Here is a 69,756-nt window from a genome sequence, read left to right on the forward strand (position 1 = left end):
ATTATATAATGATAAGTTATATATTTGCACACAGGCAGAGAGTATAAAGAGTCGAGATTCCAAAGGTCATCCTTAGACGGTTGCTATATAATAAGTCTATCAATCATATAACAATAAGTCATGGACTCACACAGAAATAAGAATTCGAACTCACACTCTTATCACTTAATACAGTTCATCTAGGTTTAAAAAATTCGTCTTACCAACTATATATACTACTCCCTAAATAAATTGACTCCAAAAAAAAAAAAAAAAAAAAAAACCTAAAATCCCAAAACTTATATCTTAAAATCTACACGAAGTACCACACCTCTCAGGGTTAATTTAGGATACTAATTCATAACATTTTTCTTTTTATACAGGTATGGAAAGGTGAAAGGTATTTTATTCTTTTTTGCTCTCATTTTCTGTGTCCTTTTTTTTTTTCCTTTCTCTCCTCCTTTTTTCCAACTTTGTCTTGTCTCTCGTTTTTATTCCAACTTTCCTCCACGCTTTGTTCCCTTTCGATGTTCCAACCCGACACTTTCGTTTTATGAGCGTGTCCAACCCACACCACACATTTTTTTTTTGTCTTCTTTTGAGTTTGAGACAAGTATTGAGTTTGTTTGTCTCATTTCATCTTTTAAATTTTTATGTATTAAAAAATTAAATTAATTTAGTAATCATAATTATATTAGATATCTTTTTTAAAAATATAAAATATATTATTCATTTTCGTAAAGACAAATTTAATGGAAATAGTTGGCTGCAATAAATTGGTTCAAAAAATTTGGGGCCTAAAATCAAATTTTAAATATGATAGTTAAATATTTAATTTAAATAATATTTATTTATAATCTTTTTTCCCATATCTATTATTGTACCGACAATGAGAATTTTTATTTTGTTGGCTTCCAAATAATTTTTTTTTTCCCTTTCTAAATGAATGTCTTAGTCATCCTTGTTATTGAGGGTCCGTGGACAAAAAGGTTTTATTTTTCTGACTTTTTGATGAAGAAGTTTTTTATAGGACTTATTAGTGTGTGTTTTTTTTTTTTTTTTTTGGGAAATATGTGGTCACAGGAAAAGAAAAATACAAAATAATGAAAAAGTAGAGCATTTTAATTATTAAAGTGTATAAACTTTTTTACTGATTTATAAAATAAAAAAAAAATATTATCTCTTTTTTTCTCCTTTGATGTTTAGTCTTGGGATAATGAGGATTTATTATTTTATTGGGCTTTAGATAAAGAATTTATTTTTGTAATGTTGTTAAAGATCAAAAGAGAGTAAAAGTTAAGGACTTTAGGAAAAAATGCCAGTCTTTGTAGGGCCTTTTACAAAGCTGGTTTAACTTTCCTAGACCGTTTTCAAGGATGCAATGCAAAGGCATTGTGGTTTTTTTGCTTTTTGTATTAATTTTTTTTTTTTACTTGTTATACAAAAATATGCATTTAATATGGGTCATTTTCAAGTTATAACAAACCATGCACACAATTTAGGAAAAAAAATATTTGAGTAATAGAATAACAAAAGTGCCATTTGCCTTATTTTAACCCATTGCCAAACGCCTTATTTTAGTCCATTGGAATTTTTTTTTTTAATAATATCCAAGAATATATAGTAAACATTCTTTGATTTAAAAATTAAGAGCGTTGAGAAATTCTGCTCAAAATGTCCCGTTAGGTTATTTTCAGAGTAGTTAAGTTGGTGGCTTGAAAATGAATCTCTTTAAAGTTGGTTTTAAATTGTAGGGAATGACTTCTCTCCAGTCTAATTATAGATTAAAAGGTATTATTAGGTCCGTGGAGGCTCACTACGAGTCCCATTTCGATAATTTGAACCGTTAATGTGTAAAACTCGTCGAGTACTATATACTTGTAAAAACTCATATTGATCGGATATTGATAGCTATGTGATCAAATCAGTTTTGTATGGAAAAAAAAATGGACTCTAAAAAATAAACGGCTTACAAAACTATGATTTGATCACCTAACTATTGATATCCGATTAACGTGATTTTTTATAAGCATATAATATTCGACGAGTTATACACATCGAACGGTTTGAATTATCACAATGGAACCCCTGATTGACCTCCACAAACCCAACAGTACCCTCTAATCTGATCACGAACTGCAGGGAAGCCATTCCCTAAATAGTAATCAAGTTGAAATCTTGTTTTAAAAATCAGATTTAGTGAGAAATATTGGTCTGAATATGCCTATTATAAAGAAAAATGTTTGAAAAGTTGAAAAGTTGACCAAAGAGTGCGCTTAAAGTGGCGTTTGTTATGTATTTTTTTTTTTTTCCTTTTAAAAATGTTTGGCTTAGGCTTATTTTTCAAAATATACGTATAATAAAAATTAAAAATATAATTAATGAGTTATTTTTGAAAATGTTAGAAGCCCAGGCAGGGAGTGCAAATTATTATTATGGTGATATCACATGAACATTAAATTGTAATATCACTAATTAATAATAAACTTATATATAAGTGTGATTTTCTTAATTAAAATGTAACTACCTACTATAACATATGATAGCCATATAACCATCACATAGATATATGGTGGGGTTAATCATACTTATATGGTAATTTCTTGTTGTATGATGATACTAATAAGGTTTTGTTCAGAAAGTGGATTAGTTTTTTAGTTTTTAGTTATTTTGCTTGTTTTGATGATTCGGTTAAAGTTGTTTTTTTTATTCTTTGATTTTTTTAAATCACATCACTTCTTTATTTTTTTACATATTTTTTTTATAAAAAAAATCAACTTTTTACCTATTTTTCAAAACAAGCCGCCTGGAGTTAAAAAGTTTGTTTGTGTTGACTTTTTTTTTTAATTTTTATGAGATAAAAAGTGAAATGATTTTTTAAATTAATTTTTAAATTTATTTTATTTTTTTGTGACTAAAAAAAAGCCACCAACCTCATTTTAGCCAATTGCCAAACGAAAGCTATATAACGGTGATAACGTGACATCACTACTGTATTATTATTATTAATTTTTTAAGGAAAGGGGTGGGTAGACGTGGTGGTGGTGCTGGTGCCCAAAGGCTTGAGAGAAAGAGGAGGGAATAAAATTTTATTTTTTAAAATAAGTAAAAAAAACTTTTTTTTATATGAAAAATTGCTTTCTTTTTTTTTGGAAATGGAAATAGTTCCAAAATATATATTTATTTCTATTTCTCGGTTTAAAAAAAAATCATTATCAAATAAACATTAATTTAAAATTAAAAATAAAATAAAATAAAATTAAGGGACGTGAATCTATTTTTGACGAATGCAGTCTCCTTATCACAGATAGGCCAAGTTGATGACAGCCCAAAACATATTTTGGCTTGTGAGTTGCCCATGACCCAACTAACTCCCACGCCCAGCCCTAAGGAGATGCTACAAAGGCCTGCCTTGGGTCCCCAAATTGCTAAATCCATAATATTAGAAAATTGAAAATGGGACCGATTTGACATTCAGGCCCATTTAACTTCGTATAAATTAAAGGGCCCACAAAAATCGGGTTTCAGTTTCAAATATATTAAAACGTCGGGTCAAAATTGGGGAAAAATATATACATATACTAGTGTATACCCGTGTCTAAAGGCACGGTGTAAATGATATTGAGATCGAAATGTAATTGTAATTTATATACATGTCATGTTAAAATTTGTAAAATCTATAACATTTTTTTATTATTCTTAAAGACTTTTAACAATTTTGCTTGTACCACATACTCTACAGCATTCAATTAAAAATAACAACTTCACTTAGTCTTAATGCAAATTAAGGAATAAACGTATAAAATTTATAATGTTGATTAAAACTAAAATGGTAAAATAATGTTTTGCAATTATAATAAAATAAAATTAACCAAAAAATAAACACCAGCTAGTACTCTGCAATTCTAAAAAATTAAAATTGGATACCAAACAATGCACACACACCAATGCTCTAAAATTCTAAAATAATTTAATTAAAACAAAACAACAAATAATGCACACCAACCAATCCTCTGTAATTTTAAAAAATAAAATATAAGTTAAAGTCAATTCTTATAGAAAACTTTCCAAACGTGAATGTAAGACCGAATTTTGGATGTTACTCATCACAGATCAGAACAACAACATTTATCTATCGTAGACATTAGACCTATATATACAAAAGAAAATGTATAGTAAGAAGATGAGTAAATTAAATATAAAAAAAAAAATTGTAAATGGGTGGTAACTTCACAAAATATTTAAAAACTCACTGATTTGTAATTTTCCCAATGAAATAAGATGAGTAAAGAGAGTCCATAATACAATTTGGTGCAAATCTCCATCGTCCTATAAAAATAAAAGAAAAGAGAATTTATTAGAAGACAATTAGAGGGGGAAAGTGTACTAAAAAAAAGGAAGAAAAAAAGAAAAAGAAAAAAAGAAGACAATTTACATGTCCAAAGTAGTGACAATTTACATATCCAAAGTAATAAATCAATTCAAAATGACTATAATTTTTCAACATTTTTTTTGGTACCATGTGGAGAATTCAATTGTAATAAACCGATTCAAAATAAAAGATCAAATCAACACTCTTACCATTAGTTTGTGGCTAACACTTGATACATTGGTGAGTGTCGTAGTACCCCGAACCACAAATATCTTATTGAAATAACATAAAACAGACAACATGGATTAGGCCAAATGCAAAGTATAACCTGACAAATAGTAGTCTTTAGAAATTATTTACATATTATGATAAGAAAATCAAATCTCGAAGAATAATTTTACGATCAATCTGAAGAAAGCATTGACACCTCTCTACATCGTGGAGGGAGCCCTAATATTGAAGTTTCTGCAACAAAAAATAAACAATCTATATAACAAAACATACGAATCATCATCATCCTAAAACAATGAATTTTGCAGTCAATTGTAAATTGAAAAACTAAATTTATCATATCATCAAGAAGAAATCAACTCTATGCCATAACATCCCAACAATGTAGCAATACATTTTCCATAAAACCGCTTATGAAAAACTACTTAAACGGTGAAATTTAATTTTGTAAAAAATATAATTCCTGTAACTCATCAAGTTTGTCAAATTAATGTGAAAATCATCAATTACATCAACTATAGACAACATTAAAAAATAGTCAAATTAAAAGATTTTAAAGTCATCCAATTGCCATCAACTGTTGCTAGTATCAATACCTTAAAGAAAATTCTTTTAGAGGGTGTGAATGCACCATACACCACATCTATAAAGAAGGCAACTTGTGTGCTGATGCTTTGGCCAAATTTGGAGCAGAGCAACCTGAAGACATCTTGATGGTCAATGAACCACCAGTGGCAATTAGGAGCTATCTTGTTGCGGACTTGATAGGCCTCTTTAGGGAAAGGGCTTAGCCTTTTATTTTTTCTGTTGTACCTAAAAAAAAAAAAGAAAAAAAAATGATCTTTACATATTTTCCTCCTCTAGTTTTACTACCTTCTTCGAAGTGCTTGAAAAAAATGAGCACGCATGTTTTTCCTGGCCAACTGCACCATATTTTAAAAATAATCTGCTCCCAAGTAGAAAGAACAATAGGACAACAAAGGCTATATATTATGTTATGTTGTGTTTTCTTTTGCATGATAAAATAAAAGAAAAACATCCTAATAAAATAATCATTCTATTTAATCCATTTACATCAATCCATTTAACTAAGTCATCATGTTATATGAAATTCATTTAACCAAGTCAACAATATCCAACACACATGTCAAAACATAGAGTTGTAATTGAATATACCAATCAAGTAAAGGGTTGAACACATGATTTTCAGGTGTAATTAAAGCATGATCTATTTTATAAACACTGCGAGTAAACCCAAGCAAAATTCTCCCCTCAAAAAAAAAAAAAAAAAGAAACAAAAACAAAAAAGTAAATTAACCAAAAACAGACCTCCCCTATTAAACTAAAAAAAATTAAAAAATAAATAAAAAATGGAAGTAATAATTAGACCAAGCAACCATATGACATATTGTAGTGCACCCTAAACAAATGTTATGCAATAGGAAATAAATGGATTTGTTTCATTATATCATTTTTAGTAACTTAGAAATGACAGTATTAAATCTTAAAAAAATTATTTCCCTATTAAAGAAATGCTATTAAAGAATTTATTTCCCTATTGACAAATTTCATTCCCAATGGAAGCCAATTACCCTATTAAAAATAGGATACCTTTAATGGGTTAACATGGTGTAATGAAATGTTAAAAACAGATATTGCAACAAAAACAAAAACTAGTTTAAAGAAACATCAAATTGCTCCAACTATTAATAGGTACCAAAAATATATTGCTCAAATCCGCAAATTGTGCATTTATAAGTACAAAAGGAAAACAAAAGGTATGGAGTTTCAGAAGCAGAATAATATCAAACAATACTAAATTTTCAAAAGGAGCATGAGAAGCAACTGACCTTAAATATATTTCATTGGTACAAAGGAGTATGAAACTTGTTTTAGCAAAGAAACATGTTGTAGATGAGAAATCAACAATTATGCATGAAAACAAAGGAGACCTTAACCAAACAAAATACAAACACACCTAAAAACACAGAGATGTCCCAAATTAACGTGTGCATCTTAAGACAAAAATAAAGTTATTAAATTAACTGGAGGTAAAAAAATAAAATAAGATCTGCCACTACATAATCCATATGCCAAACTTAGTGATATAGTTCTCAAGAATAAAAGGCTCTACAAAAATATTGGGAATACAACAAAGTCGACATCGGTGGAAAGCTTTACAAAATGTGGGTCATAACTATTAATTGCTTTACAAAATGTGTATACTTTACAAAAACATGTGTTTGACAATGTCATCAAATTTGTTCTTTCCCACAATTCGTACAAACACGTCATCAATTTTCAAAAAGTCTTCATACCAAACTTGTAATTTACGAAAATGATAAAAGTAGTATAATAGTATGAAATATACATATCAGAATACTTTGAGACATAAATTACCTCAGCACATTGCCATCAAAGAAATCTAGCTATACTAATCCTTTTCAGCTCCAGAGATTTTAAGATCCCGTTCATCATGACATCGACATTTCTTTCTTGAAGAAACTGAACCTATACATACAAAAGCAAATGAGTAGTTGATATGTAAAAAAATGCAATTTATATATTCAAAATTTTATAAGAAGATAAGTAAAGGGAACCAATATTATAGTTCGCTGTAAGTCTCCATCTAGCTGTAAAAAATGAGGAAAAAAATATATAATAAGAAAATTATATATGAGATGTAAAATTAAAATAATAATAAGGGTGTAATACTTATTATGAAACAGTTTTTTTGAAAAAGACAACTTACATTATCCATAATTTTAGAGGTCATTGCAACTTAGTATTGCTAAAACCTGTAATTTTTATGAAAGTTAATTTCACTAAATACATATTAATCCAAGATATATAAAAGTTATTTTTGTTTATGGAAGGTTAGCAATACGTAGCTTATTTTAGTTCACCAAGTGAAACCAAATGAAGCAATCAATAGACAGTTAAATGGAATAAAACATATCGATGGCTTAAGCTTTCTTGAATTTAATTGACCTAAAAGAGGTTTAAATGGAATTGCAAAAGTTATAAAACTAATTCATATACCATGAATAAAATATCACATTCAATGAATTATTAAAAAATCACACAGATATGCAGATGCCAAACTAATAACCCACCAATCATTTTCTGCCACCAAATTTTACTAAAATTAAATAATTTATCAAAATGAGTTGTGTTTCCAACTGAAAGTATCAATAAAACATATCAATCACTAAATACTTTGCTTCAAAGAATTTGACTCCAAACATTAACTACAAGCAGTTGTTTAAACTACAAACAGCAACAAGAAAGAAGGGTAACGTATAGGCCTCTCTTTCTCTCTCTGAAAACCTCTCTTGCTCTCTCTGAAAACCTCCTCCCCGGGTCTCATTTTGGGACGGTCGGCCGCCGCCTTCGGCTATGGCGGTTGGCTAGCCCAGTTTCTTTCTTGTGTTTGTTCGTTAGTTTCCTTTTAATAAACATGATTCCCCCATTATCTTCCCACCTTGGAATGCTTTGTGGGCTGCTGTAGGGAGAGTTCATCAGGGAATGCTTGGAACAAGGGTCATTTTAGAGGAGGAGGTCGGTGTTGGATCGGCTAGAGGACGTCCAAATTTGGTTAGGATCTTCATTCGTGCGCTCTTTCGCGAGTAGGAGCTTGAGGGGTGAACTATGGTTCAGGTTTATGGAGTAGTATCGATGCTTTGTTTTGGGGAAAAAGGAAGTTTTCGGACATGGGTGTTGAACTTGATCCAGATCTGTCTGGTTTTCATTCGAGCGCTCCTTTTCGAGTGGGAGTTTGAGGGGTGATCTTCGTCCAAATGTGTGGAGGTGTCTCAGCGGTTGATCGGTGATTGGATCGTCATCTTGCGAGTTTTTGTAGCAGGTGTGTTAGTGGAGGCTTGATCAGAATTGTAATGGATTCCAGTTCTGCTTCACACAGTGTGGTAGATTACTAGTAGGAGTGTGCAGCAAGCGTGGGTCTTGGCATGGTATAGTGTTGTCAGGCGTGGGTCTTGAAGTAGAGGTTGATCAGAACTATTACCATGGAGGTTGTAGGAGTAATGTTAGGCTGTGTGGGTGAGCTTGCTGCTATAGTAGCAGAGGTGGGATTAGGAAAATCAATGGATGGAGGTGTGTTCCGGCCATAATTTTTACGGTCAAGGGAGTTTTAGGGAGAGTGATTTTTCCAGGAGATTTTTCCCAGGTGATTTTTTCGGTGGCTTGTGATCATGGAGCTATTGGCTATGGAGGTTTCCGGCCATAGAACATCCTCGGTCGGATCAGCGGAGCGTGCAATAGGCGTGGGTCTTGGCATGGTATAGTGTTGTCAGGCATGGGTCTTGTAGCAGCCTAGGTGAAGCAGGTAGGAGTGAAGCAGGCTGTTGAAAAGTTTTGGTTGGGTGGGCATTGGGAGTGAAGCCTAGGTGAAAAGATTTTAGTTTCAAAATTAGTAGGTGGGTGTTGGGAGTTGTAGCAGCCTAGGTGAATAGTTTTAGTTTCAAAAATAGTGAAGCAGCTTGGATTTGGTGTGGAGTTTTGGCTTTGCCTTTGGGTTTTGTAGGTTGTTTTTGTGGGGATTCATGTATTTTATTTTTTAGTTAAGTTCTTCTTAACTTTTTTTGTTAAAAAAAAAAAAAAAAAATCGTGAGGCCAAGGGGTTGGTTGTATGGATGCGAGTAGCAGTAGTAGGGGTATTTTGTACTTTTTGAATCTCTCTCGATGCATGTCATCTTCCTGTGCCTTTAATTTCATGCTGTTAATGAAATTTTTCTTTATTGATCAAAAAAAAAAAAAACAAGAAAGAAAGGTAGAGAAAATGATAAAAGCATATTTCATATTTTAAATCTAGATTATTGTGTCCCTCGTTGACAAAGCATATTTCATATTTTAATCAATAGAATAATCAAAGTACTAAAGAGCAAAGCTAGAATAATCAAAGTACTAAAACTTAATAGAAAAACAAGAGCTGATTCTGAATCAAAAAATAAAAAGGAAGATGATTTTTTAAATGGTGAACGGATTAAGAGCAAATTCATATTTTAATGAACAGAGAAAAGCCAAAGCCAACCATATCTTATAGTGTTATATGGTCTTGAATACATGAATTTCACAACACAACCTCTAGATTGTCAGGTCTTTGCTGGAATGATTCTAGGCAAATTCAATTCCTTCACTCCTCAAATCTTCTAAAACTACACAAAAAAAATAAAAATAAAGTAAATGACTATGCACCATGAAATGGCATGCTACATATGAAAAAATGTTATAATTGAGGGACCCTCCCATCCTTCTAACCAACAATAGAATATAGAAAAGAAAAAAAAAATCACAAAATTTTCTTAAAAAATCACCATTTTAGGGGAGGCATTTCATCATACATGGGTTAGTCACCATTAAAACCTAATTTCTTTTAGTAAATAAATTTCTTTGGGCTAGTCACCAAAGAAAATTTCTTGACCTGAACAAATATTAGCTAAAAATTAAAACCTAATTTCTTTTAGTAAATAAATTGTGTAAAACACACATACATGTTCAAAAGAGAGAGAGGACCAAAAATGGACAATTGTAGAAAATGCAACAGATTAACATCTTCACAATATAAATTCCTACCATGATTCAAATTAAGCTCAACCAAAGAATCTACATTCAATTTGAATGACATGATCAAAGTAATCAAATATTGAAAAAAAATTAGAGAGTTCTACCGATTGAAAGCTAAGAATGAATATGAACAATAACAAGAAAAAAAAATAATGTGCTCCATATGTCACGACCCGCTCCTCTTACATAAGGGATAAGCATTGTGATGGCCAGTGACTGAAGTTACCTCCAGCCAATTCTTAAACAAATTACTAAGTGCGAGCGGAAAAATATTTAAGTAAGGGTCACTACAACATTTTCTTAGTATAGTGATATTTAAAAGTGTCACAAAACTATTGATTTAATGACATTTTTTAGTCTTGTGGCATTTTGAACAAGTGCCATTTGTATCCGTGCCACGGCAGATACTAGTGCCACGGTAGATACTTGCAAGTGCCACTACACCATCATGGCTAAAAACTTTCAATGACATTTTGATGTCATGGTAGATATTATTTGTGGCACTATCAAGCGCCATTAAAAAAAGAGTTAGTGACACTTATAAGTATCATTACACCATCAAGACTAAAACCTTTCAGTGACACTTTAATGTTATGGTAGGCACTATTCGTGACGCTATCAAGTGCCATTCGTGACGATAATTCGCTGTAGAACAATTTGATTCGCTCTTGCAGAGACTCGAACCGCCAACCTCCAGCACCATAAACCTTATACACCACACTCTTCCCACTATACCTCTATAGCACCACATGATTATATATGCAACATATATTATTTATATAGTACATACATCCATATTAATATAAAAGTATATTTATAAACATAATTATTTTATTGAACATAATTTACGTAAAATAAACTATTTACTAGCAAAATAAAAAAACATAACTTTTGGCGACTAAAAATATTTTTTAGTCGCCAATTCTATACTTTTGGCTACTAATTGTTTTTTAGTTGCTAAAAAACTTAACTTTTGCCGACCAAAATCGGATTTGGTCTCCGAAGATGCACTTTCAGCTACCAAAATTTTGGTGGCCAAAAAATTTAATTCCCGCCTTAGGATTTTAGTTCTCCTGCGCTAAAAATGACCACTGTTTAGTTGCCAATTGTAGACTTTTGGCTACTAAAATTTTTTAAGTCACCAAAAAGCTTTACTTTTGGGTACTAAAATTTTTGTAGTCGGTAAAACCCATTTAATCAGCGACCAAACTTATTTTTAGTCTCCAATTGTAGACTTTTGGCTACTAAATTTTTTTAGTCGCCAAAAAGCTTTACTTTGGGCCACTAAAAATTTTTTAGTCACTAAAACCCATATAATTAGCGACTAAACTTAGTTTTAGTCGCCAATTGTAGACTTTTGACTACTAAAATTGTTTAGTCGCCAAAAAGCTTTACTTTTGGCTACTAATGCTATTTTGGTCGCTGAAAGGTATACTTTCAGCGACCAAATTTTTTTTGGCCAGGAAATTTAGTTGCCGAATGTGCTTTTTACTGTAGTGTATATTGAGTTTAATTTATTTATTTTTAATCATTTACTGCATTTTAAAAATTTAGAAAATATATTGGCATTTTTTGTTTTTTCAAAAATGCCATTATAAACTTGAAATTTTTTTGGCTTAGTGGCATTTCTCAAAATGTTATAAAATATTTGTTTATGACACTTTTCACCAAAGTGCCATAAAAAGTAATTTGCACCTACCTAGTGTCCTGACATTTTTTAAAAAATGTCATTGCTACTAAAGTTTAGTGGCTGTGGGGATATATTTTCTGAGTACCAACACGTGGCAAGGTGACGCCGACGTGTCAGCCGAGGTGCCACGTGTCTTGGTCGTTGTGCCGAGGTCATCTCGGCTAGGCCGAGGTTGCCTCCGAAGATATCGGAATCCGAGATAAGCGGATAAGGGACAAGAGTCCTAGAATGAAGAGGGAACTCAACTTGGATATGGACAAGAGTCCTAGATTGGGAGAAGACTTAAGTTTGGGTAAAGATAAGACTCTTAGAGAGTTTATCCTAATCTTACTAGGAGTCCCAGATTAGCAGTAATCCTAAGTCCATTAGGGCCAGGCTCCTATTGGGACTAGGATTGTATTGGCTATAAAAGAGAGGCACCCCCATGGGTCTAAGGTATGCTTTTGATACTCAAGCTTGTGAGTTTAATACTTGATTTATATTTGAGAGATATACTGACTTGATCGTCGGAGTGCCCCCGGGTGGTCGAAACCACCGCGGTATTCTTATATTCTTGTTGCAGGTCAGTCAGGTGCCATCTATTCTGCTAGTGCTCTCCAGCTGGTTACTAAGCGGGCAGTGTGGTTGGAAAATCACCCACATAATTTGGCACCGTCTGTGGGAACTTAGAAGAATAGATGGCCAGTGACGGGCAGAGGGAAAACATTGGGGGCAACACTCCTGCTGGGAGTGGTAGACCAATTGATCTTGACTTTGAAGGAGACGACCACAACACAGAAACTCATGGACAGGGCCACGGAGAGAAAGACGTCCGCCAGGAGGGCAACACTTCAAAGAAGACAGACCAAGGCAAGTACTATAACGAAGATAACCTTCAGGTATGGAGGGATAGGTGCGTACAGAGGGATGAGGAAGTAAAAGACTTGGCAAACAAGTTGGCGGACCTACAGTCGGTCGTCAACTTCATGATGCAAAATAATGTCATGCAGCCACCATACCCGCTGCAGGATACACCGATGCTAGCAACCAATACCTAGAAGGGAGGAAGAAGAATAATTCCCGAAGTCCCTCAGCACACTAGGAGCGAAAGGCACTCTCAAAGACCTTCCAGGGAAGACGGATGAGAGGAGCCAAGACGAGAAGAGTCCCGAAGGACGTATCACACGAAGGATCCAGAGCCCAAAGAACATCGCCATATTCAAGGGCAGGCACTTTGCTTTGACACAACACATGAAGAGAGATCAAAACGAGCCCACCACGAGGCCGAAAGTAGTGTGCCGAAAAGATTGAAATCAAAAGACAGCCGAGCTCCAGGGAGGAGTAAAGAAGATTTGAGAGATTACCTCAAGAGGAGGCAACAAAATATTGAAGTCGAGGTAACTTCCCCAGTTAAGCCGAGGACACCATTCTCGGTGGAACTAGACAAATTTGAAGCGCCAAAGAGATTCAGTATGCCAAGGTTCCAAATTTATGATGGTAAGTCAGATCCCAACTTTCATGTTGGACTATACCTGAACTCAATGGCACTATATAGCGGGAACGAGCCATTGCTCTGCAAAGTATTCCCCTCATCCTTTGGGGAAATTGCATCCGACTGGTTCCATAAACTACCGAAGGGAAGCGTAAAGACATGGGAAGGCCTGGCCGAGATGTTTGTGGCCAGGTTTGTGACGAACAAACTACAGCCCTTGAGGGTCGACGCCCTGATGGCTTTAAAAATCACCGAGGAAGAAGGCCTTAGGGCCTACGCGAAGAGGTACTACGAGGTGTTCAATCGAATACCCGAATGTAACCAAGAAGTGGCGGTCGTGTCTTTCAAGAACGGCCTGAAAAATGACTGCCCACTACGGAAGTCTTTGGCAAAAACACTGCCAAAAAGCATGGAAGAACTCATGGCCAGAATCGAGAAGTACGCCAGAGCCGAGGAAGATACATCGGGAAACAAAGAGATAAAGCAGGAGAAAGGAAACGGCTTGTCGAAGCGAAGCCGAGGTAACAACGGACCGACCAAACAAGAAACAGAATTGAAGAGAAAACAGGCAGTGGCGACGGTGTTCCGAATCCCTATCCATAAGGTCTTGGATCAAATACGAAACCAACCCTATTTCAGAACTCCAGCAAGAGCACCAGGGGAATTCATAGGAAGAAACGTTGGTAGGCGATGTGCTTACCACAATGAAGAAGGGCACCCAACTCAGGGTTGCAGAGCCCTAAAAGCACACTTAGAAGACTTGGTAAGGCAAGGCCATCTAAGGGACCTTATTGATGAGGCCAGGACAAGAGAAGAACAGGCAAGATTGCTTCAAGCACCTGCAGCTTCGCCTCCCCCAGCACAACAACGACAGGCAGGAGGACCACGGGTGGTTAATGTAATTCACTCAAAGGTGAACGAAAGCGACATTCGGGGAGAAACCCAAAGAGTAAAACACCTACAGCACGTGAACCAGGTCGGACACAAAAGACCTCGGCCTGAAGAATGCCAAGGACCAATGATAACCTTCACTGAAACCGACCTAGAGATGGTCCAGCATCCGCATAATGATGCCTTGGTAGTATCCCTCCAGGTTGGGGAATGCCAAGTAAAACGCATCCTAATAGATCAAGGCAGCTCTTGTGACATCATGTACGTCAGATGTTACAAGGAGCTGGGCCTTCATCCTGACGACCTGGAACAATCCAGCAACCCTATAGTCGGCTTCAATGGAACGTCGACATGGCCACTGGGCGCAGCAAGCGTGGAAGTACAAGCTAGTACTAAGAAGATCAAGACAGAATTTATGGTGATTGACACACCCTCGCCATATAACATCATCTTGGGAAGACCATGGTTGCATACAATGGGGGCAGTTCCCTCAACATTGCATCAACTACTACGGTTCCCCACAGAGCATGGGATTGAAGAAGTCAGAGGAGATCAACTGCAAGCAAAAAGTTACTCCATGGCAGCAACGAAGTCTACTTGCAGCATTCGAGAGCCAAAAAAGGCAGAGATTGAAGACGAGGACATGGAGGTCCTAGATGATGTTGGCAAGGAGCCAGCCGAAAAGAGTGAAGAGACACTAAAGAAAATCCTTGTCCAAGAGGGCGACGAAGAACGCTTCTTTCTTCTCGGTTCAAGTTTAGCCGAAGAAGAGGAAAGAGAACTGGAAGATTTTTTGAGAGCCAACATTGAGGTGTTCGCCTGGACACCTTATGAAATGCCTGGCATTGACCCCGAGGTCATTTGCCACAGACTGAATGTCGACAAGTCGGCAAAACTTGTGATTCAACGAGCCAGAAGACTGACGTTGATGCACGTCGAAGCAGTAGAAGAAGAAGTAGACAAACTTCTGGAGGCCAGGGCCATCCGAGAAGTTCACTAACCGACATGGCTGTCCAACACAGTAGTAGTGAAAAAGAAGAACGGCAAATGGAGAGTCTGTGTAGACTTTACCAGCCTCAACAAAGCCTGCCCCAAAGACAGCTTTCCTCTGCCCAAGATTGACCAGCCGGTAGATGCAACTTCAGGGCACGAAAGGATGAGTTTTTTGGATGCATACAGGGGGTACCACCAGATTGCCATGTACCCTCCAGACGAGGAGAAGACCGCGTTCATCACCCCTAAAGGTTTGTACTGTTACAAGGTAATGCCTTTTGGGTTGAAAAACGCAGGAGCAACTTATCAAAGGTTAGTAACAAAAATGTTCAAGCACCTGATTGGCAAAACGGTAGAAGTCTACATCGATGACATGGTCGTGAAGACCAAGGAATCTAAGGGTCATCTTGCCGACCTAAAAGAAGTCTTTGATATACTTAAAACATACCAGCTCCGACTCAACGCATCAAAGTGCGCATTTGGAGTTGGATTAGGTAAGTTTTTAGGGTATCTGGTAACAAGAAAGGGCATTGAAGCCAGCCCAGACCAAATCAAGGCCATCCTAGAGCTGAAGAGGCCAACGTCGGCAAAACAGGTTCAGATGCTTACTAGAAGGGCCGCAGCCCTAAATAGATTCATCAACAGAAGCTCAGATAAATGCAGACCCTTCTTCAACTTGGTGAAAAAAGCCACAGACTTTTTGTGGACAGAAGAATGCGAAGCCGCTTTAACCGACCTAAAGAAGTACTTGACCACAACTCCGGTTCTTTCCAATCCAGAACCAGGGGAAGAACTATTTTTGTACTTGGCCGTTTCAGAACACGCAGTCAGTGCAGTATTAATCTGAGAAGAAAAAGGGGAGCAAAAGGCTGTTTATTATGTAAGTAAAACCTTGACCGATGTAGAAACAAGGTATCTACCACTGGAGAAATTAATGCTAGCCTTGGTAATGGCTTCAAAGAAGTTGAACCATTACTTTCAGGCGCACAAGATTGTGGTCTTAACAAAGCATCCACTGAAGTCCTTGTTGCAGCAAGGAGATTTAACATGAAGGATAGCAAGATGGGCCGTAGCCCTAGGTCAGTATGACCTGGAGTTCAGGCCGAGAACAGCAGTTAAAGGCCAAGTTTTGGCCGACTTTGTGGCAGAATTCACCCCCGAAACCATCGAACATCGGGCTCTGTTGAGCCAGGATGAGCATTGTCCTAGCTGTAGACGTCCCCGAACGCCCCGGGAGGGACGAGCTCCCCCGTTCCGTTCGATATTGGGCTCACTATAGTTCAGGACTCTAAAATTGTCACGGTTCTAAGTCTGAACCAAAGAGTCCAAATCCGGCAAATCGTTTTGAGAAAACAGATTTTTGAAAGAAGTGTCAAACATGGACTGCTTTGCCAGATACAGAGTCGCCACCTAAATATTTTATTTTGGGGAAATATAAGAAACCCTGACTCGTTTGCCTAAGGCCACGTGTCCGTCATTACCAAAGTTGCCTCGGCTCGGGAACTTGGATACGATTGGGGAAGGTCACTTCGTGAGCACCTCCGCTCGCCCGATCAAAGATCGGCCACTACTAACCATGATATCTATTTTTGAAAACATTATGTGTTCTTATTCCGGTTATTAGCTTAGATTTACTATGTGATGCGCACAGCATACAAGTATAGACTGGATCGCCTGAATTGGAACAAAACATTTCATGTTTGTTTGTTTGAAAATGGTTTGATGGTACTACTCGCAAGTAGGCTAAGACGTGGATTTGCCACCCTCGGGTGGGCTTTAGAAAAACATGATTTTGCCACTATCTAGTGGGCTTTAAAACACACATTTGATGAATTGTTCCAATCCAAATAACCCAACCTTCACCCACAGGCATTCAGGTAGATATATCACATAAGCAATTAGCCTCATGGTAAGCATGCTATTCATGGCAGTCACTCACACGCATGCAAGGATGCTAAAGCATAAAACTTACCGAGTACTCCAAGCCAAAACAGAAGCTAATTAGAAATCCATGCATGATCCTAATTATACAGAAATGCCTAATGCAACACATGCAAAAGTGCAACTACAGCAGGCTCGGCTATTCTAAACATGGCATATGAAATGCTACAGCTAACATGTATTCAACTTGGAAATGAAAATACAATGCAGTTAGTATGATGCGCCGAGCCCGGTGCATGCAAGACAGATGAATGAATGCAAACATGCTATCATACTGTATGCTAATTGAAACATGCCCTAATCTCACCATCATAAGCTGGTGAATAAAAGGGAGAAAGACGTGGGGTTGGAAGACATACATCACACACACGCACACTTATTACATTATGCCCTCGCACAGAGGGTCCGAATAAATAATATACAGTCCCGAATAAATATTACAGTCCAAATAATTTCAAAATCCTAATTAATTAACTAATTAAACTAGGTAAGCTGTAAACTAGCATGCAAGCTAGGGACTGCCTCGACTCCGCCCCGGATGATGAATGATGCATGCTCGGGTTGCTTGGCACAGAAATCCACTGCGATGCCCCAATTAGCCTCTGTTTGCGATTGATGCCGGAATGTTGTGCAAGGCCTTTGAAAGGCTACTGATTCTTGATTTGCAGCAACAGAGAGCAGGAAAAGGGCATGGCAATGTATTTTCACAAATGTATGCATGCCTCGATCCTCGTGCCACCAATCACGCATATCGATGCATGATGGCCGAGGAGTCGAATTGCACGACTCAATATGAAATGAATGCACATATAAACACAACAAAACCTAAACTCCATCATGGATAATCCAGAGTGTCGGTGACTGGGAATTGAGACACGTTCTGTCACTCGAAGTACGAAACGTCCCTCGTTTCCCGTGCTCGGGCTAACTCCTATCCCAAGCACAATGCAATATGCATGAATGCAACTAATATACAACCTAGCATGTACAATGCTATGAGATGGCATACACAATGCGCTAACATGCAACCTCGCATACACAATGCTATGAAATGAAATGGCATACACAATGCAATATGGGTTTACACCAACATAAGTGGACCTCAGCCACACTCACATAGGAGGCCATAAGATGAAAATGAGACAACTCGGAATACGTGCACACATGCACGCAAATCGAGGACCGAACCTAAGGCACGGAATGCCACTCTAACAAGACATGGCAAGGCATGGAATATGGCATACGAGCATGCAAATTTCAGAGCTAAAATATAACCCAAAACAGCCCCGAATCATAGGAATATGGCACCCGATGCATGAAATGGTCCCGAAATGCAAGATTAAGCTCATGAAATGACTTGTAGCTACATCAAGCATGCATTATTTGATCATGACATGTGAAGACAGATTCAAGGCAGCCACAAAACAAGCATGTTTACAGTTCTAAGCGAGGCCAAACAGCAAACACAAATAGGGCAAAACTAGCATGCAAAAATAGCCCTAAATATGAGATAAAGAAGCAACTCACAACTTCTGACCCCAAACAGATTAGGACCCTTCAACAATGTTAAAGAGGGGCCCAAAATATGATGTTTTACAGTTTATGGAAAACCACAAAAACCAACACAGGTATGGCTAAGCTCTCATGCAAGAAAAGGGCCAAAAGATGGACAAAGAAGCAAGTAGTGGTTGTTGGCCTTAAACACAAAGGGGCCCTTAAACAATGTTGAAGAGGGGCCAAAAATAATGCACTTTACAGTTGATGGCCGGACCCAAAACAGTATTCAAGAATGCTCAAAATGCTATGCAAAATAAGGCCAAAAATAGGGATATAACACAAAGTATATAAAATATGCCTCAAACCATGAAATACCCTTAATGAAACATGAAGAGGGGGTCAAAATAAGATTGTTTTCAGTTCTAAAAAGAGACCAAAAACAGAAGCATCCGAGGCTAACAAATCATGCAAAAAAAATGGCCAAAAGAGAGATATAATGACAAGTAGTAAATGGAGGCCACAAAAAGCTTTGAAGGGCTCAAAATAAGCAACTCTTCAGTTTATGACATGCCTCAAAACAGATTATACATAAGCCTAAAATACTACGCAAGAAATAGGCATACAAGAGGGATAATGAAGCAAGTGCAAGATGGGGACCTCAAATGACAAAAGTCCCTTAATGAAACATGAAATAGAGCTCAAAAAATACTACTTTCAGTTATGGCCGGAGCTTAGATATACAAGAAAAAGAGGCTAAGAAATGTTGCAAAAAATGAGCTAGAAAGAGGGAAATGGTAACTCACCCTTGTAGACCAATCTTTAGCAACTTCTTGGACCAAATTTGCTGCCTCCTAGCCTCTGAGAAGACCTCCAAGCTGCTGGAAATGGTGTGGTGCTAGGTGATGGTGTGTAAAAATGGTTAAGAACTTAAGGGGTTTTGAGGTTTAGAGTAGAGAGAGAGAGAAATTTAATGAGAGAGCTCAAAACCAAAATTTTCTAACTCTCCAACACAGCTGGGAGCTGCTGGTTTTATAAGCAAAAGAGTTGGAAAAGAGGGGGAAAAAAGGGGGGGAAAACAATTCAAGTTTCTCCCTAAAAAAGGCCAAAAAGTGGGATATAAAGGCAAGTGGTAGCTTCTGGACCCAAATGGCCGAGAGCCCTTCAACAAAGTTGAAGAGGGGCTCAAAACAAGACACTTTGTAGTTTATGACCAAGTCCGAAACAGCTCACAAGTAAGTCTAAAATACCGTGCAAAAATAGGCCTAAAAGAGCGTTAAAGAAGCAAGTGATAGGAGGAGATCTCAAACAGCAAACGGTCCTTAATCAAACATGAAAAGGACCTCAAAATATGACTATCTCAAGTTCAGGTCGGAGCCCAAAAATGTAGAATGAAGGTTCGGGAGCCAAAACACACAGTTTGGGGCCCCGAAAGTGGGCTGTTAGGCACCAGAAGTTGTGTCCGACCACAAAGTTGGTCTCTCGGACCGCAGTGTCCCTCAAAAGGGAGTAAATAAGATGCATGCCAAAAACTGGAGCAAACGGAGGTGGTTAAACGGTCCCGAACCGAGGCACACGGCCAACGGTTCTGAAAAATCGGAAACCGAACTCCAAACGGGCAAAACGGCCTACGACCACGAAGCGTAGCCTACGGCCACTGAGAGATGATCTACGAGACCTCTCCCTCCCTTCGGGAAGAGAAAACAGAGAAAACGGAGCCTGATTCGCAAACCGAGGCAAAGCACAAAAGAGTCCGGAAGCCGGAGGCAAGGCTCGCAGCCGAGACTCTGAAACTTCTGAACGAGTACAATATGCAATATCACCGAGCGCTCAACTGGTGACGTCTGAGTCTCAAGGTCGGTCAAAAATGGGGTGTCTACACCAGCAAGCAAGGAGAATCCCAGCCAAAAGCAAAAGAGCAAAGGAAGGAAAAGCTCAGACCCTGCAGCATCTACATCGACGACTCATTCAGACTATTCGTCGATGGAAGTTCGAACTGACAAGGAGCGCGGGCAGGAGTACTGTTGATATCTCCAGATGGAGAAATAATAGAACAGTCCATCCGTTTGGGGTTCAAGGCCTCAAACAATGAAGCGGAATACGAAGCATTAATTGCAAGGCTAAAACTGGCAGCAGCAGCAGAAGCAGATGGGGTAATAGTTTTTTATGATTCACAACTTATTGTTAACCAGTCAATAGGTGAATTTACAGCCAGGAACGAAAGAATGTCGGTATATGCAAAAGAGGTCATCAGATTGGCAGCCCTATTTCAGAACTGCCGACTACTCCACGTTAGCCGAGATGACAACACCCACGCCGACGCGTTGGCTAACCTGGCAAGTTCAATGCAGACTGGAAAAACAAGGACGATTATGATCGACTATATGTCGGGCCCGAGCATAGAACCAGAGAACACAGAGCAGCAAGCAATGTGTGTGGACATGGGGCCAAGCTGGATGGATGCAATTGTTGCATTCCTGAAAGAAGGAAAGCTGCCAGAAGATCATAAGGAGGCACACAAAGTCAGATTGAAATCTGCAAGATTCAGTCTGACAGAAGATGGACATCTTTACAGAAGGTCCTTCACTGGACCCCTTTTAAGGTGCGTACACCCTTTGCAGGTTGAAGATTTCCTATATGAAATTCATGAAGGAATTTGTGGAAGCCATGCTGGGGGCAGATCGTTAGCCCACAGGGCTATTACCCAGGGGTATTAGTGGCCTTACATGCAAAAGGATGCTGAAGCCTACGTAAAGAAGTGTGAACAATGCCAAAGGTTTGCACCTTTGATACATCAGCCAGCTGCTGACCTGAACCCAGTATCCAGCCCTTGGCCGTTTGCCCAATGGGGCATGGATCTTGTTGGACAACTTCCCCAGGCAACTGGGCAGAGAAAATACTTGCTGATAGTAACGGATTACTTTACGAAGTGGATAGAGGCAGAACCTCTTGCCAAAATCCGAGATGTGGACGTCAAGAACTTTATATGGAGAAACATCATCACCAAATTCAGGATTCCCAGAGCAATAGTTGCCGACAACAGAACATAGTTTGACAGCAAACTCATCAAGAACTTCTGTGCGAAATTCAAGATCAAGAATTACTTTTCAACACCAAGTTTTTCCCAAAGCAATGGGCAAGCAGAAGCATCCAACAAAGTAATTTTGGATAGAATAAAGAAGAGGCTGCAGGCAGCAAAAGGAAAGTGGGTAGACGAGTTGCCCAACGTACTTTGGGCATATCGAACTACGCCGAGAAGATCAACAGGGGAATCCCCTTTTGCCATGGCTTATGGCACAGAAGCAGTCATCCCATTGGAGATTGGCATCCCAGGGATCAGAACCCAAGGAGTAGAGAATGGCACCAATGACATACTCTTAGCCCGAGATCTGGATCTTTTGGAAGAATGAAGAGAAAAAGCTGCAATTCAACTTGCAGTATACCAGTAACAGCTTGCTAGAGCTTATAACAAGAAGGTCAACCCAAGAGATTTTCAAGTCGGCGACCTCGTCCTGAGAAAAGTCGTCGGCAACAAGAAAGATCCCAGAGAGGGCAAGCTTGGCCCAAACTAGGAAGGACCCTACAGAATTACTTCAGTATTAGGCAATGGAGCTTATCGGCTTGAAGATAACGAGGGCAAAGCACTGCCCAGACCATGGAACACTTGTAATTTGAAATTCTTCTATCATTAGATGTGCAGTATTTTTTGGCCGATGTCATCAATAAAATATTTTCCTTTTTCTTAAAACACATATATTTGATAAAGTTACATATTGGTGTTTCTGAGACATGAATAATGAGAACCCAAGAAGAACTCAGGTTCACATTGGGGGCAGGGAGAAGACAGAGACACTTAATTCACTTGTTGAAATTTGTAGCAATTTACAAGTTGGAGTTAAGCCGAGATATTCCTTAATTCACTTGTTGAAATTTGTAGCAATTTATAAGTTGGAATTAAGCTGGTTCCTTATCTTCACTTGTTGAAATTTGTAGCAATTTACAAGTTGGAGTTAAGCCGAGATTATTCCTTAATTCACTTGTTGAAATTTGTAGCAATTTACAAGTTGGAATTAAGCTGGTTCCTTATCTTCACTTGTTGAAATTTGTAGCAATTTGCAAGTTGGAGTTAAGCCGAGATTATTCCTTAATTCACTTGTTGAAATTTGTAGCAATTTACAAGTTGGAATTAACCTGATTCCTTATCATCACTTGTTGAAATTTGTAGCAATTTACAAGTTGGAGTTAAGCCGAGATTATTCCTTAATTCACTTGTTGAAATTTGTAACAATTTACAAGTTGGAATTAAGCTGATTCCTTATCTTCACTTGTTGAAATTTGTAACAATTTACAAGTTGAAGTTAAGCCGAAATTACTGGTTCTCTTCACTTGTTGAAATTTGTAGCAATTTACAAGTCGAAGTGAAACCGAGGTTATAGTTTGCACACTTATAGCAATCTACAGGTTGGCCCAACCAAAGAAGATGCTTAACACTTGTTAAAATTTGTAGCAATTTACAAGATAATCTTAAGCCGACATATGATCATCTGTTGAAATTTGCAGTAATTTACAGGTTGAGGTAAAAGCTAAGTATATTGTTGAAATTTGTAGCAATTTACAAGTAGATCATTGTTATAACTTGAGAAAAACTTATAGTATATATTAACACTTGTTGAAATTTGTAGCAATTTACAAGTAGGTTGGACCGAGATCACTGCTTAAATACTTGTTGAAACTTGAGAAAAAGTTTGCAAAGTTGACATTGAATAGTATATGTTTTACACTTCTTGAAACTTATGAAAAGTTTACAGGTCAGTATCTTGCCGAAGTAAAAGTTTTATACCCGAGGTATGTAACCCCGAGAAAATCGCACAATAAAGGAAGAAGTATGTAAAGCATGCAAAATATTCTAAGTATAGAAACCATGCAAAAGCAATCAAGAGAAATTGAAGAAAAAAGCATTCATAGAAAAACAGTTGCAGTTGTGAACAAAAGAAGGCACTACGACCTACCAGAAGTAAATTGTTTCGAAGCAACAAAGAAAGGCACATCGGCCATGAAAGGAAGCTTACATTATCCAAAAAACAAAACAAAGTACAAGGGTGCAAAAGAAAAGACATGAAAATTAAGACTTCTCAGCATCAGCATCTGGCTGAATTCGGACCTCAGAAGTCCCCTGAAGAGATACCTCGGCTTCCTCACCAGCAGCAATCTCGGCGTCAATCTCAGCAAGGGTTTCATCAACACTCTTGCTGATTTGAGGAACATCAGATGATGCTTGCTCAGGAGTGGTCTCCTTGATAACCTCCTCATCCTCCTCATAAGTCAAGTCTAGGACTTGATCCTCCTGAGGAGGAGACTTGGTCTCACTGGTATCCTTGGGCTTCCTTACCAAAGCTTCATCATCATCCTTATCCTCATCCTCAGATTCAGACTCAGATTCATCTTCAGCTTGGCTTGGAGGTGGAGGAAATGGAAGAGGAATAGCGTCGACTTGGCGCAATGGTGAATTCTCAGGGAGATTAAGTTTTTTTGCAAGGGCCATCCAACCAACGGAAAAGCCCCTGTTGCACGCCTGCCTGACTTGTAGTTTGTATTCTTCTGTAACGTCAGCCATTCCTTGAGCATAGGCCTTTTCATCGGCCGCCTTGATTTCAGTATCTTTAGTGGATAAAGCATCTTGAAGTTCCTTTTCCACCTGGACCTTTTTGTCCCCGACCTCTCTCTTCTCGGCCTCAGCAACCTTTCTAATAGCCTCGGCAGAATCAGCCTTTTCCTCGGCAAGGGTTTGGGCTTTGGTGGCAGCCTCAGCCTGATCTTCCAGTTTTTTCATCTTTAATTGAAGAGATTTGTTTTCCCTTTTAAGGGCAGAAACCTCTCTCTTCAGATCGACCAACTTTGCTCTGTTTTCAAAAGCTTGTATTGAAAACGAATGGGCATACTGGATGGCCTGAAAGAAAATAGAAGTGTTAGAGAATATTTTAAGTTTGAAACAGAAAGAAAGTAGAAAATTCCAAGTAGGAACACTTACTTGAACGGAGTGCTGGAGCATTAAAGCATAATTCTCGTACTCACTATACTCAGCATTTCGCTCGAGGTCACCCGGAAGAAGCAACGCCGTGCTAAGGGCAACGTCGACATTTATGTCGTCGGCACTTTTACTGGACATAATTGGCCTCTCTTCCAAAGTAATTTTGGGAGCCCAAGGGACATCCGGTTTCTTGGGCCCCGAGGTAGTAGCTGAGGCCGACCTTGGCTTCTTTGACTGTGTGGACTCAGAGGGTGGGTTTTCAGCAGACCTTTTTACAGGAGCAGAAGAAGTCTTCTTACTCTCAGTCAGTTTGGAGATAGGCAAAGTGTCATCTGATTCAACCTGAGTCACTTTGGCCTTCGGCTGAGCCCTTTTTGTTCTTTTTGATTTTGGTGGGGGCATGGATTGGGTTAGAACAGCATCAACGTCGGCAGGTAGGTCGGCTAGGAGATCTTGGGCAACAAGCTTCGGGCGACCCATCTTAGCAGTTTTTACAAGTCGTCACCGACGTTTTCTTTCTGGTATTGGGATTAAGTATGGGGCCGAGGTAGATGGTTGATTGATTGGGTCAGATGTTGGCTCTTGATCTGTTCGAGATGTGGAGGCGGTTTGAGTTGTGACAGTCGGAGGAGAAAGGCTTTTCTTCTTTCGTTTGGGAACGTCGGGCAGAGTGGATTTGTATGTAGGAATAAAGTTTAGAAGCAGAGGTGCTTTTCTTTTGTGGATAGGCAAGTCCAAGAGCCTTTTCAGGTCCTTGCTAGGAACGTAAGATTGGCGAAAGTCTTTCGCTAGCTTGCGAACGTCTGCAAGAAGAAACAGACATTAGAAATAGATAAAATATTGAAGACTTGAAAAGAAACAACTAAGTAAATAAAACACTGGACTCTTACCCTTGCCCTCTTTAACCGTTCGAGGAAGAGGGTATAGATGGACATCTTCGTCTAGGGCAAATTCCCAATTTCCAGAGACAATGAAGTAGTCATCTCCAGCCCCCTTGTTGGAGTCTGGGAGGTCGGCTACAATTTTGAATTCAGTGGACCTCAGCTTGAGGTAGTAGACAGAACCTTTTTCCTTCAGGCTAAGGGGGCACATGGTGTAACAATACTGTATGTCGGCTAGGGTAATTCTAATGTTTTCTTGTCTGGCTAAGGCGATAATACCAAAAATCACTCGATAAGAGTTTATGGCAAGTTGCATGGGGTTCAACTTATAATAATGCAGAATATCGCGAAAAAGAATGTTAAGTGGAAGCCGAAGTCCACATTCAGTAAAGGCTACAATAGGGAGAGGCATGGTGTTTTCGATAGGCATGATGGAGTCATCATCCCCAGCCAGTTTCAGGTGAACATCGGCAGGGACGGAGAACTCCTGCCTAAAGTACTCAAGTTTGGTCGGGGTATCAACCCTATGTCTCCACATACCCATAACGTCGGCCTAAAGACAGAAAGCTAGGTTTCAGAAAGAAGGTGGTCTTAAGGGGTTATCGGGACCTCGGCAAAACCCTAGGAATATACTGGTAAGGGTTGTTTCAGTTTTCCCTAAAAATTGAAGGTTCTATAGACAACACCCAAAACTAAATCTATGAAGGCAAAGATTGAAAGCAAAAATTAAAGGCAGAAATCTGGGAAACAAGAAACAAAGAACGACGTTTCAGAATCAAAGAACAGAGGTATGGTTTTCAGAAGCGAAAGAAATACAGAAGTAAAAGGTCAAGAACAGTGGCAACAAAAGTGTTGAAATAGTGCAAGTGTTCAAAATATGAGTGAAATCATGGAATAGACGCATCCAGATAAATAGTTTAGCAAAACAAAAGTTTGAACAGAGCAATAATGGCAGTAAGTAAAACAAAAGCACATCGAAGAAATTGGAAGAGAGAGGAATAGATGCTTACCAGAACAAATAAAGCCGGAATGAAGGTCGCCGAGGTAAGACAACAGTTACAGACACAACAGAACGGCGAAAGCTTCACTTAAATGGAAGAATGAAGACAGTTGCAGAGCTTGAAGCTAGAGTAATGGCGGATTTAGGGAAAGTTTAAGAGAGAGAGAAGACTAGAAAATCAAGCGCAAAAGTAAAGAAACGAAGAAGAGAGTAAAGTTTTGTAAAAACTTGAAACGGCGGCAAAACAGGGCATTTATTGCGCCTGGAGGAACGTATGCGTCAGACGGCGCAGACAGGTGAAAGACGGCTTACAAGCGCGTCACAGACACGGGCCAATGACGATAGAACACGTAAGGGGAACGGTTGTGAAGAAATGCATGACAGCTCATGCGCGTAAGGGAATTTGTTTGAGTTCTTGTTCTCCGAAGGGAACACGTCGGCCTGAAATGAATGATCTCGGCCGAAAAGTCCTCACGCCGAGGTACTGGAAGAAAATACAGATATAGGTTCCATCACCTCAGAATGCCGAGGTAATAGAACCTAGGGGACAGCTGTGGGGATATATTTTCTGAGTACCAACACGTGGCAAGGTGACGCCGACGTGTCAGCCGAGGTGCCACGTGTCTTGGTCGTTGTGCCGAGGTCATCTCGGCTAGGCCGAGGTTGCCTCTGAAGATATCGGAATCCGAGATAAGCGGATAAGGGACAAGAGTCCTAGAATGAAGAGGGAACTCAACTTGGATATGGACAAGAGTCCTAGATTGGGAGAAGACTTAAGTTTGGGTAAAGATAAGACTCTTAGAGAGTTTATCCTAATCTTACTGGGAGTCCCAGATTAGCAGTAATCCTAAGTCCATTAGGGCCAGGCTCCTATTGGGACTAGGATTGTATTGGCTATAAAAGAGGGGCACCCCCATGGGTCTAAGGTATGCTTTTGATACTCAAGCTTGTGAGTTTAATACTTGATTTATCTTTGAGAGATATACTGACTTGATCGTCAGAGTGCCCCCGGATGGTCGAAACCACTGCGGTATTCTTATATTCCTGTTGCAGGTCAGTCAGGTGCCATCTATTCTGCCAGTGCTCTCTAGCTGGTTACTAAGCGGGCAGTGTGGTCGGAAAATCACCCACACAGTGGCATCTGTTGATAAATGTCACGAACCTAATTTTTTGTGTCATTATTTTATAAAATGCCATAAAATTGATGTGACATTTCTTTATTGAAATGCCACTAGAGCCTAATATGTTTGTGATTTTGTGACATTTTTCTAAAACATTTAGTGCCAATTTTTATTTTTGTGGCATTTTCTAAAAACATGCCACTAGTGTAGTGTCACTAAAGTGTAAACTTGTCGTAGTGACATTTTTGTTGTAGTGAAGTGACACTTTTTTTAATTGAAATGCCACTAGAGCCTTGTATGTTTGTGTCTCTATCACATTTTTCTAAAAAATGCCACCAAATATTCTTTTTGTGACATTTTTTAAAAACATGTCACTAGTATGGTGTCACTAAAATATTTTTTTGTTGTAGTGGGTACTAAAATAATCATTAGAGCTTTTGTTTTTATAACAAAAACTTATTGACCAAAAGGGCGATATTTACATATGAGGAATAGAATTATAAATATTATAGAAGTGCTCTGTGTGTCTATTCCACATCCCCACTTCTAAGATTTTCCAAAAGCTATTTCTGAATTGCGTCGTTTCTTGAAAATTGGTAAACAATTATAAGTACATGGCAAAGTGAGAAATATTATACTAAGAGCATAAGGGTATAAAATTCACCATGGATAATTATGAGGCTAAACAAAGTTTGATATTAAAATACAGAATATATAATACGGAAATCATTTGACATATAATACAGAAATCATATAAACAAAATAATTATGACCACCATACAAAACGGAACAAAACAGATGTATGGACTCAAGAGGTGGCTCGTACAAACTCTAGAGGTGGCTCCCACCATAGTGTAGCACTTAGCTCCGTACAACACTTTGCTCCACACCACAAATCATAACCACGATATAGAACAGAACAAATGTATGGACTCAAGAGGTGGCTCGTATGAACTCTAGAGGTGATTTCCACAATAGTATAACACTTAGCTCCGTACAACACTTTGCTCCACACCAGAAATCAGAGTGTTAGTGGATCCATGACAGACAGAGGGTCACAAAGTAACTAATCAGAGGGCCAATGATTATTTATATCCCTCAAGATATGAGACCTCCGTGGTGGTACTTATAAAATAGTTGCTCAAAAATATATTTAATAAATAGTTACATTCATAGGTTTTCCTTATTATATAAAATAAGGTTCATAAATTAAAAATGCTAATATAATTTATAAAACACAATTTATATAAAAAAAAACTATAGCAACTCAAAACATACGTAAAATATATAATGATAACTCAAGATATAATATAACTCACCTTAATATTAATCCCTCACTATTACTTATTCGTTCACCGAAATTTTCCCTTTTTACGGACATACTACACCTCCTTTTTTGCTCCATACGTTTACCTAAAGCACATTTTTATAGGTGCTTTCCAGGCACCATTTCCTTTTCCCCTAAGGAACCACGTGGTATCACTACGTGGCCTCCATTGCTTGCATGCCATGCTTATCCATAAGGATAAGCATTTGAGTTGTTTTGTTTTTTTATTTTTATTTTCTTTTACTTATCTACAACAATTAGATTAACTCTAATTCCTAATCATAAAATCAATTATTTAATTTTATTATTACTACCACTATTATTATTATTGTTATTATTATCATAATTGATTATGGTATTAATTAAATATTTAGAGTGTCACATTTTATTTTACTTTTACGGAATATTTAATTAAACATTTAGAGTTTTTCTCATTTATACTTAAATAATACTATTATAAAATTTAAGGGACAACTTAAATTTTCGGATTGTTACACTATATGTAATAGAGAGAAATGGAGATTGAGATAGAAGATATTATGCTCCAACCACTAATAAAACTTAGACAGAATAGAACTTAGACAGATTGAGAGAGAAATCACCATCAAAACCTTACACGTGTTCATAAAATCAAAGGACTTCAAATCAAAGAGAGATTTAGACAAAATAGGAATAATATCTATAAATGAAGTTTACAGACAATGTCTATAAATGAGATTTAGATAGGATAGGAATATATATTAGAGACACAATCGAAACCCAACTATAAATGAAGTTTAGATTTAGGGTTTTCAAATCAAAGAGAGATTTAGATAGAATAGAAGCAAACTTGAGCTTTGGTAGGATATTCTTGGACGAATTCGACTGGAGGGGCTCTTTGCTCACTAACCCATGGTGGAGACACAGAGAGAGCAATGGTTTGTGAGGAAAATATCAATAGAGATGTGGGTGGGGGGCTGAGGTGTTTGAAATTTGAAATCTGAGAAGAGGAGGGTGAGACAGAATAGAGAATGATACAAAATATAAAATTAAAAAAATAAAAATAAAAGAAGAAACCAAAGAAAAGGTAGGTGTGATCTCAACCGTTGATTTATAGTACAATATTTATCGGCCCTTCATCTAAGTATGCTAGCTTGGACACATGTCCCATCCCAATTAACAAAGAAAATCTCAACTCAATTAATGTTAACATTAACTCATTTAATTGAAAAAATAAAACCAAAAAAAGAACTAAGAACAAAGAACAAAACACAACATTTTTTTTTTTTTGCTTCAGATTCTTAATGTTAACATTAACAGATGTTTTTGAGGAAAATCCTACATGGGAAATTCATTCATTCTTTCATTTTTGATATTCATTACTTCATTTCTTTATAGTCCACTTCGTCCCAATATAACTTATTTAACATTAGCTCTCAATAGTCCACTTCTTTATTGTTTGGCATATTATATGATGCACTCATTTAATTGAAAAAATAAAACCAAAAAAAGAACTAAGAACAAAGAACAAAACACAACACATAATTTATTTTTTTTTAATGTTAACATTAACTGATGTTTTTGAGGAAAATCCTAAATGGAAAATTGATTCATTCTTTCATTTTTGATATTCATTACTTCACTTCTATAGTCCACTTCGTCCCAATATCACTTCTTTAACATTAGCTTTCAATAGTCCACTTCTTTATTGTTTGGCATATTATATGATGTAATCATTTGATTGAAAAAATAAAACAAAAAAAAAGAACTAAGAACAGAGAACAAAACACAACACATAATTTTTTTTTTTTTTGCTTCAGATTCTTAATGTCAACATTTGCTCTGTATGGATTTGTTAACTGATGTTTTTAAGGAAAATCCTACATGGGAAATTCATTTATTCTTTCATTTTTGATATTCATCACTTCTTTAACATCATACATGTCTGGGATATGAAACCCAGAGCTATGAACTAAAAAAGAGGGAAAAAAAAACAGAGCTATGAACTGGAAAGAAAAAAATAAAAAATAAAAAAAAAGAGCTATGAACCTAGGGCTGTAAATCTGGCCCGACTCGGCCCGACTCATGTCGAGCCTCGCAAGCTTTCCCAAAAATTCGGGCTGGGTCGGCCCATGGGCCAAAAAATTAAGCCCAGGCCCAAGCCTAGGGGTATTCGGGGCTTGGCCTCGGGCTTGGGCCGGGCTTAGGCGGGCCTGGCCATTTTTTTTTTTATTTTTTAAAATTTTGTCTACCAAAAATTTATTATTTTCCATTAAAACATACACTGGGCCTCGGGTGGACCGGGCTTCGGGGCAGGACCTAAGTGGGCCTTAAGTAGGCCGATATGCTGGGCCACGGGCCGGGCCGGGCCGGGCTTCAAATCTATGGCCCAGGCCTTAGCCTAGGGGCTCGGGCTGGGCTCAAGCTTGGTCCCAAGCTAGCCTAAACGGGCCGGGCCCATCTCGGCCCGCGGGCCATTTGTACACCCCTATATGAACTAGAGATGGCAATCGGAACTCGACTTGACGGGGACCCGATCTCTCGACCCGAATTGAGCGGTTATTCCCCGAAAAATACTCTTGACGAATCGATGATGGTCTTAAAAATTGAATCCCCAATGATATTCGAGCTGGGGACAAGGATACATGTTTCAGCCCCGGACCCGGCCCCCGATCCCCACTCCGTTTGCCCCCGAGATAAAATTACTATTTTGCTCCTGTTTATATATAATATATATGTGTGGGTAGGGTTGGCTGAACACTCACTCACACACAAACACAAAGCTGTGTCTGTTGCTCCTGCTTTCTCTCTATCTCACCGCCGCTAGTTTAGGGTTTCGCCTCCCTCTCTCTCTCTCTCTTTCACACAATGACGACTGTCGCTCCTTCGTTACTGCCGATCCTCCCTCACCACCGCTCGTACCTCACTATCGATCCTAGTAAAGATTGGTGCCAGAAGGCAGCAGATCCAATCTTCAATTTTTATGCATTGTTTTTAGCTTCAAGAAGATCCAACCCTTTTTCATGCCTTTTCAACACCACTCATTTTGTTGTTTGAGCTCTCTGTGACTCTCCACTCTGTTCAATGGATTATAGGCTTCTTTTAATTGCTGTTCTTTGTGCTTATCAGTTGTTCAATGAGTAAATTCTTGGTGGCTTTTTGAAGAGGAGTTTCCAAGAGGGTTTATTCAATTAGACTTTCACTTTATTTTGTTTTTCCTTTTGTATATTTTCTTTTTCTGATCATATTCTGCTTCTTCTTCTTCTTTTTTTTTTTCTTTTTTTTTCCTGATCGTGTGGTTGATGCTTTCAGATTACTCTATTTCTCAAATTCCTTTTGTGATATTAAATTCTTATATCAGATCTAGCTTGGGGGCTTATTACTCAAATGTGCTGTAAGATAAGATTCAAAATGATTAGACATGTTCTATTTTAGTGTCTGAACAATGTCTTAAAGATCCTTCTATTCTTATGATAATAAAAAATATATTACTTGGCAGTTAGATTACTGTGAAATCCTATCTTTTGTGGCATCTGACTTTGTTTTCACTACTTCTTTGCTATCTCTTACTCTGGAATCAAGAATTTTCTGGTGGGTCTTTTGGGGTCGGGAATACTCGATCCCTGATTGGGGGCGGGGGCAGGGGCAGGGGCCGGCGATGGGTCCCCGCCGGGGATCAGGGGCGGGGACGGGGAATTTATCACTTCTGGGGATGGGGACGGGGAGTGTAGTCCCCGGCCCCGCCCTGTCTTGTTGCCATTCCTAATACGAACCCATGTCCAGAACATAGGTAAAAAAAACAGAGCTATGAACTGGAAAAAAAACAGCGGTAAAATAAATGAACGGAACAACAAAAAGAAAGTGAGGAGATAAGAGTGCCTTACCTGGTGATGGTGGAGAAAAAATGAAAAGGAATGTAAAGAGTTTTGTGGAGCTTTGTTCTTCCTTTAGAAATGCAAAGAGCTTTTTGGAGCTTTATTCTTCCTTCGATTGTGATTCACTTCCTCTCCTTTGATTGTAAGCTTCTTTCACATTGATAGTTGATTGTAAGCTTCTTTCACATTGATAGGTAAAGTGCAGTAGGTGGGTTGGTAAGAGTTGATAGTTAAAGACATCTGGCCCATTGAATTTTATTTTTTAGATAAATCTAGACCATTGAAGATATATTGTAAGAGGGATATTTGTGAAAGTAAATCTGAGTCATTGTTTTTAAATCTAGACAAATCTAGACCCTTAATTTTCCAGTACTCTTTTACTATTTGATCCTTGTTTTAGCCTAATTTTTTTTATTCTTCAATTTTTATAATAAAAATAAAGCTCAATTTTTATATTTGATAAATAGAAAATATAATTACTAAATAAAATATCTTTTTTAACATATAAATTGTAAAAGCATAATATTATTTTTTTTAGAGGTGTTAAAATATCAGGTTGGGTCAACTGCCCTTCCATCTATCATCTATTCAAACTTTAACGGATTAAAAAAAATACATATGCATCCAATTATTAAGATCATCCTTCATTCTATGATGGATTAATTCCAATCATTTGATTTTATTAAGATCATCCTTCATAATTCCAATCATTTGATTTTATTAAGATCATTCTTCATTCTATGATGGATTAATTCCAATCATTTGATTTTAACAAATCAAATGAATACTTGTCCAACCGTATCAGCAATAGAAGCCTCTCTCACATCTTAAAGGGAAAATCACAACCCATTATATTCTTTTCAAAACAAATTTCAATTTCATGGTAAGTCTTACAAAGTTTAATACTTCAATTCATAAAATTTTTCATTATTCTCTAAATATTTTATAATAATACAACTGGAGTGTTATTTATCCTATTTAAAATCGATTCAAACTTAGTAATATTACAAATTCAAAGTTAATTATTCAAAATTATTATTTTGTGATTTAAATTTATTCTGCACATGAACTCCACAACGCACAAAGGGTTTTTTCTATGATGACTTATATAATTTTTTTTAATTTATTACAAAGAGATATATAAAAAATAATAATAATAATAAAATGACTTAAATAAATTAATAAGTCAATAAGAATTTTATAAACACTTCTTTTGAAAAGTAGATTAAAAATTATTTTTTAATTTTAAAAAAATATATCTATATATTATATAAGGAAAATGGTATTTTTAGTGAGGAGTTTTATGAGAATTTCAATATCTTGTATTAATTTTCTTAATTTTAAATAATTAAGAAAATTTTCATTAGCTAACTTTTGTTTGATAATTCTACATCAGGAAAAAAAATGAGTTGTTTTACTCATAAAGAGTAAATTTTATACTCCCATCTCATTTAGTGAGCAGCCATATAAGAGTTTCAATATCTCATACTAATTTTATTAATTTTTTTAATTTTAAACAATTAAGAAAATCTCCATTGGCTAGTTTTTATTTAATAATTCCACATTGAAAAAATAAAGGAAAAAATGAGTTGTTTTACTCATATATAGTGAATCTTATACTCCCATCTCATTTAATATTGTAGTGTTGTATATGTTTCAATTCAATATATTTTAAATTTTAAAAGTTTTAATTAATTAATTATGGCTTAGTCGATTAGGCTAAATCATTTTTGATTTGATTGATTCGTTGGTTTAACTTCTATTTTAGTGATTTTATCAAAATATGTTGATTAAATTTGAAATAAACTAATTTATATAAGAAAAATGAGTTTTTTTAGTGAGAAACCCTATGATCAATATATTAAACTCATTTTTTTGATTTTTTTTAATTTAAACGATTTAGAAAATCTTTATTGGTTAGCTTCCATTTGACTTTTATTTTATAATCTCACATAAATGTTTTGATTTTAAAAATAATTGTGTATGAGATTTTGAAACTATCATAATATTTACCTTTAAAATAATTACAATCCCACATAGAGAAAAAAAAAAGAAAAAAAAAGAGTGAATTGTTTCACTTATATAAAGTGTTACAATTGCACATCGAAAAAAGAAAGAAAAAGCAAGTTGTTTCACTTATATAAAGTGAATCTTATAAAAGGGGTTTTGAGGGAGAAGTCTTTTAGAAACTCCAGACTCTCATTATAAAATTATTCAATTTTCTTAATTTTAAACAATTAGGAAAATTTTTATTGGCTAACTTCCATTTATCTTTTATTTTACAATTCCACATCGGGAAAAAAAGGAAACAGTGGATTGTTTCATTTACATAAAGTGAATCTTATACTCCAATTTATATAAATTATTGAATTTTCTTAATTTTAAACAATTAAGAAAATCCCCATTGGTTTTTTTGGGTAAGTAAAAAATCCCCATTGGTTAGCTTCGGTTTAACTTTTATTTTATAATCCCACATCATGAAAAGCAAAAAAACTGAATTGTTTCACTTATAAAAGTGAACCTTATGCTCCCGTTTATATAAGTAAAAGAAGATATTTAGTGAGAAACCTTATAATCAATACCATTTTTTTTTATTTTCTTAATTTTAAAGAATTAAGAAAATCTCCATTGGTTAACTTCCATTTAACTTTTATTTTACAATCCCACATAGAGGTTTAATTTTGTATGAGATTTTGAAACTCTCATAATATTTAACTTTAAAATAATTATAATCTCACATTGAGAAAAAAGAGAAAAAATGAGTTGTTTCACTTTATATAAAGTGAATCGTATATTCTCATTTAATATTATAGTATTATGAATTTTTCAGTTCAAGATGGTTTAAATTTTAAAAGTTTTAATTAATTAATTAATTTTGTTGTAAATTGGTTGGTCTTTTGACTTAGTCGATTATACTGAATCGTTTTCGGTTTAATTGATTCACTGGTTTAACCACAGTTTTAGCTGTTTTATCAAAATATATTGCTTAGATTTGTTTAATTTGAAATAAACTAAGAGTGACCATATTAAAAATTGAACGACTGAGATTGCTTAATTAGAAATGAACTTCCCGTAAAAACAACTGTTAACTTTTATTTTACAATCACACATCAGGAAAAAGAGGAAAAAAAGAGAGTTGTTTTACTATATAAACCTTATACTCTAATTTAATATTGTAGTGTTGTGTATGTTTCAGTTTAAGACAGTTTAAATTTTAAAATTAAAATAAAATAAAAAAGTTTTAATTAATTAATTTTTGTATAAATTGGTTGGTCCTTTGACCTAGTCGATAGGGTGAACCATTTTCGATTTAACTGATTCGCTGGTTTAATTGCGATTTTAGCGGTTTTATCAAAATATATTGGTTAAATTTGTTTGATTCGAAATAAATTAAAGATTGACCTAATCAAAGATCAAACGACTAAGATTGCTTGATTCGAAATAAACTTCATGCCCAAACAATTGTTAACTTTTAAACAATTAATAAAATCCACATTAGCTAGTCTTCATTTAACTTTTATTTTATAATATCATATCGAAAAAAAAAAAGAAAAAATGAATTGTTTCACTTATATAAAATGAATTTTATGCTCCCATTTATCTAAGCAAAATGAGATCTTTAGTGAGAAGCCTTATGATCAATATCTCATACTAATTTTTTTTTAATTTTCTTAATTTTAAACAATTAAGAAAATCTCCATTGACTAGTTTTCATCTAACTTTTATTTTACAATCCCGCATATAGGTTTTGATTTTCAAAATAGTTTTGTATGATATTTTGAAACTCTCATTAGATCTCTCCTTAAAAGTATTTTTTTATAAAATATATAGATATATCGATAATCTCAATGTCACTCTTACTGCTCCTTAATACAAAAATTATGGTAATCTTAAATTTGTATTTAAAACTTATAAATTATGAGATAGATTATTATAATTTTAAATTTCTATTGTATCAATTTTAAATTTAAATTAATACATTGCTTTCCATATTTAGTGACAGTTTAAATTTTAATAAAATAAAATTTAAAAGTTTTAATTAATTAATTTTTGTGTAAGTTGATTGGTTTTTGACCTAACTGATTAAGCTAAATTGTTTTTGATTTGAATGATTTGCTGGTTTAACCATAATTTTAGTGGTTTTACATGCTGCGATGATTTTTTCTTATTCATTAAGTTTTTAAAATTTCTTTAATTATTTCCTTTTCAAAAATTAATATGATATTTTTTTAAAATTCATATATTTTTATTCTAAAATAGTGAAATATTAGAATTATGTCATTTTTTTTTTATAATAAAGCATAATTTTAATTATTACTTGTCAATACAACAATTTTAATTTATCTATACTATATATTATAGGAAAAAAACATTTAAAGCGAAATCTTTAAATTTATATATAAAATTTTATTTACGAGAAATAAAATATAAAAAAATTAAATATAATTATTATATTTTTAATATATAATATATTATTTTATTTTATACATAACACGGGTAATATATTATATTAATATATATATATATATATAAATAAAGAAATAATATATAAAAAAACTCAAATAATTACTTTTAACCAAATTACCAAAACGAGCCAAACTATCAGATTGAGAGCTCAGCGAAACTATCATATTTCCAACTGAGCTCTCAATCACAATCCCACAATCTTTCTTTTCATTTATTTTTTAATTTTTTAGGGAATAAATTCAGATGGTTAAGGTGAGGTACGTAAAATTAGTGATGTTTGGATGTTTTAAATAAGTATATTTTTAAATTTTTGACAAAAAATATGTAAAAAAAATAAAGAAAATAAATAAAAAAACAAAAAAAAAATATTAATAAATATTAATTAATATGACTTAAATAAATATATATATATGTAGAAAAATATATATTTTTCTAATACATGTCAAACAAGCAATCATATTTTGTTCAGACCGACCTGAATTGTGGGGCTCCCATTTTATATGCCGCGTATGCAACATCAACGCCTGGTCGATTGAATAATTTTTGGGACTTCTTTTTGGGGGTCACCCCTTCACCCCCTTGTCACGTGGCGGGTGGTGATTGGAGGAGTAAGAAAAAAAAAAAAAAAAAAAAGAAAAAGAAAAAGTAATGAATGAGAGAAAGGGGTGGAAGGAAAAGGAGAGATGGACCATTGTTGCAAGTTTTTCATAGCACAGCAGCCACGTGTCAAACCCACCTCTACTCTCTTTTGCGATATCTTTTAATAAAAAATTTAATATTCATTAACATTACACTTTTCATTATTAAAAAAATCCGTTGAAAAACTGGACCATTCCCAACGCAGAGAGTGGTGGCGACGGAAAGAGAGCATCGCTACTTTCCTTCAAATTCAAGAAATTAACTTTACCTTTTTTGTTTTTTATAAAGTTTTTTTTTAATTAATTAATATTAACGCATTGAACATAATTCTATAATAAATTCAAGAATAAATATTTTCTAAAAATCATAGTCAGTAAATCTTAGTTTTGAATTATATCATGAATTTAATATATAATGTAAGAAGTTTCGGTGATGCTACATGCACCCATTAGTATACTAATTAGTGTATCAACACTAGTTATGACATTATTATTGACCTCACTCATTAAATTACGTCACATTATCAATTGGTACACTAGTTAGTATAATAATTGATACATATAGTATTATTCAATAAATTTTTATATGTTATGGGAAAAATTATACAAACATTTGAAATTTTTGACTAATAATACAAAAAAAAATTAACAAAGCTGATTCAGAGCTCTAAAAATAGAGCATTAAACCAGCTCTAATGAGCTGGAAATGCAAAAAAAGAAAAAGAAAAAAAAGCACAGAAACAACCATCACGTCATGGGAGGTGCTAGCTCATTAGAGTTCCCTCTAGTGATTCATTTTTAATGCTCCCAAGCAATTTTAAAAAATTAATTGTGGTATTACACATTGTCTCCTCAGTTTGGTCTCATTAATTAACTTGATGATTACTGTTGATAAAAATAATAATATTTTATGAAGTGTCAATTTTACTGGTGAAATTATTAAACTAAAATTATTCATTTTTCATCTGTCACATATTTTACATCTCTTCTACAAATGAGAAAGAAGACACCACCTTTTAACTATCACCCTAATCCACAACCACATCTTGCTTCACCATTAACTAATGATCATTTAGGTCAAGTTTGGCAACTCAAAAATAATTTTTCTTTTTATTTTATTTTCATCACATCACCTCTTTGCTTTTTTACAAACCTTTTTATAAAAAGACAAAAAATACACTTATTTAAGTCATCCCAAACAACTCCTATACTTATCTCATTTGGCTTCTATCAACCATCACTCACCAAAACCACCAAGCACCATGATGCACCTTACTCACCCAAAAAAATAATGACGCACCTTTACTCTATTTCTTGTCTGCATCATAACTAACCTCTTCCTCCATCGTACTTTTTACCATCACCTCTATATAGTTCATTCTTAATTATTTCTCACTGCTGTCTCAATTTTAATTTTTTTTAATTTTTTAAATAAAAAAATAATACATTACCGATAAGTTAATAACCACGCCTACAATTATTCATCAATTTTCATTATAGTTCAATGCAATTTATAAGAATGCTTATATTTTTTAATTCGAGAATTTGTACGAAAATATTTAATACAACTCGAATAATGATAATTAAAAAGTTAAAAAGAAAGAAGAGTTTTAATCAACATTTTAGTTTGGCAAAGCTGCACTAAACAACCCATCTCTCTCAAAATTTACTTTGATTATCACCTTTTGATTTTTTTTTTGGCCCAATTATCATTTTCAAGAACTATGGTGCCTAATTTTATTTTAAAATCTTCCCAATAACTTAATTATAATTCTTGAGAAAAAACAGAGTTCACGAAAGCCCAGTGGCACGGTTCGCACCTCCTTTAACGGACACGGACACTCTTTAACTTCAAAGCTTTCAAATCCACCGTCTTCTTTCTCTCTCTCTCTCTCTCTGTGGCTTTGAACTGAGGAAATGGCGTCGCACTTCCGTGTATACCCACGAGCCACCCCACGCGCCTCCTCCGAATACTCCCTTATATCCACCACCATTGTACTCCCGAACTACTCGAAACCAACCGGGAAGAGCAGAGCCGGAGCGAGACAGAGCTCCGGAATTAGGGTTTCCAATGGAGGGGACTCGTACCTCGACATGTGGAAGAAGGCGGTGGATCGAGAGAGGAAGGCTTCCGAGTTCCAGAGAATCGCCGAGAACTCGTCACGAATTGATGGTGATGCTGATGATGATGATGGAGAAGGTGAGAGTCGGGAGGTTTTTGAGAGGAAGAGCAATGAGTTCCAGAAGATTTTGGAAGTTCCTAAGGAAGAGAGGGACAGAATTCAGCGAATGCAGGTGATCGATCGGGCAGCTGCTGCTATTTCGGCTGCCCGTGCGCTTCTCAAGGAGAGTTTGCCGCTGCCGCCGAATGAGTTTTCCGGTGATTCTGGGACTGTGATTTCAAGTGCTGAGAATGGTGGAGACATAGAGGCTCAGCAAAGAGGTATTTCATAGCTTTTGAATTCTTTCCTTACTTGGCTGAGTTGATGGTATTGTCAATTGTGTATATCTTCCAAAAATTTAAGCTTCCAATTTGGGCATGTTCACCATAGCTGAGAACAAAGTTTCTAATATGTAATTGTTGCTTTTATGTGTGTATGCTTAACAAACCATATCACTGATTGTAACCCAGAATGTATATGCTAAAGAAAATGTGGGTTTTTTCACTACGAAATGTGGGATTTTTCTTCTTCAAACATCATAAAAAGTTAGAGAATCCCAATGCCCTCTCTCCTAATTTCAGAACTTCAATCTCAACTAGGAGGAGTTATGGATCTCACATGGTGTTCTTTTTTTGGGGTGCTAAATTTACCTTCCCATTGTTTCTGAGATGATTTTGGCTGCTGAAACTGATGCCTTTAATTTATCATCTATTACATTGAAGATTTATTTGTTAGCTTGGCAGTAATTAAATGATCTCATGATAGCAGGACTTTTTTTAATTTCTTCTTCTAAATTTCACAAGCACATGTTCAAATTGGAAGCATTACTTGTAGCATTGTCATATTTTATGTTATCGTGGCTTAATTTCCTGTATTCGATAAGGTATTTGCTGGATATTGTCTTTTGTGCTGTTTGGAGTTTTTCATTGCTGACTTGAATTTCAGGACTGTCGTCTGATTAGGAAATGGACAACTTCTTTTGGTCATGCTGTTAATTATTTTTTGATAATGCATATTTCTGTATTAGTAAATTGAAAGCAAGTATTCTCTGACTTATGGAACATATGCGTGATGCATTGCAAGTTTAACTATTATGTTATGTGGTCTAATTTCTTTAACTTGCTTATTTTAGTCAATTATTGGTGTTTATTTGGTGTAGTTGTAGTATTGTTTCATAATCTTTAATTTTGACAGGTGCACAGAATGAGGGCTCGATAATTTTTCAGTCAAGTGGTGTTGCAAAGGGAACACCAGGTCCAGATTTTTGGTCCTGGACACCTCCAGAAAGTGAGAGAAATTTTGATGATGAGAGTAACCTGAAGCTAACCAGACAAACTTATCCTTCCAAAACAGACCCTGTGATGGAGAAAGAACAATCTGTAGATTTTCTGTCAATCCCCCTTGAGAGTAAACTTTTCGAAAGCAGCCACTACCCTCCTCTTCCACCTCTTCAGTCCCTAATGGAGGTTGAGAAAGTGGAAGCTTATACTTCCAGTCAAGAGATGGCTCATGTAGAAGAGAACCATGAACTTGGTGTTCTATTTTCGGCCCATGCAGCAGAAGCAGCTTATGCTCTTAATGAAGGGGATGAGGAGGTATTATCCCAAGGAGTGAATCCTGATGGATCAAAATGGTGGAAGGAGACAGGAGTTGAAGAAAGACCTGATGGTGTGGTTTGCAGGTGGACGCTTACCCGGGGTGTCAGTGCTGACAAGTCCCTTGAGTGGGAGGAGAAGTATTGGGAGGCGGCTAACCAATTTGACTACAAGGAGCTTGGTTCAGAGAAATCAGGACGTGATGCTACTGGAAATGTTTGGCGTGAATTTTGGAAAGAATCAATGTGGCAGGTCAGAGTGCTCTGTATAGATCAACATTACATGATGTCTGTGTTAATGGTTTGAGTTTTTAAAGCATCCACCCACTCTCCAAGTTCCAACCCTCTAGCACCAATGACTACAGTACATAGATGAATATTTTGGAAGGGATTTGCAGCCACAATCTTATATGAAGTTTCCTTGAATTCTTTATATTTATACTATGAATATGAGTAGATCACCGAATTTGACACCTTTTTTTTTTTTTGGATGGTCCTGTTGTAATTTTTAGAATAGCACAATGTAGCATGCAAAATATTTTGCAAATAAAATTTTTGTGAACAAGAAGTCTACGGAACAAATTGCATGAAAAATCATAAAATTAGTATTAAAAAAAAGCCTTAGAATCTTTTTGATTTACATTTTTTTGGCCCTAGTTACATGCAATTCATTATATAGTTCCTACCTTAGAATTTTTTTTGGCCTGTGCTCAAGTTAAACAAAAATGACCTCACTCACCTCTGGCTTTCCTAATTCTCCTCGAGATAAATCAAACTGGTTTTGTGGCAGGTTTAATTGTTTATGCGTGAAGATGTATAGATTCCACAAAATACTTCAAAGAATTGTATTTGATTGTGGTTTGGTTGTATATTGTGCTTTTTGCAGGATTGTGGAGTTGTGCATCTTGAGAAAACTGCGGACAAGTGGGGGAAGAACGGGAAAGGTAATGAGTGGCAGGAGAAATGGTGGGAACAATATGATGAATCCGGCCAAGCAGAGAAATGGGCCCATAAGTGGTGCAGCATTGACCCCAGCACACCCCTTGAAGCTGGTCATGCTCATGTTTGGCATGAAAGGTATTAAATCTACTCATTTTCGAGCTGGGTTTAGATTTTTGTTCTGATTCTTTGTTCTTTGGATATGGTTCTAGTTACTATCCCAAATCAGTCATCATTCTCAATGGATGACCCTTAAATTGGTTTTTCTTGGCATGAATTAAGATCATAGTTGTCTTTGCTTAACTGTGGCAAAGTACAAGTCCTACAACGTTCTGTTATTTTCTTAGATTTGGATCTAGTGACCATTCTAATTTATCCATCATTATTGCTCTTATTAGTCCTGATAAAATTCAAAGAGTCAGATTCTTCAGCATTTTTGTTTCCATTTATTTATTTATCTGGTGGTGGTTGTCATCCTGATAGCAAGGGGATTTTTACTCCTCACTCTTCAGTTGTAGGGTGTTTTGAGTAACCCTCCTATGAGATTTAACCGAGAAATTGAACTTCAGAGGTGCAATCACACATTTTTTTTTCTTCACGCACCTGGATTGATGTTTTATAATGCCTACTCGTCCTGTTGAAATTCTCGTAGTTCACTATCGCAGTAATGACTTGGAAAACTCTAATCATTAGATATTCCAAATTGTTCTGTACGGTATAATCAGCTAAAACTTTTCACTTATAGTAAGTATTTTTTGGCAGGTGGGGTGAGAAGTATGATGGGAAGGGTAGCAGCATGAAATACAGTGACAAATGGGCTGAGCGTTCTGAGGGTGATGGCTGGACAAAATGGGGTGACAAATGGGACGAGCACTTTGATTCAAACAGTCATGGAGTCAAGCAAGGGGAGACATGGTGGGAAGGTGAGTATGGGGAGCGTTGGAATCGGACTTGGGGTGAGGGTCACAACGGTTCTGGATGGGTGCACAAGTATGGGAAAAGCAGCTGCGGCGAACACTGGGATACGCACGTCAAGGAAGACACGTGGTATGAGAGATACCCACACTTCGGTTTTCAACATTGCCTCGACAACTCAGTCCAGCTCCGTGAAGTTCAAAACCCATCTGAATGGTCATGAGATATGAATCTTTTTTTCTATGTTTACACTGTAATAAAAAGCTAATAAGACCAGTTTTTATTTTTATTTTATAAACAAAATCTGTATTCTTAAATATAGTTGTATCATCAATGTGAAACAGTATTGCTGCAATAAAATTTGATGTTGTTTCCTTATAGCTGGTTCGGACATTTCAATTCTATATCATTTCATCACTAGTTCTGGTTTGATCTGTGAGCGGATATGATCGCAACTCACAACATTTTCTTCTTAATTTTTTTAAGATGGCTAATAAAGATCAAAATTCAAATGTTCTACTACATGGCAATGTTCGGTTATGTTTTTATTTTCTGAAAAACAAAATTTGATTTTGAGCTGTTTTCAATTTTTTGTTTTTTGTTTTTAAAAAAACCACCTACTTTTTAAGAAAGATCAGAACTTGTTTTTGATTTTTTAGAAATTATTTCTGAACCCAAAAAAAAAAAAAAAAAAAAAAAAATAATTACCTAAAGTCTTATTTACAAATGTTATGGTAGCTCATGTTCTATTTAAATTTCTTTAAACCAATAAGTTCTATTTAGTGAAACTGAGAATATTATCAGTTTTTTTTTTTTTTTTTTTTTTTAATTTTTAAAAACTAAGAACATTATTAATTTTGCATTGTAATATTTTAGATAATTATTTTACTACCTGATGAAAAAACAGAGTATGGATTAAATGTTTTTACCTTTTTACTTATTGATTTTGATTAAGCTTTCTAATAAAACCGACCGAGAACATAAATATTTTTTTTTTCAATTTTAAAATTGAGAATATTATCAAATTTTTTTTTTATTTTTAAAGTTTCTTTTTTCAATTTTGCACATCAATGTTATCATGCTCCTTTATAGACACAAAATTTTTAGTTTTGTACAAAAAATAATTCAATTTTTTCAATTTTTTCAAAAAACATAATTTTTTTTTTAGTTTTTTCAATTTGAAAGTTGATATTTTAAAGTTTTGAAAATCAAAAAACATGTCAAATCATCATGTTTCTTTATAAATAATCATAAATGATGAACAACATTATTTGAAAGGCAATTCTGATTATTAAAAATTTAATGGAACTTGAAGGTCTAAAATATCTTAGTTAGAACTTAATGAAACATAAATTTCTAAATTAAAATTTGTGTGTAAATGTCCAAAAAAAAAAAAAAGGGCATAAATACTTTCAAAATTTTATTATTTTTGTTTTCAAAAATAAAAAAATTTAAAAACAATTGTCACTCAAACGCCGTCGTATTGAGGCCGTTAAATCCCCCAATCCTCTGAAATTTCAATCTCCTCAGTACGCCCAACATGTGGTAGTAGTACCTCTTCAGCTTCTGGAGATCAACACAAAGCTCCTGGCGAACCTCTCTCTCTCTCTCTCTCTCTCTCTCTAATACCGTGATTATAACCACTTCTCAAGTCACTATCTTTTTACTTCTCCCCAACTCCACTCTCTTCTAAATTCAATCAAATTGGTGAGCCTCTTTTCATTCATTTATCCTTTCATTCAAGATTTATACTGTATGTATAATTGAAACCCTCATGATCTAGCATGTGGGTTTTGCTCTCTAACCCTCAACAGTTGCAGATAGTAAGTAATTTACAAAAATTTTGAGTGGGTTTGCTCTGTATTTGTTCTTCCATGGCTTTTTCAATGCTCAATGGAGCTGAAAATCTCAAACTTGTTGGAGGCATAGCTCCAACTGGGTTAGGTTTTCTTGGGTCTGATTTTCGTGGGAGGTTCTTTCCTAATAAGGTCCTAGTGCCCCAAATTAGGAATTCAAGTGTCAAGAGTTTAGCACCCAAATGCAGTCTCTCTGCCTCAAGGCCTGCTTCTCAGCCTAGGTTCATACAACATAAGAAAGAAGCATTCTGGTTCTATAGGTTTCTATCCATAGTGTATGATCATGTCATAAACCCTGGGCATTGGACTGAGGATATGCGCGATGAGGCACTTGAGCCAGCCGATCTCTATGATCGAAACATGAGAGTGGTTGATGTTGGTGGGGGCACTGGTTTCACCACTCTTGGTATAGTCAAACATGTTGATGCTAAAAATGTGACAATTCTTGACCAGTCACCTCACCAGCTTGCCAAGGCAACGCAGAAGGAGGCTTTGAAAGAATGCAAGATAATTGAGGGTGACGCGGAGGATCTTCCGTTTCCAACTGATTACGCTGATCGATATATCTCTGCTGGAAGGTAGTACTCTTGAGTTCCCTGTCAACGTATGGTTTACATATTGTGATTGACATTTGCAGTCCCTGTACAGTATATTTTGTTAGCTAATTTTGGGTGTGTATTTGATTGTTAGAGAATAAGTTCTATGATACGTGTTTTAATGACTTATAATATATATAATTTGTTTTTTTTGTGAGCTTATTAAATTGTTTTTTGGATTCCGGCACAAGACAAACACATATATGACAATTGAAAATTTTAACGTTCTACCCCCTTGTCATTAATGTATTTTCATAATTTCACATTTTAGTTTTATTGATGATAAAAATTGCAAGCCTGAACTGTGGCTGCATTTGACATGGGTTATAGTTTGTTAATAAACTTGGAATAGTTGTACATTCATTAATAGAGTGAATGCAATAAAAAATGTTCAACCATTTTAAGCTTTGTTAACCAATGCCCTTACGGCACTTGTTACCAAGCCCTTTGACATATTAGAAAAAGGGAGACTTTACGTGTAGGTTCTAACAAGTGAACTTATTGTTCAATAGGTCCTATGAAAATTAATGACTTTTTTTTATCAAATACTATTAAAAAACGTCACTAATTGTTAAGTTTCAGTAACAGTTTGAAAAGTTTGTTACACAAAATGTCACTAATTATAAATTTTAGTTACAATTTAAAAAAATTGTTACGAAAGAACGTAACTAATTTTCAATTTTCAGCGATAGTTTGAAAAATTCGTCAAAAAGTCACTAATTGTAAATTTTAGTGACAATTTATAAAAACCGTTACAAAAAAAAGTCACTAATTGTCAATTTTTAGTGACATATGCCAAAAATTGTCACAAAAATTTATTTTTAAAAATGATTTTATTATGACTTATTTTCAATAGGACTTGATGGGAATTAAGTCTAATTATTAGGAACTATTGGTAGTTTACCTTAGAATTGACCCCTGTTGTTGTTCTTGTAAAGCATAAAAGTATAAAACTTACCTTGAAGAATGCTTGCTCCCTTTATAATTTTTTGGATGCAATTTTCCAGGGAAACAGGTAGGAGTCACCACTCTCTCTTTCTCTCTCTCTCTCTTTCTCGCGATGTACTGAATGACTACATCCAGCTCACATCATATAATTTTGTAACAATATTGCTTACTGGTCTTGCAAATTTTAATGAGCAGCATGCTTTATTCATCATAGCCACTAATGTAATATGACTGTCTTCTCCAGTATTGAGTACTGGCCAGATCCACAGCGTGGCATCAAGGAAGCATACAGGGTACTGAAAATAGGAGGAAAAGCGTGCATAATTGGTCCTGTGTACCCAACCTTCTGGTTGTCTCGGTTTTTTGCTGATATGTGGATGCTTTTCCCAAAGGAGGATGAGTATATTGAGTGGTTTCAAAAGGCTGGTTTCAAAGATGTTGAACTGAAAAGGATTGGTCCGAAATGGTACCGTGGTGTTCGCAGGCATGGCTTGATTATGGGATGCTCTGTCACAGGCGTGAAGCCTTTCTCAGGGGACTCTCCCCTACAGGTAATGTAATTCTTACTCAGGAAATTGTACTTTAGAAAAAATTTCCATTTGGTATTGTCTATTTTTTATGGCTTTACACCATGATACACACTTGACTGACTTATAGGTAACTTTTGGCAATTTGTTTACTATTTAAGCACAATTATTACATGGTTAGAATGTTGTAAATATTGTCATCCTTATTCAGAATTTTTTTAGTTCTGTGAGTATGGATGATCAACGGATGCATGGTGAAATCTTTCTTTGGGAATTTAATACTTATAAGTTCCATCGAAGGAAAGGACATAGCAGTGTGTGAATATTTTGGGGTTTGCTTAAAGGTTTCATGTTACAGAAAATGAGTTTTGGGTACAACATATGTATGTGCAAAATTTTATTTTAATCATATGATGAAGGCTGAATGCATAAAACTATGAATCTAAGAAGGATTTTAAGGTGGACTTACTGCGTTACCAATTGTCTGAAAAGCTTAAATTGATAGGAAATGAGCCCAACAATCTACATTAAAATACCCCTCATGTGCAGCCTAGTCTCACATTTGGAGATGCAAACAAAGAAAACTGAATAAGGTGTTCATACACACATGAAGGAGTGCATAATAATAATCATAACAGGGGAACAAATACATATTATGAGACTGAACCCAAGACCTTTTGCAATTGGGCCTCTCATGCCATGTTAGTTCATTAATTGATCCAAAAGTTTAAGCTATTAAGAAATGGGCCAACAATGTTATCAAGCTCTCTAATTTGGCCCCTTGGGATTGATAGATAAATGTTAACTAAATCTTGTTATGAATGCACTATGAGGGAACAAGGCATGCAGGTGCAGCCCAATTCATCGCAATGGACATCAAAATCAATTTTTGGCCATGGGACAAAAGATAGATATTTGATTTGACTGCTGTAGGCTCCCAAAAAACATTGAGATTGCAATAAAAGAGAGAAACATTGCTGGGTAGTTCAAGAGCGTTGACATAAAATGGTTAAGCACATTTTGTTTCAGTTTTTGTTTATTCTTTTGAAAGAGCAATAAACAGGTAGCAGAGTTCCTGGCATTGGGATTAATCTGAAGCATTTCAGGACCTTATAATGAATAAAAAAGCAGAATCAGCAGCTCAACTGTTGGGTAAAATAATAAAATAAGTTCTCACCCAGCCTCCTCCTCTGTTTAATTCCCTCATCCGAAAAACTTTTCAGTGATTTTTATATCTTCCTCGTATTAATCTGTTGTTGCTGGAGTTAAAAACTTAGGGAGATGGATTAGAGAACATGAGGAGACATTCTCTTGGTCATTGAGGTTAATGAATGATGCTGGAAATGTGCATGCACATATGTTACTGAATGTGAGATGCATAATGAATTTATAAATTAATGCCCCAGTTTTTTTAATTTATGAGCAAATTGTAGAATACGAGTAGATGTGATTCGACTTTGATTTCTAGAACTGGTCTGCAAGATTGCTATCCTTAAATTAGATGTAAACGACTATAATCACTAAAGCTCTGCTTTGTAATACTATATTTTGCATAGGATTTGTTTTTCTTGATTCGACACTTAGCATGATTTCTTTCATTTGGTGTTTTCTCGTGTTCATTCTCTTGTTAGATTATTTCTGAGATGTGTCTTGGTGTGCAGCTTGGTCCGAAGGCAGAGGACGTGGAGAAGCCTGTAAATCCATTTGTGTTCTTCTTGCGGTTCCTTCTTGGTGCAATGGCAGCGACCTACTTTGTGCTGGTACCAATTTACATGTGGCTCAAGGATCAAATTGTTCCAAAGGGCATGCCTATCTGAGAACAATAAAATCGGAGATGACATATGTTCCACTCTTCCATGCTCTTTTTACAACACTCTGATCATCTCACTTGTTAGCGTGCATCTCCGTCAGACAATCCAGCATTTCGACATTTCTCAAGTGAGCACTCTTATTTCATGCAGGTCAACAAACATGATAAAGATTCCTGTAATAAATGACATCGCCTCATCTTGCCTAGTGCGTGTAGTATCGGGAAAGTTGTTGGATTGTTATATTGTGCAGCATTTTCTAAATGTGTTGACTTTTTTTAGTAATCTTTTCATGACTTGTTCTAATGAGTTCTTACTGGAATCACACATCTATTCAAACAGATTGATGATGCACATGAAAAAAATGCCTGTAAGCACTGGAATTGACTCTGCCTTCAATTAGTTTTCTCAGGGTTGTTGTTCAAAATTGTAATGTGTGACATTGATAATATTAAATGTTTTTCATAAACATTTTCCACTCAAACTTCACATCAAGTTTCTTTCTTGTATGAGAGCCCCACTCTGTCTGGGCTCCCAATTGGAGTCTTGGTGCTCTGCTTCTCCAACTATGGTTGGCCCATAGGCCCTACTTCTTGTGCTTCTTGGACCCCCTTCTTTTGCAAACTGACCGAGGATTTTTTTATCTTTAAATTCTTGTCTTCATATCTCAAAATATTAATTCTCATTAAATTATGTGAGAATCTGAAGATGTAATTCAACGACTATGTTTTAGATCAAGAAGACAGAAGAATTTGGAGATGTAAGATCCGTGCCAACTCTCTTGATTGGAGAGGAGTTCGAGGTTCCAGCTGGATATTATCATGCAAATAGGTAAGCATTTGATTGGTTACCTACTGGGTATTGGCTTACAGGGACCACTCCATGAACAAAACTATGAAGTAAAACAGTCTGGAAATGCTTTCGCAGAATTAATAAGCTCACACAACCCACATTGGTAGGAGAGAAAGATGAGGGCCAAGGTTGTCTCTGGACTTTGTAATGTTTTATTACTCTGTTCCACTCTGTGAAACCATTGCCTTTCTAGTTTATAAACCAACACACAGTTTTGTAACTTCAACCAGTATTTAAAAATACTTGTTAGCATTTGCCTCGTAAAAATCAAATCTGTTACAAATTCTCAAAAAGATTACTAGTCTAACCTGATAGAGGTGAAATTGATGAGATTATGTGTAAAGGGAATTGCTATGACAATTGATTTCTAAGAGGTAATGATACTTCCAAAATACATGCATGCTAACTGGGCCAGTGATAGTGTTTTTTGACCTATAATGTTGGTGAGAAGCCAATTTTAATTAGAGCCTTTGGACTCATTTTTCAGAATTTCCAGTCAAAGTGGTTCTATTTTTCCAGCCTTCTTCTCAAGTTTGGAAATTCCAATTTGTAGACCCCATGACGCATCAAAGTTTCATGCTCATCATGTGGAAAACTTGTTTTTTTATGGTGTGTGGATGCAATTAAAGTCATATAGTGGTGGGTGTTCATTTTTTATTTTTATTTTTTAAGGCAAGGATTATATGGGACACACCTGTAGGGTAAACAAACCCTGATCCCTTCAAATACCCACAAATTACAAATGTCAATTAAATTAAGGAGATACTAAGAAGAATTAAACTCAAGATTACACACTTCTAAGAAGACTAGTCTATCCTTGTGTCAAAGGTAAGATTGATTCAAATCTTGTTACAGTTAAGATTTCTAATTTATTAAATTACAACTTCCACTATATGACAAATTATTTAATAAGTCCGATCTATCATGTGATCATGCCTTTGTCTAATAGTAGGACACATAACCATTCCATCCCCTTTTCTTCCCTAAAAGTATGAATAACATATTCACGAGACAAACTATTTGTCATTTAAGTCTAAATTACAATATATTTTCTACTAATGTACTGAAAAGAAAACTTATCAGCTAGGAATCCATTTGCTTTTGAACAATATAGAAAAATATTTTGTATTCACACAACAAAAGCTACCCAATTATATTTTATAAAAATCAAATCCATTACACATAAAGGACTATTCTATGAGATAAAATTGATATGTGATTATGTATTTGGTGGGGATTGCTATGACAATTGATTTCTAGGATGTATTCATACTTTTAAAATACATGCAAGCTAAATAGACCGTTAATATTTTTTTTATAAATATTTTTAATCCATTGATGGTAGAAGGCTTTTTAGGTTGAGCTCTTGGACTCACTTTCAGAATTTCCAGTCAAACTGGTCCTACTTTTCCATCCATCTTCTCAAGTTTGGAAATTTCGAATTGTAGACCAATGACTCATTTCACACTTATCATGTAAATATCTGTTTCTACTGTACAGTGTGATGAACTTCCTCTTCTATTCTATGGTGGCTGTGTGTGGATGCAATTAATTCTAAAAAAATTATTAATATTGTGTAGAAAGTTTAATAATTTTTTAATTTTTTTAAAAATATTTTTGTGCAATTAAAGGTCAAATATAGAAGTGGTGGATGTGCATACTAATCTTGGAAGTCGAGCTAGAATAAAGGAAAGCCGCGTTTGACAGCCAAGCACATTCATGTCGTTTAATTCGATTATTTATGACCTCCCTTCCCTTTCCATAGATCTTAAAAATGTGTCCATCAATTTTATTTTATTTAATTATTATTATTATTATTTTTAAAATTCTTACCGTTTAAATAAATCTTTCAAAACAGATTTTCTTACGATTCGTAACTCTAAGATTTTTATGTTGATTGAAAAAATTGAACTTGAGACCTAGAATCAACATATCCCTAAACTCATATCAAATCACTAAGCCAATTCCTCAGAATTTTTTGTGTACATCATCCAATGGTTAGGTTGTCCTTTTTACTTTTTCATTAAAAATAGATTTCGTTTTTATAATACCCAAATGATGTCCTCTTTGCACATTATTATTTGATGTTAAGATTTATGTACAAATATTAGGTCTTGTTTTGGAACAAATTATTTTAATAATTTTTTAATTTTTACGAAAAGATGTGTAAAAAAATAAAGAAATTTATAATAATTTTTTAATTTTTACGAAAAGATGTGTAAAAAAATAAAGAAATTTATAATAATTTTTTAATTTTTTGATTAAAATAGTTACTCTCCAAACGAGAACCAAATTAGTTGATTCTTTGAGTTGGCAGTCGAGTTATCACCAATATATATATATATATATATTATGTACAAATATTTTGATTTTGAAAATGAGGAAAAGATTAAAATAAATTTTAAATTAAAATAATTAAATAATGTTATAAAATTAGTGAAAGTATCTTGTGTTCTACATATATATATATATATATATATTTTTTTTGTCTTTTATAATATGGTTTTGTGTCACTTCAATTCTCTAAATTTAAATTTTGTCAATTTATTTATGAAGTTTTCAATTTGAGTCAAATTGATTTAATTATAGAAGACTGTGTAAATCGTTAACATAATAATTACAAAAATTTACACATGGCCCTTACAATATGTAGTATGTTACTTTTGTCCTCTAAATTTTAATTTTGTCAATTTTAACCCCTAAAACTATAAAACTATGCATCATCTTATTTATCAATGTTTAGAGACTAAAGTGAATACTCATACTTTAAAACCCATACGTGTGATTTACTATCATTGAGATAACGATTAAAATTTGACCACTGACATATTGGACATATGGAATAGTGTATATTAGAGTTTTAGAATTGGGTTTAGCCAAGTAAACCCAAGTGCTAGGTTGAGCTTATAATTGAAACCAATATGTAAGTTACTAATTGGAATGTTTCAGTCCAAACCCTAATCCCAAGTATGCAGTTGGTCAAGGTTATGCAGTTGGTCAAGGTTACCTATCATCTTGGTTGCTGTCAACTGCTCCAAGTTTGAAGCATTGACTAGACACATATTGTCACTTATTTTATTTTATTTTATTTTATTTTATGTTATTTATTTATTTATATATTTTGTGTGTGTAAAATTTTCTAAATCAAACTATATTGTTAGTAGAGCCCAAGTCATAGGCGTCCACCTTGAATAAAAGATGGGAAAAAATTATATTAATTTTTTTTTTTAAATCTTGATTTGGTGAAGGGTTGACCCAACAAACCAAGCCAGACCATTCTATAAGAATAGGGAATTGAATAACAATCATATTATTATCTAGAAACACAAAATAAAAATAAAAAATAGTTATGGTATTTCTTTCCATATGATTTTTAAAAAGCGGCTGCAACCGTTACGTAACATCTAGAAACACAAAATAAAAATAAAAAATAGTTATGGTATTTCTTTCCATATGATTTTTAAAAAGCGGCTGCAACCGTTACGTAACGCCGTTACGTAACGGTTTTGGCGGTTATCGCTATCCGTTACGGTCGCTTTTGCAGTGTGATTGAGATTCACAGGTGTGTCGGCCGTAGCGGCTGCCGTAGCGGTCGTAACGGTGCCGTAACAGCCGTAACGGGCTGTTACGCACCGTTACGTAACGGTTCCAAACTGTTTCTTTCGAAAAAACATACAAAAAAAGTTAAAAATGGGGAAGAGGAAAGATAAAGAGAGAAAATGGAGGAGCAAGTGATAGAGAGAGAAAAGAGGGAAGATGAAGAACATGTTATTGATTTGTTGAAGCTGTAAGACCTATGCTATTCTATTCAGCTGCTATCACTAAACCATTTTATTTGTATGTGTCTATCTATATATTGTTTGAAAATAATAATAATAAGTGTGGTCATTAGCTATTTGGCTTGGTTAAAATATGTATATATATATATATATATTTAAGCTGTTATTTATTCTTTTACTTTTGTCATTGTTTATCTTATATATAATAGTTAGTGATTGATTTTTTTGTATAATATAAAGTCATTAATTATTAAAATAAAATGTAAAAAACTCAGTTTATAGTGATTTAAAAATATGAAATATATTGGATCATACTTAAAAATTTACAAAAATTAATCAATATTTATTTTTAACCCAATAAATATGATCATGAAAAAAAATATGAGTATCGGTAAGTTTTTTTCAAATTGTGGAAAAATAAAAAAATTCACGGTTCCGATTACCGCAACCGTTACACTACGGCCTTTACACCCCGCAACCGCAACCGTGTCACTGCCATCTTTACGACGACCATAACCGCTTTTCAGAACCTTGGATATGGCTATTGACTTGGCTGTTCATGTCATAGTTCGGACTCCTCATATAGCTTTGAATGATTCTTTGAAATTTGGTCTCTTTTTCTATCTTGGATTTTATTTCAAAAAACAGCGTAAGCTTGAGTTTATTTGAAATCGGACTTGCTATACTAGGAATACTCAGATTAAACTAATTGGAGATCAGGCCAACTTAATCAATTAGTTTGGTTTATTACTATACACTTTTCTGACTTTTTTACGTAACTGATTGTTCAATTTGAATTTATTTTTATTTCTTGATATTGGTTTGGTAAACTTTGAATATCTACAATTATTGTGGATAGATAACCTATCTTTCTACAGTTACAAAAGAAATGAGCAATTCATGGTCTCAACGTGTTTGTTACTTTAAGGTTTAATCATATTTTTTAATTTCCATAGCATATTGATTGTGTACTATTAGTTCTCAATATTTAAATTCTATCAATTTAGTCCTTTAGGTATGAAAAGTGTCTTAATTTGATCCCTCAACCTAAATCCATTTATAGACATTATTGTTCAAATCAATAACAAATATGAAAATTTACTTAAAACATTACACTTCAAAAATTCAAAATATGCCATTGTGTTAATAATGAGACCAAAATAACACAAAAGTTAAAAATGTGATTAACCCTTACTTTAAAAAATGTAATTTATAGACGTTCAAATCAATAATAAATCAATTTTTGGATTGAGGTATTGAACACGAGTAACGTGGAGCTTGACTCAGTTGATATCTTTTTTTGTCCATAACTAAAAGAGTAAAATTACATTATGAGAAATATTTACATAATCTAATATGCCATTAATTCACAATAGCTAGAAAATCTAACAACCAATACAATCTGCATAATAGGAGAAAAATAAACTAATAATCACAAATGATATCAAACTCCTCTCAATAAGAGTTGAACTCAAGATCTCACACTACAGAAGTACTATACAACCGCTAAGCCAAATATCATTATTCTCGACTAAGTTGATTTCCATCCGTAAATTTGATTAAATTTTTTTATACAATAATAATTAGATTTTATTTACTAACTAATATAATAAATAAATAAATAATAAAAAAGGAAAGCGTGGTAAATACGTGGGTGTGGGTGTGGGTGTGGGTGTGGGTGTGGGTGCGGGAGCAGAGCAGAGAATAGAGAGTCAGAAAGAATAATGCTTGGGAGCACTAATTAGTGCTCCCACTAATTAGGTGGCAGTGGGTCCCGTCATTAATGATGTGATATTTTGGTCTTGGAGTTGTATTTTTTTTTTTTTTTTTTTACTTTTTTAATGCATTAGTGGTATTAGTGGTGATGTTTTTAGTAGGATGAATTATTGTTGGAGTCAGAAATGGTGTTGGTGTCGTTAAAAATGGGAGAAACCTCTCGTGCAAGCAACGGAGCGCGCTCTTTGGGTTGAAAATATGGGTAGCAAAGCAAACTACATACAGACTACACTCCTCCCCATAACCTACCCTCTCACGGTCTTCTCTTTGAATGCTCTTTGTCCCCCCAAACATCCCATTCCTACAGCTGTTCCCAATTTATTTTTATTTTTATTTTTATTTTTTTAAAGAAATACTACTACCATGCATAAATCTTATTAATGATAACAAATTTATAAAAAATTCCAAGAATAGGAGAACAAGTGAAGGGTCATGGTCTGAGACTGCTGGAGGAGAGCGAGGGACCATGTTGAAAGATAATTGGCCATTCGATTCGTTTTGGACAATAGCAATAATAATAAGCATATGAATACGTTATTTATTTTTTATTGCCATCCTCTAGTATTAACACCCAATTTACTCTCAAGTTTATATTGGTTCAACACCAACTCTAGTCGGGAAGTTGTTGGGTATTTTTGGAGGATGACTATATGATGTTTCAAGATATTATGATTGCTGAAAAAATTGAGGTTCATGATTTTGTATTAGATGATTGACGGAACCAAAATTTCATTATTAGAAAGGCCAAAATTTGAATTAAAAATTTTCGCCATATACACTGGCAAACACACACACACATATATATAATATGTAAGTTATATATACACGCAATAAATAAATAAAAATAAATCAAACACTATGGAAGTAATTTGGTATTGGATGAAGAAGTTTTTTTGTGCAAAATAAAAAGAGAATGCAAGGTTGGAGAAGAGTAAGATATATAATTTTTGTTGAAGCAAACAATATCTTTCACAGAAGGAGGGGGTCATGGTTTCCCATAATCTTCTCCTAATTCTATCCATATTGATTGAGGAACATGAGACGGTGTGGTGAATAATGATTAGTAAAAAAATATAAACACGTGATACTTTGAAAATATCTAATAATTTTAAAAACTGGTCATAAGCTATCTTGTACTTAAATAAGATTATTGAAAGCATTTAGTAGCCTTACAAATGTGAATAAAAAAAAATTCAAAATTTTAATATATAGTATAAATTTAAGCTTATTGAATCTGATTAACATATTTTAAATTTTAAATATTTTTTAAAAAATATTTTTTTCTGAATAAACGGAGGCTTAAATATCTCAATATGTAACTACAGTCGCAACTCACAAGCATAATTTGACCCTTCATTTCATTTCCATTTTAAATAATTTTTTTAATGACATATTGGAAAAGCATTTTCTAGCCAGGTAAATTACAAACACACCTCTTGAAATTTATTTAAATTTTAAATTATTTCTTGTGGTTTTAAAAATTACATTATGTCTCCTAAGGTTTCTAATTTTATAACAAATATGTCATTTTATTAATAAATCATTAAGTTAATTAACAATTTTTAATAATGTTAAAATTTTATTTCAATTAATAATTTAGATAATTTTATTATTATATAGGTGAACAGTTAAAAATTTTACTTTTCAATTAATTCTGTTAAATAAATTTTTTTGATAGAAATGTATTTATAATTTTTCAAACCACATAAGATTAATTCGTATTTTAAGTAAACTTTAAGGGTATATAGGTAATTTACCCTCACTACCCCATTATATATTACATTATAAAGCCCAGCTAGGATTAAGCTGTACTCAACTCTCTCTTTCTCTCTAGCAAACTCTCAAAGTTGTTGTCCCCCCCGCGGTCTCTCTCTCTCTCTCTCTCTCTCTCTCTCAAGCAACATGGCAAATGTATTGAATGCAGACCAGATTGTTGAGTTCCAAGAAGCTTTCAGTCTATTTGACAAGGATGGAGATGGTATGTCTTCTTTTATTTCCATATAGAGAGACACACACATTCATGTATATGTTGCTATCAATTTAATATCAAACCTTCATAATTTCATTTTCTTTGCACTCCGTATCGTATAGTTTTAAACTTAGCAAGGATCCTCTAGAGTTTTTTTTTCCTAAAGTTTTCTAGAGTGGTGCATTGTGTGGTTGAGATTTAATGACAAGTCACATCAATTTTTCAACATTAAATCTCAACCACACAATACACCACTTTAGTAAACTTTAGGAAAAAAACACTCTAGAGGATCCTTGGTGTTTTAAACTATGCTATTAGATTTCTCTCTCTCTCTCTCTCTCTCTCTATATATATATATATATATTTATGTATGTTTGTTTTTTCGGCGTACTAACAAGTTATTAAATTTAAAGGTTGCATTACAGTAGAAGAACTGGCGACGGTGATTCGGTCGTTGGATCAAAATCCAACGGAGGAAGAGCTTCAAGATATGATAAGCGAAGTTGATTCTGATGGCAATGGGACCATTGAGTTCACAGAGTTTTTGAACCTCATGGCCAATAAAATGAAGGTAAGACATTACGATAATTAATTAAATTCAAATAACTATACCTTGTAAGTTTTGGTTCTATAAATGGTTTTTATTCAAATATTGGTGACGACATAATTACTAATAACTTAAAATAATTGTAATTTTTGTAGAAGTGTGTCCGGTATAAATGAAAGTTGTTGTAAGTGGAAACTCTTTGTTGTATGCACTTGCATTTCAATAAAAATATCGAATTGTTTATACTTTTATAGAATCAAGTTGATATATTAAAGAAGTTGGTAGTTTTTCATTCTTACTTGGGTCTTTATGCATTTTATAAGAAAGTAAGCATACTTTTCTTGGCTTTTATAGTTGGAAGAGTAAAAAAAACAGAAAAAAATGAAGCAGAAGCTAAGCTTGGCCTGTTTGGGATTGAAAAGTATACAAAGGGCTTAAAAGTATGCTTTCTAGCCATTAAAAAAATAAAAAAGTAAAAATAGACAACTTTTTTTCTTGGTGGCCAAAAAAGCTTCATTTTTTTAGTTAAAACTTCCCACTTTTGTTTCTGTTTTTGTTTTTTGAAGTAAAAAAGTGGGCCGTTATTAAGTCATTGCCAAACCTATTTTGACATTTTTGTTTGATTCTAGGAGACTGATGCAGAAGAAGAGCTTAAAGAAGCTTTCAAAGTGTTTGACAAGGATCAAAATGGGTACATTTCAGCTAATGAGGTCAGCTAGTCTTTACTTGTTTAGTTTTGGTATGCATTCATTGCCCAAACGTGTCACGTAGATCCTCTATTCTATTCTCCGGCTTTCTTGTCTCTTGTCTCAAATCTTCTCTTTATTACACGAGGAATATCTCTGATTATAATTATGATAGAGACTTGAGATATAAAAGTATGAGAAATGAAAACAAAAAATATGATCTCAACATGATAATACATACAAAACATGCATACAGTAGCACTAATTATCAACATTTTGGTGATAAGGTAGGGAGTTTGACCTTGCCATTGTCAACATTAATTGAAAGGTTTTTCTAAGTGATAATGATCTTGCATGATGTAATTAGGGGGTAGATAGAGGATAATATTGTATTAAATAAAGTGGTATTGAAATTAATGAAATGAAATATTTTAATCCATGTTTTTACAGTTGTTTTTACAAATAATTTTATAATGGTATCTGCATAATAAAACTTGTTTGTCATGCAATGAACACTACCCTTATTCATATAAAACATAAAGTGCATCTGTATTTGGCCTTTTTTAATTGAATTTTTAATTGCTAAAACCCCAAAAAAGATTCTACTTTCTTCAAAATAAAATAATTGAATTTTTGATCTTGTGCAGCTGAGGCACGTGATGATCAATCTGGGGGAAAAATTAACCGATGAAGAGGTCGATCAGATGATTAAAGAGGCTGATTTGGATGGTGATGGCCAAGTTAATTATGAAGAATTTGTGAAGATGATGATGACCATCTAATCTAAATCTTTCGTTCTGATGAAATCGAAGAAATTATATTCAAATTCATTTAATTTCCAAAATATTTAAGTGTTTCCTAATTGTTTGATTCTTGTTGTAATCAGTGAATTTAGTGACTTACAGAAAAAGGTAGAATCACTTGACAATCACCCCTTCTGATTAATTTGTTGTACTTCTGTTTGTACGTCTTTATTTCTAGGTTAAAGAATATTAATTAATTAGAATGATAATATGACTTGTTGAAAAAAAAGAATGATAATATGACAAAGTTTCTCTCCAATACATTTTTAATTTTTATTGTAAGTCTATTTTGATAATTTAAATTATTCATCTTGTCACACTTGTTGAGAAAATTATTCATACCAAAAATAAAATTCATCAAATATTAATAGCCACATAATCATATCAAAAAGCATATAAAAAAATAATAATTTAGTCTTAAGGTTATACTATTTATTTATTTTTTCTTTTACATGATTTTATGATCTGGTATGTGATTAATCTTAATATTTTATATTAATAATTTTCACAGTGGAGCCTATATAATAAAGGCTTCAAATCATTAGAGTGAATTCGTGAATGGACCAACAACAACTTCAAATTTAAATAATCAAAATAGCATATTTTTAATTAAAAATAATAATATTTCACTCCTATGATTTTAGTAATAAAACACGTCAGCCCCACCAAAACTCGTTGCAAATCTGTTGATGCGTGTTTTAGTTGGAACAGTCCGGCACTTCTATCATTAATTTACGTAGAAAATTATAAAGTAAAATTTTGGCTGATCAATAAATTATAAATGTAGTTAGAAATAAAATTTGAAAAAAAAATAAAAAAATCTGTGTATACGCACATTTAAAAAAAAAAAGTACTTTCAATGACTTCTTTGGGTGACTTAAATTTGAGACATTTAATCTTATATTCAAATCATTATCGCTCAACTAACCCCTTAGGATTATATGCGTATACACACTTATATTGTACTTGTGCACGGTGTAAATTAAGTTGAGATGAAGATACAGTTGTAATTTATATGCATAATGTTAAAATTTGATAAAGGCACTGAAATAATATAAAGAAATATTATTCTTCTTAAAGAACTTCTAACAATTTTGCTTGTGCCACGCACTCTACAGAATTGAAATAAAAATAAAAACATATTGCAAATCAAAATAGTGGAAGCATACCTGCCAAGCAAGTTAAGAAAAAATTGTAAACACTAAACAAAATACACAAATTAAAACTATTTACATTTGTTAACGCTCTATAATCTTAAAAAAAAAAAATACTAAAAACCAAATAAAGCACACCAGCAAGTGCTATGCGATCTCAATAAATTAAATTGAAAATTAAACATCAAACAATGCGTACCAGCCTATACTCTGGAATTTCAAACAAATCAAATAAATCAATGCACACCAACCAGTGCTCCGCAATCTAAAAAAAAATGAATGCATACTAGCTAATATTTTACAATCTTAAAAAAAAAAAATTAATTAAATTAAACACAAAACAATGCATACCTGCTTGTATTACTGTTACCAATCAAATTATAACCACATAAACAAAACAAACTTTATATTTCCATACACTTTATCGATAATATATGTATGCTTTACAAAAGAGTCGGTTAAAGCTTTATAAAATATGTGTATGCTTCAACCTAAAAGTATTTGGTTACACCAAGAAACAAAAAAGTGATACTAAATCAATTGTACATTCTTGAGAATTTTCATACAACCTCAAAAAAAAATTAACAACCATATATGGAAATTAAATGTTTTTTTCCAAATCAGTTGTACATTCGGTTGAATTTATTTGGATAATAAAACCATTGATAGCAAATCGGATAAAAAAATTCAAAATTTAATTTAAATACTTAATTGGTTACAATCAAGATGAGAAGAAATAAAAATAAATTAAAATAAACATTAAAAAATGAAAACATTAAGAGAAGGGAAACAATTATCTACAAATTAAGAAAACACTGAGATGCTCATATTTACGAATTTAGTATGCAAAATCTAGTGTGTTTTTCTAAACATGCTAGGATCATTAATACTCTCACCGTCCCAAAATATATGTCTGTTATTTCATTTTTCATTATCCTAAAATATTAATCCATTTTCAAAAATTAAGGATTAAAATAATATGAATTTTCTATTTTACCCATCTTTTAAATTAATTAACACCGTAAAAGTACAATTATGACAATTGATATGCCAAAAAAAAAAAAAAATTCCTATCGAAGGATAATTTCGGAAATTTGATTTTTTTAAAGTACAATAATTATATTACCAAAAAAAGTTGAATTTCTCAAAAGAGACTATTATTTTGGGACGGAGGAAGTAATAATTATGTTTTTAATAAAAAAAATATAATTTTTGATCAAGCTAAACGTAAATAAGCTATAAAAACACATACAAATTGGACATTTTAAAAAACCTTCACTTGTACATTCGGTTGAATTTTTTTGGATAATAAAACTATTGGTAAATAACTGTCATGGATAGAAATAATTAAGATATAAGCATTTAAGATAATAATTAAGATAATAGTAATAAAACACATAAAAAAAGCGAGATTGACCAGTAAGTTTCATATTTTGAACTTGTAATTTATATAGTCTGATATTTTTTTCTTGTGACCCATTTATTCCTTTTGGATGTGTAATAACTCATTTGCTCGCCACATTAGAGTGTCACATTTGGAAAAAATATACTAAAGAGTTTTTTAGTGTAACATCATATCCGCCACGTTAGTGTTATATTAAAAAAAAAGCACATTAAAAAGTTTTAAATTTTTTTTAGAGTGCTACATCATACCCGTTACATTGGAGTGTCACATGTCACATACTAAGGAGTTTTTAATTTTTTTTAGAATGTCACATCATACCTGCAATGTTGTTACGTTTGAGAAAAATACACTAAGGAGTTTTTTTTTTTTTTTTTTTTGAAGTGTTACAACATACTCGCCACATTGTTACATTTGAGAAAAATACATGAAGAAGTTTTTTTTTTTTTTTTGGAATAAAAATTTTAGAATGTCACATCATACCCGTCACATTGTCATATTTAGAAAAAGTATACTAAGGAGTTTTTAATTTTTTTGGAGTGTCATATCGTTGGAGTTTCATATTAAACCTGTCACATTAGAGTGTCACATCATACATGTCACATTAATAAAAGGATATAACTGTCCACCAAAACATTACCAAAATAAAAAATAGGATTACATGGAAAGAAACTTTTCATTAATAGGATTTAATAGATCAATAGAAAAAACTTGAGACTAATTAGAGTACTTGTTTCTAAGATGGGATTTATTGGTAAATATCCTTCTAAAAAAGAAGGCTTACCTTGCAATTTTCGTGAGAAGCTTGGTGGGAATTTATAAAAATATAAACATTAAGAGTCGAAAAAAAGTTATATACAAATTAGGGAAACACTGAGATACTCATATGTTAGACTTATTTATTTTGATGATTTATTTAATTATATTTTTAATTTATTTGGAAGAGAAAAATAGAATCAAAATTTATTTTAATGATTTATTTGAAAGAGAAAAATAGAATCAAAATTTATTTTGTCCCATTATTTTTCACCTAAACCTTTATCCTAAATGTTGTTAGAATGTATTTAATATTTGATTAAATCAGGAGTTTAAACAACCTACAACAGAGATTCAAACAACCCAGCACAGCAGCAGTTCAAAAGGTTCAAGTGGAAGATATTCAAATTTGTAATGATGGAATGAAAGATATTCAAATTAATAATGATGGAGTACAACGGCTATAAATTCAAATGAATACAATAGCTATAAACGGTTATAAGTTTCATTATATATATCAAAGTCTCTAATGTAAACAAGTTACCAAAAAAAACCAAAAAATATTCTTTGATCTATAATCACTCACATCTATTTTCTGAAAAATTCTCTTAGGAGTGTTTTTCAATTTTTGTTTACATCATCTTTCAGAAATTATACACTGAGACGTAGAGCTTTAAGTCCATCTTTCTTGTGTGAGGTTTATAGAAAAACCAGAGCTTCATTTTTATATATATCTTTGAGAGATAATTCTTGTAACTTTCTGTGAAAGCAAAAACACTTTCTTTTCAACCTTATAAGAGTGTAGTACACTCAGTATTCTTGACTTAGAAAGTCTGTGTAAAATCTGTGGAGGATTGTTCAATTTGTAAAAAGGTTACTAGCACCCCCGTGAAGCTAAAGTATAGTGGAAAATCTCAAGTGAAGCTTGAGGAGTGAACGTAGGCCGAGTTGAAGCTGAACCACTATAAATTTGTTCGCCTCTTTCTCCCTTATCTCTTTATTTTATTTAAATTGCTGTAGCTATATTTCACATTTTCATTGTGCTAAAATCATTAACTGACATAGTTGTTAAAACACTTGTTTTAATTATTTTTATTTCATTAATTATATTTATTTATTGTGCTAGTCATAATTTTTATTAGGGTATTATTAATTTTTAATTGTAAAAACCTAATTCACCCCTCCTCTTAGGTTGTCTTTTGGCTAACAATTGGTATCAAAGTCTAGACTCTTGTTTTAGATTTAACCATCTAGGAGTTTCAATCCATGGCAACCTTAGCTGAAGGACAAGCCACAAATAGGCCGCCATTGTTTGACGGAAACAACTATAGTCATTGGAAGGATAAGATGACCCTATACCTACAAGCCACTGATTATGCAATGTGGATTATTGTCACCAAAGGTCAAAAAATTCCTATCAAATTAGTAGATAACATTAGTGTATCTAAAACTGAAGATGAATGTGATGAGAGAGATCATAAATTATTACAAGCCAATGCTAAAGCCAAACTCACCCTTGTTTGTGGACTAGACTCTAAGGAATATAATAGAATTTCAAGTTGTGAATCGGCAAAAAAAATTTGGGACAAACTTGAGGTAACGTATGAAGGTATAAACCAAGTGAAGGAATCTCGTATTGATATGCTTGTTCATAGTTATGAATTGTTTAAAATGAACTCTGATGAATCTATTTCAAGTATGTTTACTAGATTTACTGAAATTGTAAACTTTTTGAAATCTCTTGGCAAAACTTATACTAACAGTGAGTTGGTAAGAAAAATTCTTAGGTGTTTACCAAAGAATTGGGAAGCAAAGGTCACGACCATTATAGAAGCCAAAAATCTCTCCACACTTGGATTGGATGAGCTTATGGGTTCCTTTATGACTCATGAGATCACCATGAAAGGACATGAGCATGTTGAAAACAAAAAGAAAAGTGGAATTGCATTCAAAGTCTCATCAAATGAAGAAGAACATGAAAACTCCAGTGATGATGAAAGCTATGCCATGTTTAGTAGAAATCTCAAAAAGCACTTCAAGAAAAACAATTATGGAGGAAGAAGACCTTTCAAGAAAGAGTATAACAAAGATAAGAAGAAAGAGCCTAAAATTTGCTATGAGTGCAAAAATCCTAGACATATGAAGATGGATTGTCCAAAATTGAAGAATCATGTAAAAGACTACAAAAGAAACAAAAAGGCCATGGTAGCAGCTTGAGGAGAAAGTGAAGATGAAAGCTCAAGTGATGAAATTAAAAATGAAGTAGCCAACTTATGTCTTATGGCTCTTGAAGATGACAACTCTACTCAAGATGAGGTAACTACTCTTTATGAAGAACTTGAAAGTGCATTCCATGAACTACAAGATGAATATAGAAAAGTTTGTGCCAAAAATAATGTGTTGAAGAAATCTATTGCATCTTTATCTATTAATGTAGAAGAATTAAAGAAAGAAAAAATTATTTTGAAAAATGATTTTGACACTACCTCTAATGAGAAAACTACTTTACAAAAAATGTTGATGATTTAACAAAAACAGTTGAAAATTTTGTAAAAGGTAGAGACAATCTTAATATGCTTTTTGGAAATCAAAGATGTGTTTTCGATAATGCGAGCATTGGATATGACCCTATTAAAAAACAAAAGAATCTCAATACAATTTTTGAAAAGGCACCTCTCATGACTCACTCTCATATTACTTGTCATTATTGTAGAAAGAAAGGCTATTATATATCTTCTTGTCCATTCAAAAATAATATAAACATGAGAATTAAAAAGATTTGGATTGTTAAGGGATCCAGCAAAACTAACCAAGAAGGACCTAAGAAACTCTGGGTACCAAAAACCAACACTTGATTGTCATCTTGTAGGTTTGTTTTAAGTCCAAAGCTAAAGAAGGGAAGTGGTACCTTGATAGTGGATGTTCTAGACACATGACCGGAGATAAATCATTATTTACTAAACTATCATCGAAAGATAGAGGATTTGTTACTTTTGGAGACAACAAGAAAGGAAAAATCATCGGTATTGGTAGCATCGGTATTTCTCCTAACCCTTCTATTGAAAATGTTTTACTTGTTGATGGATTTAAGCATAACCTACTTAGTATTAGTTAATTATGTGATAAAGGTAATCGAGTTATTTTTGATAAATCACATTGTACAAATTGAAAGCACTAATGATCATAAAACTTTATTCGTTGGTAATCGCCATGATAATGTTTATGTTTTTCATCTTAATGATTTCTATACTAGTGATGTTAAATGTTTATATGTTAATAATGAAAATAGTTGGTTATGACATAGAAGACTTGGTCATGCTCATATGGATTTAATTGCTAAACTTTTGAAAAATGATTTGGTCATTGGACTTCCAAAAATTAAATTTGAAAAAGATCATCTTTGTAGTGTTTGTCAACAAGGAAAACAAACTAAAACATCATTTAAATCAAAATCTCATATTTTCACAACTTGACCTTTACAACTATTGCATATGGATTTATTTGGTCCCTCAAGGACATTTAGTCTAGGTGGTAAACGTTATTGTCTTGTTATTGCTGATGATTATTCAAGATTTACATGGGTTATGTTTTTAGCACACAAAGATGAGACCTTTTCTTCTTTCACAAACCGCTGTCGTAGAATTCAAAATGAAAAAGGCTTTCTTATTACTAATATTCGAACCGATCATGGTAGAGAACTTGAAAATGAAAAATTTAAATTATTTTGTGATGAGCATGGTATTGGACATAATTTTTCAGCACCTAGAACCCTTCAACAAAATGGTGTAGTAGAAAGGAAGAATAGAACTTTAGAAGAGATGAGTAGAACAATACTTTGCGAAAATAATCTTCCTAAATATTTTTGGGCCGAAGCTGTTCACATCACATGCTATATTTTAAATCGTGCATTAATTAGATCTATTCTCAAAAAGACTCCTTATGCACTTTGGCATGATAGAAAGCCCAACATTAGTCACTTGCATATTTTTGGTTGTAAATGTTTTGTGCATAATAATGGTAAGGATAACTTAGGTAAATTTGATTCAAAATCTGATGAAGCAATTTTTCTTGGTTATTCCTTAACTAGCAAAGCTTATCGTGTTTTTAATAAAAAAAAACTCTTGTTATGGAAGAATCTATACATGTGGCATTTGATGAAACAAACATCTCTGCTCAAAAGCAAATTGTTAGTGATAATATAGATTTGGAACCAAATGTGAAAGATTCAAGTATCTACAAAGAAGAGAACCAACCATGTAAGTTGAACAAAGAGATTGAATAACCTATTCTCCCACCTCAAGAAGAAGGAGGAAACAATGATGATTTTCCAAGAAAATAGAAGTTTGTTCATAATCACCCTAAGGATTTAATCCTAAGTGACCCTACAAAAGGTATTGAAACTCGTTCTTCACTTAGAAATATTTGTAGTAACTTGGGTTTTCTCTCACAGATTGAGCCTAAAATCTTTCAAGAAGCCAAATTCGATAAACATTGGATGATAGCTATGCATGAAGAGCTTAACCAATTTGAGAGAAACAAAGTGTGGGAACTTGTGCCAAAACCTAAAGATCATACCATTATCGGTACCAAATGGATTTTTCGAAACAAGCTTGATGAATCCGGCACAATTATAAGAAACAAGGCTAGACTTGTTGCACAAGGATACAATCAAGAAGAATGTATTGATTTCGATGAAACCTTTGCTCCGGTTGCTAAATTAGAAGCCATTTGCATATTACTTGCATTTGCATGTTTTAGAGATTTCAAACTTTATCAAATGGATGTAAAAAGTGATTTTCTTAACGATTTTATAAATGAGGAAGTTTATGTTAAACAACTTCCAGGTTTTGAAGATCATGCTTTTCCAAATTATATTTTTAAACTATCAAAAGCTTTATATGGTTTGAAACAAGAACCTTGTGCATGGTATGAACGATTAAATAAATTTTTGATTGAAAATAATTTTTCTAGAGGAACGATTGACATAACACTTTTCGTTAAAACTAAAAATGATGATTTATTTATTGTGCAAATATATGTGGATGACATTATATTTGGTGCTACTAATGAAACCTTGCGTAGGAATTTGCTAAGTGTATGCAAGGTGAGTTTGAGATGAGCATGATGGGAGAGTTAAATTATTTCCTTAGGCTTCAAATCAAACAATGTAAAGAATGAATTTTTAACAACCAAGCTAAGTACACAAAAGAACTATTCAAAAAGTTTGGTATGTATGACTCAAAAATAGCTGGAACACCTATGAATAAATCCATTAAACTAGACAAGGATGAAAAAGGTAAGTCCATTGATCAAACAAAATATCAAGGTATGATCGGCTCACTTCTTTATTTAACTACAAGTAGACCCGATATTATGTTTAGTGTTTGTATGTGTGCTAGATATCGATCAAATCCTAAGGAATCACATCTCAGTGCTGTTAAAAGAATTTTTAGATATCTTGTTGGCACTCAAAATTTGGGACTGTTTTATCCTAGAGGTGTTGCATTTGATTTAATTAGTTACTCAGATGCCGACTTTGCTGGATGCAAACTTGATAGAAAAAGCACCAGTGACACTGGTCACTTTCTTGGTAACTCATTAGTATCTTGGTTTAGCAAAAAGTAAAATTCTATTGCTTTATCAACGGCCGAAGCTGAATATATAGCTTCCGAAAGTTGTTGTGCCCAAATACTTTGGATGAAACAACAATTGGAGGATTTTGATTTGCATTATGATCATATCCCTATTAAATGTGAAAATACTAGTGCCATCAATTTAAGCAAAAATCCGGTTCAATACTCACGAACAAAACATATTGAAATTCGACATCATTTTTTAAGAGATCATGTTCAAAAAGGGGATATTGTACTTGAATTTGTAAACACCGACAAGCAATTGGCGGATATTTTCACAAAACCCCTAAGCGAGGATCGCTTCAATTTTATTCGTGGCGAGCTTGGAATGTCGATTTCTACTTAAAAAGTTTTGTTATGACTGTGAAACTTGAATTTTTGTTAAAATAATATATGTGTATTGCTTCATTGATATGGAAACATTTATATCAGTTGAATACTCACAAGTCCTTCATACATTTATTCTCCTTAACAGTTTGCTATTTTCAACTGTGTAATTTTTTTTTGAGTTCTGCATCTTGAGGTAAAATTAACTTTGTATACATTGATTTTTTTTTAAACCCTCATAGTATTTTTTTACATTACCATTCCAGCAACACCAATGTCCCATTAAGTTTAATTTATGCTATTTTGATTATCTATTTTTTGATCTCATTTATTCCTATCATTTTCCTCTTCTAGATTTTGACCCATGATTTCCTTTTGATAATGTCATAGGGGGAGAAATTATATGATGTTATGTATTATGATATTATTTTCAAATTATGATATTATTTGAGAGTTAATCTGATGATTATGTATTTATAGTTTGATATCTTAGTCTTATATCACGTCTCTAATTAAAGCTTATTTATTACACATGTGCTAACCTATGTATTTAGAAATGAATTCAGGGAGCATAACTTGAGGGGGAGCTTTTCTTGCTCTCAAATCAAATCAAAACATCATTGTGTGCCATCATCAAAAAGAGAGAGATTGTTGGATTTATTTATTTTGATAATTTATTTAATTATGTTTTTAATTTATTTGGAAGAAAAAAATCGAATCAAAATTTATTTTGTCCCATTATTTTTCACCTAAACCTTTATCCTAA

The 69,756-nt window shown here is 34.0% G+C and overlaps 4 protein-coding genes across 5 annotated transcripts in view; 3 read left to right on the plus strand and 1 right to left on the minus strand.

Annotated features, from left to right (window-relative positions):
* Nucleotides 1-500, minus strand: part of LOC114323336 (guanine nucleotide-binding protein subunit gamma 1) — a 4,638-nt gene extending 4,138 nt beyond the window's left edge. The window contains exon 1 of the mRNA XM_028270909.2: nt 1-500. This exon is cut by the window's left edge and continues 655 nt beyond it. The gene's annotated coding sequence lies outside the window, so the exon portion shown is untranslated.
* Nucleotides 501-39,305: 38,805 nt separating this feature from the next.
* On the plus strand, nt 39,306-43,949 carry LOC114317880 (protein LIKE EARLY STARVATION, chloroplastic). Its single transcript, XM_028264675.2, has 4 exons — nt 39,306-40,404; nt 41,318-41,970; nt 42,604-42,794; nt 43,419-43,949. The coding sequence occupies exons 1-4, from the start codon at nt 39,879-39,881 to the stop codon at nt 43,792-43,794; spliced, it is 1,746 nt and encodes a 581-aa protein (XP_028120476.2). The 5' UTR covers nt 39,306-39,878; the 3' UTR covers nt 43,795-43,949.
* Nucleotides 43,950-45,080: 1,131 nt separating this feature from the next.
* LOC114317890 (2-methyl-6-phytyl-1,4-hydroquinone methyltransferase, chloroplastic) lies at nt 45,081-49,790 on the plus strand. The gene is made up of 3 exons (XM_028264684.2): nt 45,081-46,005; nt 47,216-47,522; nt 49,160-49,790. The coding sequence occupies exons 1-3, from the start codon at nt 45,446-45,448 to the stop codon at nt 49,313-49,315; spliced, it is 1,023 nt and encodes a 340-aa protein (XP_028120485.2). The 5' UTR covers nt 45,081-45,445; the 3' UTR covers nt 49,316-49,790.
* A 7,695-nt stretch (nt 49,791-57,485) lies between these two features.
* Nucleotides 57,486-59,977, plus strand: LOC114317777 (calmodulin-like protein 11). Of its 2 annotated transcripts, none has more exons than XM_082875640.1 (4): nt 57,486-57,691; nt 58,096-58,253; nt 58,862-58,939; nt 59,563-59,977. In XM_082875640.1, the coding sequence occupies exons 1-4, from the start codon at nt 57,616-57,618 to the stop codon at nt 59,695-59,697; spliced, it is 447 nt and encodes a 148-aa protein (XP_082731766.1). In that variant the 5' UTR covers nt 57,486-57,615; the 3' UTR covers nt 59,698-59,977. The 2 variants fall into 2 exon arrangements, with proteins under 2 accessions (XP_082731766.1, XP_082731765.1); XM_082875639.1 differs by having other exon boundaries at nt 57,495-57,691; nt 58,859-58,939.
* Nucleotides 59,978-69,756: the final 9,779 nt, after the last annotated feature.

Source organism: Camellia sinensis, chromosome 6, assembly GCF_055761805.1.
Source record: "Camellia sinensis isolate YWXY chromosome 6, ASM5576180v1, whole genome shotgun sequence".
Lineage (NCBI taxonomy): Eukaryota > Viridiplantae > Streptophyta > Magnoliopsida > Ericales > Theaceae > Camellia > Camellia sinensis.

Excerpts from the sequence above, each read along its gene's own strand:
- LOC114317880 (XM_028264675.2), top strand. The coding sequence starts at position 39,879 with ATGGCGTCGCACTTCCGTGTATACCCACGAGCCACCCCACGCGCCTCC. Across the intron at positions 41,971-42,603 it reads GGAAAGAATCAATGTGGCAG|GATTGTGGAGTTGTGCATCT; the intron begins GTCAGAGTGCTC and ends TGCTTTTTGCAG. Across the intron at positions 42,795-43,418 it reads GCTCATGTTTGGCATGAAAG|GTGGGGTGAGAAGTATGATG; the intron begins GTATTAAATCTA and ends ATTTTTTGGCAG.
- LOC114317890 (XM_028264684.2), top strand. The coding sequence starts at position 45,446 with ATGGCTTTTTCAATGCTCAATGGAGCTGAAAATCTCAAACTTGTTGGA. Across the intron at positions 46,006-47,215 it reads CGATATATCTCTGCTGGAAG|TATTGAGTACTGGCCAGATC; the intron begins GTAGTACTCTTG and ends TGTCTTCTCCAG. Across the intron at positions 47,523-49,159 it reads CAGGGGACTCTCCCCTACAG|CTTGGTCCGAAGGCAGAGGA; the intron begins GTAATGTAATTC and ends CTTGGTGTGCAG.
- LOC114317777 (XM_082875639.1), top strand. The coding sequence starts at position 57,616 with ATGGCAAATGTATTGAATGCAGACCAGATTGTTGAGTTCCAAGAAGCT. Across the intron at positions 57,692-58,095 it reads ATTTGACAAGGATGGAGATG|GTTGCATTACAGTAGAAGAA; the intron begins GTATGTCTTCTT and ends TTAAATTTAAAG. Across the intron at positions 58,254-58,858 it reads TCATGGCCAATAAAATGAAG|GAGACTGATGCAGAAGAAGA; the intron begins GTAAGACATTAC and ends GTTTGATTCTAG.